At 42.8% G+C, this 72,089-nt stretch overlaps 1 protein-coding gene and 1 long non-coding RNA gene across 6 annotated transcripts; one reads left to right on the plus strand and one right to left on the minus strand.

The window, feature by feature from the left end:
• Positions 1-15,963: 15,963 nt before the first annotated feature.
• On the minus strand, positions 15,964-25,285 carry LOC134348990 (protocadherin-20). Of its 5 annotated transcripts, none has more exons than XR_010018553.1 (4): positions 25,183-25,285; positions 22,791-24,960; positions 21,369-21,560; positions 15,964-16,557 (listed from the first exon to the last, which is right to left on the minus strand). XR_010018553.1 is itself a non-coding variant. In XM_063052813.1 (3 exons), the coding sequence occupies exons 1-3, from the start codon at positions 25,228-25,230 to the stop codon at positions 21,538-21,540; spliced, it is 2,241 nt and encodes a 746-aa protein (XP_062908883.1). In that variant the 5' UTR covers positions 25,231-25,285; the 3' UTR covers positions 20,447-21,537. The 5 variants fall into 5 exon arrangements, 2 of the variants coding, with proteins under 2 accessions (XP_062908883.1, XP_062908882.1); XR_010018552.1 differs by having other exon boundaries at positions 15,964-16,560; XM_063052813.1 differs by lacking the exon at positions 15,964-16,557 and having other exon boundaries at positions 20,447-21,560.
• On the plus strand, positions 23,626-35,291 carry LOC134348991 (uncharacterized). Its single transcript, XR_010018555.1, has 4 exons — positions 23,626-23,733; positions 26,621-26,688; positions 31,452-33,432; positions 34,852-35,291. It is a non-coding gene; the product is annotated as an uncharacterized LOC134348991 (long non-coding RNA).
• The last annotated feature ends 36,798 nt before the right edge of the window (positions 35,292-72,089 follow it).

Consider the following 72,089-nt stretch of genomic DNA (forward strand, 5'->3'; position numbering starts at 1 on the left):
GTCAAAGACCATAATTGTCCGTGTCATACGACAGGACACATGATGATGGAGCATGGAAACAGACCCTTTGTTCCCAGAAGACTACATCAACTATCAAGCATACATGTACACTAATTCCATTTTATTCCCTTCAAATTCCCATCAATACCTCCTCCACTCCCATTGCCACCTACCTATTAATCCCTTCTATCACTCACCAACAGACTAGTCACAATTTGCAGTGCCCGACTCTTTAGGATGTAGGAGGAAGCTGGGGCACCCAGTGGAAACCCACGTCTCCACAGGGAGAACAAGCAGCAGCAGAAATCAGGATTGGACCCAGGTCACTGGAGCTGAGAGGCAGCGGTTCTACCAGCAGTGCTGTTGTGCCACTGTTTCCTGTAAAAGAGAGAAAACTGGATCAGGAAATCTTCATTCCTCTTTATGGGTGATGTGCCTATATTATGGTTCAGCTGGAAACATGTGTCAGTCATGAGGTGGATGTAAGCTTTACAGCAGAAATATGTGTCGGAGGGTGTGGAGGAGCTGTTGAATGCTTTGAGCCCTGATTGATCGGTAGTTTGGTAGCTGCTGAAGGAAGCAATGTGTAATTGCTGGCAGAGGACTGGCTTTAAAAATGCATCCAATAACCTTGTGGCAGCCCTATGCCTGGGTCCTTCGGACTGCATTCCGAGCATTCACTCCTACCACTACTTCCTACCAAGGCTGTATGAAGTTTTGTCTGGGGATTCTTTCCTTCACTCAGCTCCCATATTGAGGCTTCTTTTATGCAAAGTCAGAGAGCCCTGGTTGACCAGTACATTGTTAAATGTCCCCTATGTTAGCTTCATTTCCGTCACCGTCCTGCACCCACTGCTGCTTCACTTGATCTCCTTTCTAAGAAGGGTAGCTGCCTCTAACTGGCCGTCTGCTGTGGCAGCCAGCTTCATGTTGGAATTATTGAACTGACCAAACAAATTGCAGTACCTGCAGTGCTTTGAAGGCATGTAGATTAATTGCACATTACATCTGTACTTGGGAGACAACTATCTGGCCCCTTATGAGCTGTTATCATTGACTTATTATTTATTTATTTAGGGATACCGCGTGGAACAGCCGTGTCACCCAGTAACCCACTGATTTAGAAACATAGAAAACCTACAGCACAATACAGGCCCTTCGGCCCACAAAGCTGTGCTGAACATGTCCCTACCTTAGAACTACCTAGGCTTATCCGTAGCCCTCTATTTTTCTAAGCTTCATGTACCCATCCAGGAGTCTCTTAAAAGACCCTGTCGTTTCCGCCTCCACCACCGCCGCCGGCAGCTCATTCCACAAACTCACCACGCTCTGTGTATATATAAAAAAAACTTACCCCTGACATTTCCTCTGTACCTATTATCCATGTACACATGTCTGACGCCACTCTCCAGCCTGGCCCTGTGGACCTTGGGCTCCCTTGAGCCCACCACTGAGCTCCACAGGGCACCCAGTGCCAACAGGTTCCGCAGTCCCGGCGCCATCTTGAGGCTGCCCACCTCTGAGTCACGTGACTGAGGCTCCTGCTGCCGAACCTGCTTTAACCCTAGCCTAATCACGGGACGATTTACAATGACCAATTAACCTACTAACTAGTACATCTTTGGGCTGAGGGAGGAAAACATGCATTTTATGTCGCACTCCAGCACGGTGCTCACTAGCTCCAGCTTTGAACTTACATTGCTATACGTAACATATCAGCCTAGAAGTTGGGTCATGTTGTTACACTCCACACACAAGAAGTAGATCATGCTGACAATCGGTTCCATTGATGACCTATTGGACCTAGTGCAAAAATGGAATGGACATTTATTACCTGTGACCCATCCTGACCTTTTCTCACTAGCTGCAACACCCAGTGATGTCATTGTTCATATACTATTCACTCTGTCCATACCAGCAGAACTTGGTGCTCCAGCTTGACACTGTAATGCTGATGGAAAGATCTCATTATCGTTAGGAGCACAAGTTGGTAGCTCTTCTTTATCTACTGAAATTGGAAGACCTGACGAGAACTCACTGAAGGATATTCAAACACTTTCCAAAGTCTGCAGTGTGCATTGCAACTGACCAACAGAGTTTTTGCAGCACTGAACTGCTGAGATTTTCATTCCCTGGATGTCTGAGTAGTTATATTAGTGGCAGTATCCTTTATTGGATATGTTGCTACCGTCATGATAGATGTGTCAGGTTGCGTTTGGAACTCAGAGGAGGAATCAAACAGTAAAGATACTGCACCTATAGGGTGTTTAGAGACACCACATACTACCTAGACCTCTCTAGTAAGCAATGTATTTACTGGCTCAGATTTTATAACATTGTTATCACCGACGTTCTGTGGGAAGGATTTTAGTCTGCTTTAGTTTGTGAAAGTCAAAGATTCTCAGCCTTCTTGCTATGGGATCTTCCAAGCATCTGGAGCAGATATCTCCCAATTTATTCCTCACACCAAGGTTGCTGCAACTGAGGCAAAATTTTCATCTACTTTGATTGCATTGAAGTAATACGTTGCACATTGAACTGCAGTTATAAAGAAGGCAAGACAGCGGCTATATTTTAATAGGAGTTTGAGGAGATTTGCTTTGTCGACTAAAACACTCAAACTTTTACAGCTGTACCGTGGAGAGCATTCTGACAGGCTGCATCACTGTCTGGTATGGTGGCCACTGTGCAGGATTGAAAGAAGCTACAGAAAGTTGTAAAGTTAGTCAGCTCCATTTTGAGTACGAACCTCTTTAGTATTCAAGACATCTTCAAGGAGTGGTGCCTCAGAAAGGCAGCATTCATCATTAAGGACTCCCACCCCCCAGGACATGCCCTCTTCTCATTGTTACCATCGGGAAGGAGGTACAGAAGCCTGATGGCACACACTCAGCGATTCAGGAACAGTTTCTTCCCCTCTGCCATCTGATTCCTAAGTGGACGTTGAACCTGTGATCACTACCTCACTTGTATTATTTCTGTTTTTGCCCTATTTTTATTTAACTATTTAATATGCATATATCTACTTACTGTATTTGACTATTTATTATTTTCCTATATTATCATGCATTGCATTGTACCGCTACTGCTAAGTTAACAAATTTCATATTCTGATTCTGATTCTGATTGAAGAACAGTGGGACTTTCCAACAAGCATGACCACAAGCAGTTATTGACTGAATTCATGTCCTCGTGGGATTTTTCTGAACAAGTTGATCTTGTCATAAACAGGTAATGTTTTCCTCTCCGTTAATGTGCTGCCTGTGGTGGCACTTCATTCTTATCCAGTTTTAACCATAACAGATGAGCACAGAGTGCCCATATGTACCAGGATGGTGGTGGAAAATTCCTTTAATCTCCTTATGATGTGTCTGTCAGTAGGGGAGGACTCTGCAATGTGTGCTTACCATATATGGAGGTAATGCTGCGGTGGGATTTAGCAAGTCAAAGGCTGTCGTCTGTGTCAGAGGAAGAACTGTAAGGAGACTTGGAGCCTGAAGGTCATGAGGTAAAGTATTCACAGCCTCTTCTCTCATCCAAGCAGAGGCAGTGTTTCTGCAATAAGGAGAAGCTTCTCCTGAATATCCCACAAAATCATTGCTCCCTTTCCCATGCAAGCCAGATCACTCTCTCCACCTTCCAACTGCGTCTACCAACAGTGTATATCAATCTTCATGCAAGAGAGCTGAGATTCTAGAAAAACCCTTACATTCTGCTTAGCAGGCTCACCTGCACTGATGACAACACAGAAATAGATGAATCCTTGCTCCAATTAATTAAATAGTTTTCTACAAATCCTTGCATTCTCTGACAAGTGTAACTTGCTGAAATAACTCGCATCTCTGCAAAAAATACTTTTTCCCCCCCATAAAAGTTGCTGGTGAACACAGCAGGCCAGGCAGCATCTCTAGGAAGAGGTACAGTCGACGTTTCAGGCCGAGACCCTTTGTCAGGACTAATTGAAAGAAGAGCTAGTAAGAGATTTGAAAGTGAGAGGGGGAGGGGGAGATCCGAAATGATAGGAGAAGTCAGGAGGGGGAGGGATGGAGCCAAGAGCTGGACAGGTGATTGGCAAAAGGGATATGAGAGGAATGTCGCCCGAAACGTCAACTGTACCTCTTCCTAGAGATGCTGCCTGGCCTTCTGCGTTCACCAGCAACTTTTATATGTGTTGCTTGAAATTCCAGTATCTGCAGATTTCCTCGTGTTTGCGCTTTTTTTCCCCCTGGTAAGTATCTCCACTTGAAAGCTCAGAGTGGATCTGAAAAAGGCCAGCATTATTATGCAGGGTCCCATTTACCCTGATAATGGACTGTTTCTCCCAATCCAATCAGTAAAAACGCTGTTCAACAGTTACTTCCCCCAAGCCGCCAGGCTGATTAATGCCTCCACTAACACCCCCCACCACCACCACTATATCGTTTCCTGTCAGAGTCACTTTATGTACATACAATCAGACTATGTATATAAGCTCATCTTATGTATTTATATTTATTGTGTTTATCTATTGTGTTCTTTATGCTTATTGTGTTTTTTTTTGTTAAATCAGACCCAGGTTACCAATCATTTTGTTCTCCTTTATTCATGTATAGTGAAGAATGACAATAAATAACCTTAAATCTTGAACTGCGAATCTTGAACCTTGACAGATGTAGACCGTGGTGTTCAGATATGTCTAGTGAGGAGATAAAATTTCTTTCAGCATTGCTCCACTGTGTATGGACCCCTGGATGAACCGCTGCTTCTGGGCTCTTTCTGGGTTGGGTTGCAAGGGTCTCCCATCAGTTGAGATTCTCCCACTCCTCTCCACCCAATAGCCAATGGTGGCGTAGTGGCATCAGCGCCGGACTTCGGAGAGAAGGCTCCCGATTTCGAACCCAGCCGGCTCCCTTGGCATGCTTTCCAATCGTGCTGGGTTGAGCGTTGAGCTAGCAACTCGGCCTCTTAAAAAAGAAATTGCCTGCTGCAGAAACATCAGCAGCAAAACGTTGATGACCTGTGTTCTCTCGTGAGTTTAAAAGACAATTTCCTCTCCTTTCCTTTCTCCACCCAATATCTTTGTCTCTGCCACCAGCTCACAGGATCTTCCCACCCCTTGTGCATCTCATAGATTAAGTTGCTGTAGAGCAAAAAACACCTCATGTCTCCTCTGCAACAACCTAAGTGCTTTTTGCTGCTGTTTGGATTCCTTGTGATCATTCCCAAGTTGAGAATCAACTTGATATCTGTATAAAAATAAATGTAGTTTTCAATTATTTTATATTATTGTAATTTTTCAAATATGACTTGGTGTTTGCTGTATTTTAAGTTAATTGCATTTAATGTTAAAATAGATATATTATTCTGTTGTTTGAAACAACCTAAATAGTTTATAGATGCCTCTTGGCAGCTTTGATAGGTGTCCTGTGAAGGACTCGCAGGACGCTGACTCACTGCTGAGATCTCAGTCATCCTGACTGGATGGAGTGGTGAGGAGAGTGGGGATCAAGCTGATTGGCTTTTTCCAATAAGCGTAAGTGTGGGTGGGCAGGAATTGTCAGAAAGTGGTGACACGGTCAACTCTATACAGCTAAATTCAGTCAATAATTCTCATCTTAGATTTATCTAACTGACAATTCTTGGCATTATCACATGCCTTTTCATGGAAATGAATAATTTAATCATGTAACACCGAAGGGAATAATTCAATCTATTGTGCTAGTTCTTTTTAGAAGTTATCCAATTAGTCCAACTTCACTACTCTTTTCCAATTGTCCCTTCACTGGAGCTGGAATTGGTTCATTATTGTCACATGCACTGAAATACAGTAAGAAGCTTGTCTTGCATTCTGTTCATTCAGATGAAATCATTGAGGTAGAACAAGGTGAAACAGTAACAATGCAGAATTAGGTGTAGCAGTTGACAGAGAACATACTGTGCAGGTAAACAGTAAGGTGCAGGATCATAATGAGGTAGACCGTGAGGCCAAGAGTCCATCATATCATACCGAGGAACCATTTAAAAGTCTAATAACAGTGGGGTAGAGCTAACCTTGAGCCTGGGGGTACATGCTTTTGGGTTTTTGTACCTTCTGCTCAGGGGAAGAGGGGAGACGAGAGAATGTCTGGTGAAGGTGGGGTCATATTTGAGAAAATGAACTTTGTAGTATTTTGTTGAGACTGATACTGATTTTAACTTGAAGGAGACTAGTAGCCAGATTATTGCAGACCTCGCTGGAAGGTCTTAATATTTTCACTGATGTTCTTGGAAAAATTGGGCAACAGGTCCCGATCTTTTATGTAGCTCAGGGCATATACTTGTTGGGATATTATGGCTGTTTAATGGAGCATGTATACTGGTCCTATTCTAGGAATTATCAAAGCTGCAGGATTGCAAAGATTTGCCATCATTTATCCCAGAGATGCAATAACATTCAGGCTTAGTCTTGAATACCAGCCATTGTGGAAGGTATGTCGCACGGAGTGAATTATTGACTAAATTTGTTAATGTGCTTTTAACTGTTCTGTCAGGTCAGCCATGACTTTGTGCAGTATTTTGTCATTTTACAGTTGCACTCTGTTCTCTGAGTCAGAGGCCATGTTTCAAATCTCAATCCAGAAAGTTGAGTCAGAGATTCGATAAATAAGATTGACATTTCAGTGTAGTATTGGGAGACTGACTCACGATCGGAGATGGAACAGAATCAACTGTCCTCTCAGCTAGATGCAAAACATGTCATGCTTACTGGCAAAAGGTGAGCAAAGGATTCCTCCTCAGAATCAGGTTAATTACATTGACATACGTTGTGAAATGTATTGTTTTGCCGCACCAGCAAAGTGCAAGATTGAATAGGTGAGGACTTTATTCCTTGAAACAGAAGATTGAAAGTAGATTTGATAGAGGTATACAAAGTCATAAGGGGCATTGATAGGATAAATGTAAGCAGGCTTTTTTCACTGAGGTTGGGTGAGACTACAACTAGAGGTCATGGGTTAAAGGTGAAAGGTGAAAAGTTTAAGGGGAACATGAAGGGAAACGTCTTCACTCTGAGGGTTGTGAGAGTGTGGAACGAGCTGCCAGTGCAAGTGGAGCATGTGACCTCAGTTTCAGTGTTTAAGAAAAATTTGGATAGGTAGATGGATGGGAGGGGTATGGAGGCCCCTGGTCCTGCTGTAAGTCAGTTGGAGTAGGCAGTTCAAATGGGTTGGCAAGGACTAGATGGACTGAAGGACCTTTTACTGGGCTGTACTTTTCTATGACTCTGTGAAATAACAATTTTTATAAGTTACAAAATAAATAAGTAGCCCAAAAGATGAATAATGAGGAAGAGTTCATGGATTCATGGACCATTCATAAATCTAATGGCAGAAGGGAAGAGGTTATTCTTAAAAGATTGAGTGTGGGTCTTCAGGTTCTTGTGCGTCCTCTGTGATGGTAGTTCTTGCTGTCTTGGTCAACAATTATTCTTTGAACAACATCACTGAAACAGACTTCCTAGCTGTTGTCACATTGCCGATTGCAAAGCTTGCTTGTGCAAGTTGGTTGTCACTTTTTATTCAGCAGTCCGAAGACGGAAGAGCTGAGACACCTTGTAGATCGTCATGCTTCTTGTGTGAAGGTTGTCTCACAGTTTGTACAATTAAATAGCTTGCTAGGCACCTTCAGAAAACAGGTAGAAGTAGCCACGTCACTGTGAACCCCAGTTGAGAGTATTTCCTTACCTAGAACTGTATGAGTTTTTGCAACAAACTAGCAGTTTCCTGGTTGTTGTTACTGATATTATCTTTTTATTCCAGATTATTTAATGAACTAGATTTAAATTTCATCATCCACAATACATTATCCGTTCCATTGCAGTCCCAGTTCCCAACCATTGTGGTAAGATTTGAACTTAGGATAACTTCTTCAGTAACCTGTTCAGTATCTAGAAGAGTAATTGTAGTTCCAAAGGAATTCATTGAGGTAAAGCACATTGGGATGATATGAGAATAGAAATATCACTTGCTAAATGCTAAGATTTGATTATTTTATTCTAATTCTAATTCACAATTGTGGCAGGGTGGCGTAGTGGTTAGCAAATCACTTCACAGTACCTGTGACCTGGGTCAGTTCTGGCCACTGCCTGTAAGGGGTATTTATGTTCTTCCCGTGTGCGCATGGGTTTCCTCCAGATGCTCTGGTTTCCTCCACAGTCCAAAAACTTACCAGTTGGTAGGTTAATTGGTCATTGTAAATTGTCCCGGGATTAGGCTAGTACTAAACTGAAGGATTTGTAAGGGCCTACTCCATACTCCGTAAATAAGTAATCATATTACTGCCATTAAAGTAAGATGAAATTGGAACTATATGCAAAATGTATACACTTGTTCAATTTTGCTACAGAAACTCACCCTCAAATGATACCATCATAATTTTTCCATGTTTAAAATTTCTAGTTCTGTTAATTTTTCATTGTTATAGACGAATGCATTTCTGCTCTATAACTAAAGTATTTGCTTCGATATTTAGAGTGTAGATCACATGCTGCAAGGAACAATGATACCTTAGTAATGTGTTGTAGATAGTAATTCAATCACAAGGACTGGCTGACATTCACAAACTACTAAAACTTTGCTTTTGTTCATTGTGTCATCAGGACAGCGTGATTAAATTACTACCTTGTAACTCACTGCCAGCCATCTGTTACCCTACAAGGAAAATTCCAGTATTTAGAAGCACGAGTTATCTTCCACATCATTCAATGTAAACTAATTAATTCCTTTAGGAAGTTATACAGAACCATGTCATTGAAAAACAAAAAATACAACTGTCATCAATATTCATTAGAACATATGGAACAGAAGCTGCTTTAGGCCATATGGCCCATCAAGCCTGCACTGCTCTTTAGTATGACTTTAGCCTAAAAGTCATTTTCCTGTTCATTCCCCAACACCCTTCAGTCATTCCCCAAGGCCTTTGTTCTTGGCCTAGAAGGTCTTGAATTTATTCACCAGCAGTATTTCCACGGCTGGCTTGGTAGAAAGTTCGAGGGATTCATGACAATTTAAGAGGAAAAAAAATCCTCCTGATCTCTGTCTCAAATGGGGGACCCTTTCTACAGAAACTATGCTCAATAGTTCTATGGTTTATAATCCATGCTATGAAGACATTTCAGAATGTTAGGTTCCATAACTTCACTTCTCATTCTTCTGAATTCTAATGAGTCTGGTCCATTTTATTCATCTACTTCACTTAAGACATATCATCCATTCTCAAGAATCAACCTAATGGACCTTCCCTGAACTTCCTCCAAAGTAAATTTATCTCTCCACGAGCAAAGAAACGAAACTTGTGCATTATGCTCCAGGCATGAACTCACCAAAGTCTTACAAAATTAGAGTAAGGCTTCTTTACTTTTGTGCTTATTGAGGGAGCTAAGAGATGAGATTGCTAGGGCCTTGACCAGTATATTTGTAACCTCTCTAGGCACAGGCGAGGTCTTGGAGGACTGGTGAGTGGCTAATATTTTACCTTTATTTAAGAAGGGAACAAGAGAAAGTCCAAGAAACTATAGACTGGGAAGTCTCACGTCAGTTGTAGGAAAATTGCTCCATCAGTTGGAGAAAATTCTTAGGGATAGGATATATGAGCATTTGGAAATCCATGGCCTAAATAGGAAGGGCAAGCATGGCTTCTGTGGGGCAAGTCATGTCTTACCAACTTGATTGAGTTTTTTGACAAGGTGAAGAGACGGATTGATGAAGGTAAAGCAGTGGATGTTGCCTACATGGATTTTAGTAAGGCATTTGACAAAGTACCTCATAGGAGGCTGATCCAGAAGATTAGGATGCATGGGATCCATAGAGAATTAGCTGCTTGGATTCAGAACTGGCTTGTGCATAGAAGTCAGAAGGGAGTGTTCAAAGGGACTTAATCAAGCTGGGGATCTGTAACTAGTGGTGTTCCACAAGGATTTGTGCTGGGACTTCTGCTGTTTGTAATGTATATAAATGATCTGGATCAAAATGTAGATTGGTGGGTTAGTAAGTTTGTGGATGATAGCAAGATTAATAGAGTTGTGGACAGTGTAGAAGATTGGCAAAGAATACAGCATGATATAGAACAGTTGCAAATATGGGCAGAGAAATGGCAGATGGAGTTTAAGCTAGATAAATGTGAGATATAACACTTTGGTAGGGCAAATGCAAGGAGACAGTACACTGTCAAGGGCAAGACCCTTAACAGTGTTGCTGAGCAGAGAGATCTTGGGGTTGTTTAAAGTGGCTACACAGGTCGATAGGGTGGTTAAGAAGATGTATGGAACACTTGCTTTTATTAGTTGAGGTATTGAGTTCAAAAGTCAAGAGCAAACAAGAGAAAATCGGCAGATGCTAGGTGACATTGAGTGTTAGTAGAGCTGCACTCATCCAGTCATGTGAAGAGAATTCCATCATACCTTGGAGATGATGGAAAGGCTACAAGATTTCAGGAAGTGAGTCACTCACCATAAAACAAGTTGCTTTTGTAGCAGGCCAGGCAGCATCTATGGAAAAGAATACAGTCGACGTTTCATTCCTCCAGCGTTTTGTGTGTGTTGCAAAAGTCAAGAAATTATCGAACTCTGGTTAGGCCACATCTGGAGTATTGCATACAGTTCTGGTCACCCTACTATAGGAAGGATGTTAAGGCTTTGGAGAGGGTGTAAAAGAGGTTTACAAGGATGCTGCCTGGCATAGAGGGCACGTGCTATCATGAAAAGCTGGGCAAACTTGATTTTTTTTTTAACGACTGGGGCTGGGGGGGAGATCTGATAGAGGTTTATAAGATTATGAGAGGCATAGATAGAGTAAACAGGCAGTATCTTTTCCCTAGGGTAGTCATGTCTAATACCAGAAGGCAAGCATTGAAGGTGAGAGGGAGTCAGTTCAAATAGGGATATAAAGGGTATATTTTTTCACTCAGAGAGTAGTGGATACCTGGAATGCATTGCCTGGTATGGTAGAAGAGACAAATACATTAGAGGATTTTAAGAGAAGTTTAGATAGGCACATAAGTGGGTGCAGTTACTGTAACAAGAGAGAAGGTGCTCAAAAAGCTGAAAAACCAAAAGGTACATAAGTCACCCGGACCAGAGGAACTGCACCTTAGGGTTCTGAAAGAGATAGCATTGGAGATTGTGGTGACATTGGAAATGATCTTTCAAAAATCATTCGACTCTGGCATGGCACCCTTTCAAAACAGAGATGTGGAGAAATTTCTTTAGCCAAAGGCAGGTGAATTTGTGGAATTTGTTGCCACATGCAGCTGTGCAGGCCAGGTTGTTGGGTGTATTTAAGGCAGAGATTGATAGGTTCTTGATTGGACATGGCATCAAAGGTTACGGGGATAAGACTGGGAATTGGGGTTGAGGAGGAGATAGAAAAAAGGATCTGCCATGATTGAATGGTAGAGCAGACTTGATGGGCCAGATGGCCTAATTCTGCTCCTATGTCTTATGGTCTTATAAATGAACATAACCTGTTCTTTAACAGATTTGACATTGCGGCCCCTGCCCATTCCACACATGAGCCATCTGTTGTCGGCCCCCAACCAATACATATTCCACTCTCCCCTCCCACCCCTCCTCACAGTCCCCCACCCTGCTCTCATGACTATACCCCTTGCCCACACGAAACCACCACGGTGGGCTTCACAGCTCTACAGGTGAGAAGACAGCTGAAACGTCTCAATCCAAGCAAGGCTGCAGGACCGCATGGTGTCAGTACCAGGGTGCTCAAAGCCTGTGCCCCTCAGCTATGTGGAGTACTTCACCATGTATTCAACCTGAGCCTGAGGCTCTGGAGGGTTCCTGTATTGTGGAAGACGTCCTGCCTCGTCCTTGTGCCGAAGACGCCGCGCTACAGCGGCCTCAATGACTACAGACTGGTGGCATTGACCTCCCACATTATGAAGACCCTGGAGAGACTTGTTCTGGAGCTGCTCCAGCCAATGGTCAGGCCACACTTAGATCCCCTCCAGTTCGCCTACCAGCCCCGACTAGGAGTTGAGGATGCCATCGTCTTCCTGCTGAACCATGTTTACATCCACCTGGACAAGCCAGCGAGCACTGTGAGGGTCATGTTTTTTGACTTCTCCAGTGCGTTCAACACCATCCGCCCTGCTCTGCTGGGGAGAAGCTGACAGCAATGCAGGTGGATGCTTCCCTGGTGTCATGGATTCTTGATTACCTGACTGGCAGACCACAGTACGTGTGCTTGCAACACTGTGTGTCCGACAGAGTGATCAACAGCACTGGGGCTCCACAGGGGACTGTCTTGTCTCCCTTTCTCTTCACCATTTACACCTTGGACTTCAACTACTACACAGAGTCTTGTCATCTTCAGAAGTTTTCGGATGACTCTGCCATAGTTGGATGAATCAGCATGGGAGATGAGGCTGAGTACAGGGCTACGGTAGGAAACTTTGTCACATGGTGTGAGCAGAATTATCTGCAGCTTAATGTGAAAAAGACTAAGGAGCTGGTGGTAGGCCTGAAGAGAGCTAAGGGACCAGTGACTCCTGTTTCCATCCAGGGGTCAGTGTGGACATGGTGGAGGATTACAAATATCTGGGGATACGAATTGACAATAAACTGGACTGGTCAAAGAACACTGAGGCTGTCTACAAGAAGGATTAGAGTCGTCTCTATTTCCTGAGGAGACTGAGGTCCTTTACCATCTGCTGGACAATGCTGAGGATGTTCTATGAGTCTGTGGTGGCCAGTGCTATCATGTTTGCTGTTATGTGCTGGGCAGCAGGCTGAGGGTGGCAGACACCAACAGAATCAACAAACTCATTCATGAGGCCAGTGATGTTGTAGGGATGGAACTGGACTCTCTCACGGTGGTGTCTGAAAAGAGGATGCTGTCTAAGTTGCATGCCATCTTGGTCAATGTCTCCCATCCACTACATAATGTACTGGGTGGGCACAGGAGTATATTCAGCCAGAGACTCATTCCACCGAGATGCAGCACAGAGTGTCATAGGAAGTCATTCCTGCCTGTGGCCATCAAACTTTACAACTCCTCCCTTGGAGGGTCAGACATCCTGAGCCGATAGGACTCATTTCATAATTTACTGGCATAATTTTACATATTACTATTTAACTATTCATGGTTCTATTACTATTTATTACTTATGGAGCAACTGTAACGAAAACCAATTTCCCCTGGGATTAATAAAGTATGACTATGACTATGACTATTAATATGAGGAAGATGGATGGATATGGACATTATGTAGGTAAGAGAGTTTATTTTATAGGAGATTTTTGATTTACTTTTTAGATGGTTTGGCATAACATCATGGGTCAAAGGACCTGTTCCTATGCTGTACTATTCTATGTTCTATGTTCATTTTCTTTCTTGTCCTTGGTTGAAGAGGTCATTGGTTTGGGAAGTACTGATAGAGCACCCTGCACAAAATATTGCAGTAATTTTTGTTACCGTAACCTCTATGTAATGTTGGTACACACTGTAGCCGCTATGTAATGCTGGTGGAAGAAGTGAATGTTTAGGGGATTAACAGAGTGTATATCAAGCAGGATGCTCTGTGCTAGGCGACGTTAAGTGTTGGTGGAGCTTCACTAATCCAGTTATGTGAAGAGTATTCCATCATACCTTGGAGATGATGGAAAGGCTACAAGATTTCAGGAGGTGAGTCACTCACCATAAAACAACTAGCTTCTACATTGCTTCTGTAGCCAAAATATTTATCTAGCTGGTCTAGATGAGCTTCTGTGAATGGTAATCTTCAGGGTGTTAGTGATGAGGGACTTGTGGTGATAATGTCATTGAATAAAAAGGGTAGGGGTGTAGATTCTCACTTGTTGAAGATTGCCCTTGACAGTCTATTTAGTGATGTGATTTACTTGGTCTTTATCTTCTTAGTTGGCTAAGGAATTGCTTGTGGGATTCAACATTATGTAAACATCAGTGAGTGTCTGAATTTCTGACCATATGATGGAAGGAAGATCATGATAAAGTAGCTGGTACTAGAACACTACCCTGAGGAACTTCAAATAACCTGGGTTTGGAATAATTGACTTTCTGTAGCCACAGTGATCTTGCTTCTAAGAAGTATGTCTCCAATCATGAGAAAGTTTTCCACTTGATGCTTATTGATTTTGGTTTAACCGGGGATCCTTGATGTCACACTCAGACAGATGTACTTTTAATGTCAATGGATCTCTGTTCTGGACTTCAGTGCGTTTTAGCCCGTATTTGAACCAAGGCTGGGTAAGATCCGGAGTGAGTGCTCCTTATAAAACCAAACCTGTGTATCAGCAAGCACTATTTAACAGCAGATTATATCAACACAACATTGTGGACCAGTCATTGCTGACCATTCTGCATTATACGGCCGAATAATGGACTTGACATTGAATTTAATTATTTTAGATGAACGGTCATTCAAGTCTTGTATCTTTCATCTTGGCTTTCTTTCCCTTTCTTCTTCGAGGATTTCTAATTCCGTACTGCCTTCTATTTGTACTACTTCTGTACATGCCTTTGGTCATTCTCTGGCTTCGACCTCTATCTCTCAGCTGACAACACCACCAGTTGTGTCAATTAAACTCTCTCTCTCACATTTACATTTTATTCTCTCCACCTGTCCCCTCTTTCTCTACAGTTTAAAACTTACTGCATTTCAGAATTACCACGTTCTGATGAAAGGTGGTCAATCTGAATGTCTCCTGACCTCCACCCTCTCATGGGCCTTAACTTTTGTTCTCTCCACCCTTATTTTTTTCTGCAAAGTAAAACATACTTCATCATTAAATGTTCCCAATTCTCATAAAAATAAGTTGACTCTTGTTTCTAACATTTCTGTTACATCAGAATCTCTTTTGTGCTTGTTAGTTATATTTGACCTGGAATTAGTTAATGCTGACATTGGATATTTGGGATATAGATCTTATTTCTTCCTCACATTAATACCCATTTATGATTATTGTTCACATGCCCAGAACTTTCTTCATTACATTTGCGATTCCCACAAAACAAAAACCGACCTAACCCTCTATCTATCATTTGGCCTTGAGTTTAGTTACATTTTCCAAGCCTTCCTCTGTCAATTTGATGAAGCAACCAAGTTGTACACAAGAAATTTTGGCGATAGTGTTGTGCTTTTAAATAATGTTTACAGTTCTTGCAAAAGGGAATATATATGGACACTTGACTAAGTAACCAGGCTTTTTTAATAAACAAGAGAAAATCTGCAGATGCTGGAAATCCAAGCAACACACACAAAATGCTGAAGGAACTCAGCAGATCAGGCAGCATCTATGGAAAAAAGTATAAATCGGCTGAAGTCCAAATCAGTCCTGCCAAAGGGTCTCGGCCAGAAATGTTGACTGTACTCTTTTCCATGTTACACGTGTTACAAAATTGAATGATATGTATCTGCAATTAATATGTTTCATTATAATGTGATACCTCACAATGCTATGATGTTGACATTTCCAAGATTAACTGAAACAAAATGAACTAATTTCACAGCAGTTTTACTGTTGCTTAATTTCTGCTTGATAAAATAGACAACTAAGTTACACTGTTGCTGAAGAATCAGTATGTCTCCTTCAAACAGTAACTGGAGTCTGTATTCCCCATGTGATATATTCCCCAAAGCTGCAAGTAAATTACGATTTTATTTTTCATTTAGAGATACAGCCCTTCTTGCCCAGCAAGCCCGCGCTGCCCAATTGCACCTGTGAGATGAATTACCCTACTGACCTGTACATTTTTAGCATGTGGAAGGAAGCTGGAGCAACCGGGGGAAACCAGTGCGGTCACAGGGAGAATGGGAACTGAACCCAGATCACTGTCACTGCGATAGCCACTGCGCCACTTTATATCATCATGCAATGATCATCATGTAATCTGCAAAATTCATCTCCCATTTTCTTTTCTTTCATTTAACAAACAGGTAGATTAAACTGAAGAGCATAAAAGCCCTTAGCCAAGTTTAAATTGTGCTCACTGTAATATTTCCCTGAGTAATACTTTAATTCATCTAACATGACCGAAACAAGTAAGAGAAACAAGGGTAAATTTCTAAGTTTGACTTTTAGATTATCAAACTTATAATACATGCATTGTTCTTGTATTTTATTCTCTTTATATAATGCAACAATGGCTTAATTTCAGTGTATGAAGGGTCTCGTATACAGATATGCTCTCATACATAAATATCAATACAAAGTGACATTATTTCTCAATGTTGCCCAGCTAGTTTCTGGGTTTCTCCAATAACTCCATTGGAAAATAATGGGGCAGATTTCCACCTGTCCTGAGGTTGTTGGTTGCTTGCCATGGACCACAATGTTTCTCCAGGCATGGTACAGAATAGATCTTCCACCATGAATCTTGCTCCCAGCACATCGATGTGATTCAGAACAACATAGGGTCTCTTTCAGTCCAAGTGGCAAGCTGAACTAATAGGACAGCTTTGACAGGCAATGAGGCTTTGACCCTGGCTCAGCAGATGTCATAACTGTTACTGTCATTGAACGTCTGCAAAAGTCTTTCATGTTCACAAGTTTTTAAAATAACCCAGGACCTGCTAAAAGATTTAAAAAATGTTAAAATGAAAGTTATTTTAAAAAAATTGTAAGATCTAAAACAGGTATGTTAAATGAAATTGAAAATATTTAATTCAAACAGATAAGAAGCACCCTTTCTCTTGGCAGCTATCTTGTTCATTTCAAAGGGCCCAGTGTTGTTCAATGGGTATATTTCCAACTCTGAAGGCGGGGAATGTACAGAAGTTGGCTCTGCATTGATGGGCTTTATCTACAGAGAGTCCATCAACACACAGTACAGGAGTCCGGGGTCAGCTTTCTGCAGAGCAGAAGGTTTCACATTTGGAAGCAGTGGAACAGACTTACTGGTAGATCCTTTTACATTTCTACAGAGATTCAGCCCCAGTGTTGAGAGTTCCCAGCTAGATGGACATTTGTTGTTCAAGTGAAGTAGGTTGTGAGTTTGAGTCTTTATGTCATCAATTGGTGACAGGTTGGCAATTAGCTTTAGACCTCACCTAATGAAAACATAAAATAGGTCACCAACGTACTATTGCCCATTTTATGTTACTACAAGCCTAAATCTACCTAGTACTTTCAAACTTGAACATGTTGTATTTATTTCACTGGATACTTAAAACTCTGTAAGAGTAATTGATTATTTCTGCTGAAATATACATATATTGTAAAAAGATATGTACACTTTGAAATAACTAATTGCATGTTTGCGTTTTCTGGAATTTGAGCTTAAGTTATGCATTATAATTCATATTGGAGGTTATAATCCTTCCACACAATCCCATCTGAAGCTTGTTCTTTAATGTCAAATATAGCAAGGAAATTTGGATAATTTATTTATCGATCTTCTAATTTGATGTTCTGTGAAAATCTCTACAGCACTGATCCTATCCATTTGAATTTCCTTCTGCAGTCAGCCAATTGGTCTCACTACCTGTATCCTGCCCTGACTCCCTGACTGTGAAACCCCTAATTATATGCAAACTATTCCATCACTAAGCCTTTTACCCCGATAACTTACCCTAGTTTTTCAGATTGCTATATATATTCCCTCTAAATGCAAATTCTGCAGGAAGTAATTATCAAGGTCTGAAACACAGGAGATCTTTAAGTCCATCCTGGGATGAAAGGTCCTAACTTTTCTTGTCTCTCCACGTAACTGAAAACCTTAATCTCTTGTATTATTCTTTTGAGTCTGCAAATAGTTTGAAACCACTAGCATCTGTGAATGTGTGGATAATTCCTGTTGATCAAGCCTGGTGCCTATATAAGCATGAATCATTGGAAAGACTTAACTGATCAGAAACACATAATGTATGTGTAAATATCCTCCACGTCCAACACTTACATGGCAAACTTGCTCTGCTTTTATGAGCAGATTTGTGATAATTTCATATGCTCTGTTTCCTCTGGTCTTTAAGTAGATGGTTTTCTTAGTAAGTTGATTGTTTGTTATATTGTCATCTGTTTGATGTATGGGTGACCCCCAGCACCATTAAATCCGACTAACTCAATATTCTCAAACTTTAAAATCCCCTCTGTACCTTCTCCAATTATGAAGATGGACTGATGACAGACTGATTATGGATCATTAAGAATTACTATCTGGTTAAATTTTCCAGTATAAAAATCTCATTAACAAGGTTGACAATGGCAGCAGACAGAACAGTTCACAATCTTACATTTATCTAACTTATCTATAGAAAGATTTGTTGAGTTTTTATGTTAAAATCTTTAAATAAGTACAGTCTGATACTGTTCAGTCCTTGTCATTTCAAACTGCAATTCTCTTGTCTGAAAATCGTGAAGTTCTCAAAAAAATTGGTGAAAGCTTATACAGACTAATACGTCAAAGTAAGACATACATGCAGTGGTCAATTTAATAGGAACTCCTCTATTCGTTAAAGCAAATATCTAATCAGCCAATCATGTCACAGCAACTCAATGCATAAAAGCATGCAGACATGGTCAAGAGTTGTTGTTCAGACCAAACATCAGAAAGGGGGAAGAAATGTGATCTAAGTGACTCTGACTGTGGAATGATTGTTGGTGTCAAATTGGGTGGTTTGAGTATCTCAGGAATTGCTAATCTCCTGGGATTTTCATGCACAACAGTCTCCAGAGTTTGCAGAGAATGGTGCCAAAAGCAAACTAAAAAATCCATTCAGTGGCAGTTCTGTGGGAAAAAGTGCCTTGTTAATGAGAGAGGACAGAAGAGAATGGCCAGACTGGTTCAAGGTGACACTAACTCAAATAACTACGCATTAAAACAGTGGTGTGCAGAAGAGCGGATCTGAATACACATGTTGAACCTTGCAGAGGATGGGCTACAGCAGCAGAAGATCGCAAACCTACACTCTGTGGCCACTTTATTAAGGTTCAGGAGATACCTAATAAAGTGGCCACTGAGTGTACAAAACATGGATGTTGCTGCAGTGATTTCTCTAAGGTAGGAATATTAGATATCATTGTGTCCATGACTTTGTTTTATTTCGAATGTTTTATATTTTGATTTCTGTTCAAGAATGTCTGTGGTCCAGAAAGAAAACCTAAAATATTAAAAGTTAGTGCTCAAACACCCACCCTCACTGCTTTTAAAATATATCAATAGGTCCTGAATTGGAAACTATATTCTCTAAGAAATTCTGAAATACATGGGAATTTACTTCTATTATCAGTACTGTATCATTGACGTTGTGGGCAAGTTTCCATCAATATATCATTGTTCTAGGGTAAATCCTTCCAGGTATATATCCCATCATGTTTTCAAGAATAGGATTTGAGGCAGTGATCGCTACTGGAAATCCAAATCTCTCCACATAACTGATTAAACATAATCCAAAGGGACTTGGCCCGAAATATTGACTGTATTTTTTTTTTCCATAGATGCTGCCTGGCCTGCTGAGTTCCTCCAGCATCTTGTGTGTGTTGCTTGGATTTCCAGCATCTGCAGATTTTCTCTTGTGTGTGATCCTAACTTCGTCCTGTTTGATGTGGTTATCTTCAATGACTGTTTTTCTTTATAGACTACAGCCTTTAAAATCATTTAATCCATAATCACAATGTGGAAACTGCATGTTAGGGCACAGCACTGACCATTTACAAGTTACTTGATCAGAGCTTTATTATCTTTCATATTATCCTTCAATGACAGAGTGGAGTAAACAGCAATATTGATATTTTAAAATTAAAATAGTATACTAATTGTATACTTAAATAAAGAAATGTTCAAGGAACTTCTCAAAAATAGTAAAAAAATCTCGTATTGTACCAAATAGAAGCAATACTTCATCTTATGCTAAACTGTGGTAGAGTTTAAATTCTAACTGGCTTTAGTAGGCTTGGGAGTTGACGCATGATAGCATAGCAATTAAGTTATTGGGCAAGTATCTCGATGCTTGTATTATTCGATTCAGAGGGTACAATTTTAATCCCAGTTCAACAGCTGGCAACTTTAAATTCAAATAATGAAATTAGGTAACAACTTGGAAGTAAGAGTATTAATAATATCTGAATCTGGACCCACCTATGTGGTTGACTCTTAACTGAACTCTGAACAGGCCTAATCAGTCACCTTGTAGACAGGACAATGAAGGATGGGCAATATATGGTGGCTTAGCCATTGATCACAGCTTGTGATTGAGTAAATATAAAACAGGATGATATTCTGACAACTGCCAAAACAGCTTTTCATCAGTGCAAAAATAGATTGATACCCACAATCTTGATAATATCCTTCAAAAATTGATATTATGGTTGAAAGAGTTTTGGTTGAACTCAAGACCGAGGCTTAAGTTTCAAAGGACTAGCCAATACATACATAAAAGATACAGCATAAATGAGAGGTGATTAGTGTGAAAAGCTAAGTTTATTATCTCACTTAATATTGCCTGAATGATAGGTTGGTATTAACAAAATTCTTGTGTCTAGTTTCTAGTGGTTTTTATTTGCAAAATATATATCCTTTGATCCAGTCCCTTAAAACAAAGCCAGGAGGATCCTAATGAATTCAGGTAATCAAGAAATACAGCAATGAAACAGGCCTTTGGACCACCAACCACCCATTTTTACTAATTCTGTATTGATCCCATTTTAAAAAATCTCATATTTTCTTTAACTCCCACAGATGATACCACTCACCTGCACACAAAAGGCAATTTACAGTGGCCAATTAACCTAGCAACTGCATGTTTTTAAAATATGAGAGGAAACCAGAGCACGTAGAGGCAACCCACATCGTCAAAGGGAGAACATGCAAACTCCGTGCAAACACCCAAGGTCATTAAAAAAAATTAGCATTTATTCTGGATTTTACAAATGGAGTTTTTATTTAAAGTCTGAACTTTAGCTAAGGTCTTATTTTAAATAAAAATAAATAATTTATTTGCAAAACAAAATTCCTTATAACTCTTTTAGACTTAGATACAAATGTTCACAAATTAAGTTTTTACACAAATATTGTTGCTCATAATGTTCTTGTCAAATTGAATCCAACTTAAATTCCATTCCCATATTCTAGATGAAACTCTTAACAAGACCAGTTAAGTCACTTATTTCAAACAAAAACAGAAAATGCATGAAGCACTCAGCACGTGAAGCAACACTGGGTGAGTAAGAATCAGAGTTAACATTTCAGGTGATGGCCCCCTCACTGGAACTAAAAAAGTGAGAACAAAACCATGTTAAATCGGGACTTATCTCTGCATCTTATCTATCCTTGACCCAAAACATTGACTCTTTCTCTCCCCACTGATGCTGCTTGATCTGCTCAGCACTTCAAACAGCTTTTGGATTTCCAGCATCTGCATTTTTTTTGTTTTTTTGTTTTCACCTGTTTCATGTTGCTTGAGTTTTCTGATTGCCCAGTTCAATAAAATTCATTTTTGTGTCAGAAAGGACTCATGCAAGGGAGAAAAACGACATGCATGATTTTCAAAAACTAATAAGATGTTTAGTGATGTTCATTGTTGCAGCTTTTCCAATGTAGGTAGCTTCAATCATTAGTTTTGGAACTGAAGGCAACCTGAAATGATAAACAGCAACTTTATGTATTCTTCAAAAGTAAAATGAATTCATGTTTTCTTAACAATACCTAAATAGAAGTCTCTTTAACAGTTATAAATGCTCTTTGAGAAGTAAGAATTTCCTTTGCTTCCCAATTGTTCATTGTTTCAACATCTGCAAAGTCTGTTACTAAAACTAAACATAATTCACAGGGTATTAGAAATCTTAGTATTCTTTACCTTTCTTTTCTAATAGGTATGTAATCAACCTTGTTTTCCATTTCCTCAATTTAAATGTGTTCCACACCATTTTGCCCAAGTCACTTTAACAATCAGTGTTGTATTTAAATAACATTTCAAGATTGATTGAAACCATCAATGAAGCCAAATGCAACACCAGACATAGACTTCAGCATCATACTTTATCTTTTTCCGATTCCTTGGTCATCCAAAAAAGGAAACAAGAGTTGAATTGGATCTTTGCAGTTCTTTTCCCCTGAAATTTGAGGTCTTGCATTTTATTGCCATAAAATGAAGCATTGGGGTCACTCACAGATCCAGCTGTGCAAGTTTAAGCTTTTTACACAAAATACCAATGTGCAATTTTGCAAGGAGAACACTTTCTTAAACTACACCGAGTAGTTCAGCTTCGTAAACAATATATTAATTGATTGCTAATCAGATTGGAACTAGGTAACATAAATCCATCATACAAAATATATTTTAAACAAAGATGGTAATCTCAATGTTGTGTCCTGATATAACTATAATTGATCAGTTGACTGTGTCATTTATCCAGTCCCACATATAGATCTAAATCACTGATTTCTTCTCTAATGTACATGAAGCAATTTTGTTTAATGGGATATCAACTTCAGTAACACTGTAATTTTTACGTCTGTGCTTCCTTTTTCTAAGTGAGATGTAGCACACCAAAGCAAACACTAAGATGAGAAGGCCAAAGCAAAAACCAGACAGAGCTATCAACACAGTCTGGCATGGAAATATGTCAACTTCGGTTTGAAAAGGGTCAGTCCTGGTCTCTGGTACGCTTTCCTCAATCCTGATGTCAGGCTCCTTCCTCAGCAGGTTTTCTATGTAACTCTCATTGCTTAATGTATCGTTGACAAAGAGATTGACTATAACTGTGGTGTGGAGTGGCTCTGGGTAACCATGGTCGCTGACTTTGACCAGAAGTCTATACAGTCCATAGTCATTCTTCACCAAAGTCCCGTGCAAGGTGATGTTACCCGTTCCTGTGTCAATGACAAAAGTCTCTGGACGAGGTCCTCTGTGACCAATGATGCTGTAGGCAATGACAGCATTCATCCCCGTGTCCTTATCAACTGCATACACCTCCATAATGGAAGAGCCAGGGGCTGTGGATGGAGCCACCAGAAGAAAAGAGAGGTTGGACTGAGGGAACAAGACCAAGGGTGGGTTATCATTGACATCCGTTAGAAGAACAGTCACCTTAGCTACAGCAGACAGAGCAGGCTCCCCTCCATCCGTAGCCTGAACCCAGAGAATGTAGGAGCTCTGTTGTTCCCTGTCCAGGGGCGCTCTGGCCATTAGATTCCCCTTGCCCGTGTCGATGACAAAATGATCACTGCCATTGAGTATGGACAGAGCCACCCAGCCGTTATTTCCACCGTCGGCATCAACAACACCAATCACGCCAATCTCACTAAAGCTCGGGTAGTCTTCGGGCACAAAGAAGTTGAAGTCCTTGTTAATGAATCTGGGGCTGTTATCATTGGTGTCTAGTACGGTGAGGAGGACGGTGGCCGTGGATTCCCGGGACGGGGTCCCGCCATCAATGGCCTTGACGACGATCCGGTACTTCTCCTGTTCTTCGCGATCCAGGGGCACCGACACGGAGAGCACGCCGCTCACCTTGTCCAGGACGAAGACGGGGAGGGCCCCGGGAGCTAGGGCGTAGGTGACACTGCCCATAACCCCGCTGTCAGCGTCGATGGCCTTCAGCCGAGCCAGGAAGCTGCCAGCGGGCTGGTTCTCCTCGATGGCCACGTTGAGCACTGGCTGGCTGAAGACGGGCGAGTTGTCATTCTCATCGAGCAGGACGATCCTGATGCGGGTCTTGAGGGCGAGCCCGTCGGCGCTCTCTGCCACCACCGTCACCTCGTACTCCGGCATGAGCTCGTAGTCCAGCCGGCGGGAGGTCTCCAGCAGGTACTCGTTGCGGAAGGCTAGGTAGGGCGCCAGACGGAAGGGTCCCGGGCCCTGCAAGTAGCAGCGAGGGGGCGGCCTGTGCTTGGCGTCCGTCACGGTGAAGAAGGCAATAGGGGTGCGGGCGGGCTCGCTCTCCTTCAGGTATACCACGCCGTCAGACTGCAGGGCGATGTAGCGCGGGGTGACCCGCGGCGGCAACGGCTGCAGTGGCTGCACGGCCAGGCGCACGGCGGCGGTGACCGGGCTGCAGCCGGTGCCGGTGGCCAGCACGGTGAGCCGGTGCAGCAGCGGCCCGCCGTCCGGCAGTGGAGCGGCTAGCTGGATCGTCCCTGAGCTGCTGTCCAGGCGGAAGAGTCGCGCCGAGCTGGCGGGCACCCTGTCCGCGTAGGAGTAGACGATACGGGCGTTGTAGCCCAGGTCGGGATCGGTGGCGCGGAGTCGGGCTACCTGGCTGCCCACCGTGGTGTTGGAGCTCAAGGTGAGGTTGAGGCTGGACTCAGCGAAGCGGGGGCAGTTGTCGTTGACATCGGTGACGGTGACGGTGAGGCTGGCGGTACCCGAGCGCCGGGGAGAGCCACCGTCCTCGGCCACCAGCACCATCTGGTAGAGGTCCCGAGTCTCTCGGTCCAGGGCTGCCTCCAGCACGAGCCAGGGCACCGGCGGGCTGCCGCGTTCCGCCCGTTCGGTGAGCAGCGAGAAGCCGTCGTGGGCACCTGCCAACCGGTAACTCTGGACCCCGTTGGCTCCCGGGTCGCGGTCCTCGGCCGGCGGCTCCAGTGGGTAGCGAGAACCTGGCTCGGCGTTCTCCGCCACCGAGACTCCGATGCTGGCGGCGGGGAACTGCGGCGCGTTGTCGTTGACGTCCTCCACCAAGACGCTGATCTTGAGCAAACGGAAGAAATTAGCTGGCAGCAGGATAACGTCCAGGAACAGCCAGCACTCTCGCTCTGGCCGCTCGGGGCACAGGCTCTCCCGGTCCAGCACCGAGTCCGATGTGCGCAGCTCTCCCGTGTCCCGGTCCAGATCCACGAAACGCCCGTCCACGGGCTGCGATGCCAGGTTGTATGTGACTTTAGACTCGGACGAGCCTCCTAACTTCAGGTCGGTGGCCAGGTTGCCTATGAGCGTTCCGCTCGGGGACTCTTCCATCACTCGGTAGACCAGGTCAGACGCCAAGCTGCGGCTCACGAGAAAAAATCCCACCAGAGAAAAACACCAGAGCGTTCCCTGCAGGAAAACAGGAGAAGGTAGTGGTTCAAAAAGTAGCAAATGGGTGATAAAAATTAATGCAACCCTTCGGCTCACTTTGTGTAATGATGCGAGAACCGGGTGAGTTGGAAAGTTTGTGTTTCAGTTTGGCTGTTGTCTGCAAACCGCTGTCCTCGAACGCTTTTGCATTTGGTCATTCTGCGCCCTCGGTCAGTTGTAAGATCTACCATTTCTTCTTACCTGGACCTTTGTTTGGTGGACAGTACCCCGGCCCAAGTCTCGATCCATTCTGAATGACTTTTCAGGAACAGAAGCTTTCCGCTGTACTGCCGGCTGTGTTCGCTCGCACTCTGCTCTCCTCCCGTAGTTCACATTCTCACTGAAGATTAGTGAATGGGAAATTGATGCTGCTCGTCCTTCTCCGCCACTCCCATCCATCTATGCAAATACAGTGTTTCTCACTTCAAGCGGCGGGCTTTTTTCTTGTATATAGGACGTGAAACGATGCATGCCACCAAATCACTGGGCACTTCAAAGAGTATTAACAAACAAAATTCTGCCGTTTCCCACATAATATGTTGGGATATTACGAGTGCGCTTCCATAAAGCGTTATATCCTGGTGAGGTCCAGAGGGCAAGATAAACTCCAGCGATATCCCACCATTACGTACTTCGATTTGCCTTGACGATATTACATAAACCACGCAGGAGGATTCTTTTCAGACCATGGAAAAGAGGTTCAAACTGGCACTCGAAATCTAATGAGGTTAAAATAACATTTCCCTGTTCGCCTTCTATGCACACTTTGAAAGGGTGAATAAAGCTACACCTATGCGAATCCCCGCAGAATCTGGTGACCCTGTGGCCTCCGTCTAGGAGGCCGACATCAGAGCATCTTTCAAGAGGCTAAACCTTCTCAAGGTGTCAGGCCTCGATGGTGTACCTGGTAGAACCCCGAAACCCTGTGCCAACCAACTTGTGGGAGTGTTCAAGGACATCTTCAACCTGTCACTGCTGCAGCCCGAGGTCCCCACCCGCTGCAAAAGGGTGACAATCATACCAGTTCCCAAGAAGAGCAGAGTGAGCTGCTTCAGTGACTAATGCCCAGTCGCACTCACATCTGCAGTGGAAAAGTGCATGAGAGGTTGGTCATGGCTAGAATCAATTCCTGCCTAAGCAACCTGAACCCACTGCAATTTGACTCTCGCCACGTTGGGTCTACAGCGGATGCAGTCTCACAGGCTCTCCACTTGACCCCCTTGGGCCATCTGGACAATAGCAGTACTGGCATCAGGCCTCTGTTTATTGATTACTGCCTGGTCTGTTGCATTCACCAGCATTTTTTTTTGTGTTGTTGGTAAAAGTTAACAATGTGTCAAACAAAATGATATGGATTGAATTAAAGATGTATGCAGTACTTTGAGTGGTAATATATTGCTGGGCAGATTTTGAACTGAATTCTAAGCATTTCCTAATTATGTTTATGGAAATAACCAGCCATATTGATTTGTGGGGTTGATTTGTGGCAGACTAGAAATTGCATTCTTGTTGTTTCCTTCAGTGTTGTTCTGATTCCATTAAAGTTCATGACCTTTATAAATATGGTTCTTTGCAATCCAAATATGTTAACTAATAATTGGACTCTAGTTTAACAATCTTGTTTTTGTCTCCTTCACAGTTCTGATGCAGGATTGTCAACCTGAAACATTAACACCATTTCTCTTCCCACAAATACAACTTGACCTGGTGAGTATTTATAGTATTTCCTATATGCATTTATTTATTTATTTTTAGAGCTACTGCATGGTAACGGGTCCTTACCGCCAATGAGCCTGTGCTGCTGAAATACACCTATGTGACCAAGTAACCCACTGACCCGTACGTCTTTAAAATGTGGGAGCAAACGGGAATGCTCAAAGGAAACCCACACAGCCATAGGGAGAACATACATAGTCCTTACAGATAGTAGCGAATTACATCCATGCTGTAGTAATGTAACATCAGCTGCTATGCTACCACACCACCCCAACTTCTTTTGGTACAGCCAGATCCCCTTCAAAGACAATTCCTTTAGAATCCTTCAGTTGTTGGTGTGTCTGCTTTTCAATCACTTCTCCTTTTATTGTTGATCAACCTTCAATCTTGATAAATTCCTTAAAGGAAAGGTTTTTCTTTATTTTAGAAAAGATAATACTTGCACCAGCACCAAAGAGCATTTCTTTATTGAGTCTTGAGATAAAAGCTGAGCATCAAATCAAGCCACTACATTGGAAGTTAGGATGGGCTGTTTCTGCCGTGATAGTAGGAGAAGATGGAGATCCAGCAGGGTGATGTTAAGGGTCCTGGTTCTCTGAATGTGAGCACAGGTACTGGATGATGCGCTAAATGGATCTGTGAGTTTTGCTGGGAAATTTGAGATATACAAGGGAAATTAGTCAGTCGACCTCAATGTTCTTCAAGGCAGATAACATCATTGAGTTCCAGAAGAAAAGTGTAGAAATGTCAGGTCCATGGTTACCAATGATGTGGACGACACATTCCAGCTAAATGGCACAAGCAAACACTAAGATTCATGGCTACTTATTGCAGATGAGATGATGAGTCTGATACAGGTAGCACCTTTGGAAGTGGAATGCCACTGACTACAATACAGGTGGATATGACACAAGATGGGGAACATGCTGGTACCGGAACAAGCAGCACAGGCAAAAGCCATGTGTAAAGACACCAAAAAAGGGATCACGGACACTGGTCTTGAATGGAGCATCTAAGCAATGCCATGGATTCCCTGTGCTGAGATCTCAATGAAGAGACAGCAGAATACCAAATGCGAAGGAAGCATCAAACATGGGCATAAGCAAAGCCAGTTGTTAATGAGAGTGACATAAAGTTTAAAAAAAACTTTGATATGGTCAAGCAAGGACCAGAAAGAATTTGAGAATGTAAGGCATTACATTTGAAGGTAGACAATAACAGAGCACAGTGCAAACAAGAATCAGATGATGAGAAAACAAAGCAAGTTACAAGGGATTATGGACATGATTGTCATCATTGTTTCTTTGCCCATGAAAGAAACAGCAATTTGAAATTTGGGACAAGCAATTACATTCACAATTTGGGCACTGGCAGATTAAATCCACTTAACCAGTGGATCACGGGTTCTCCCAAGGTGCTGCAGTCCTGTAGGTAGAGTATCCTGGGGGAAGCATGCGTCAAAAAGGAAAGCAAAGGATGAATCCACAACCAAATAAGGGGAAAGAAGAAAAGCGGAGAAGCACATTTAGAAATTGGAAGGGACCAAAGAAAGCCACAATGCAAGACAGCATTAGAACGATGGCAAGATGACAGAGAGTGCAATAAGGAAATTGAAGAAAGAAAAGATCCCATTTATTTCATGATATTTAGTAGTTTGCCATATATTCCCTAATTGGATCTGTTGTAGCTGACAATTAGAGTTTTGCTCTGTGTTAAGCTGTAAGTACTCCATACAAGTGACATTAAGAAGATGGTGATCCAAAGGAAGTAATCTTTTTTGGTCTATGTTATGGAAGTAATGATGCTAATGTAATAATCATAGAGAATAGTGGACCCCGTATTTATTTGACCTTCATGATATAACTAGTTTCTGAATAGATGGATCAAGTGTTATGACTCTTATAAATCAAGGAAGGTAGTGCACCCGTGGCTGACAAGAGAAATTAGGGATAGTATCAATTCCAAAGAAGAAGCATACAAATTAGCCAGAGAAAGTGGCTCACCTGAGGACTGGGAGAAATTCAGAGTTCAGCAGAGGAGGACAAAGGGCTTAATTAGGAAGGGGAAAAAAGATTATGAGAGAAAACTGGCAGGGAACATAAAAACGGACTGTAAAAGCTTTTATAGATATGTAAAAAGGAAAAGACTGGTAAAGACAAATGTAGGTCCCCTGCAGACAGAAACAGGTGAATTGATTATGGGGAGCAAGGACATGGCAGACCAATTGAATAATTACTTTGGTTCTGTCTTCACTAAGGAGGACATAAATAACCTTCCAGAAATAGTAGGGGACAGAGGGTCCAGTGAGATGGAGGAACTGAGCGAAATACATGTTAGTAGGGAAGTGGTGTTAGGTAAATTGAAGGGATTGAAGGCAGATAAATCCCCAGGACCAGATGGTCTGCATCCTAGAGTGCTTAAGGAAGTAGCCCAAGAAATAGTGGATGCATTGGTGATAATTTTTCAAAACTCGTTAGATTCTGGACTAGTTCCTGAGGATTGGAGGGTGGCTAATGTAACCCCACTTTTTAAAAAAGGAGGGAGAGAGAAACCGGGGAATTATAGACCGGTTAGCCTAACGTCGGTGGTGGGGAAACTGCTGGAGTCAGTTATCAAGGATGTGATAACAGCACATTTGGAAAGCGGTGAAATGATCGGACAAAGTCAGCATGGATTTGTGAAAGGAAAATCATGTCTGACGAATCTCATAGAATTTTTTGAGGATGTAACTAGTAGAGTGGATAGGGGAGAACCAGTGGATGTGGTTTATTTGGATTTTCAAAAGGTTTTTGACAAGGTCCCACACAGGAGATTAATGTGCAAACTTTAAACACATGGTATTGGGGGTAAGGTATTGGTGTGGGTGGAGAATTGGTTAGCAGACAGGAAGCAAAGAGTGGGAATAAACGGGACCTTTTCAGAATGGCAGGCGGTGACTAGTGGGGTACCGCAAGGCTCAGTGCTGGGACCCCAGTTGTTTACAATATATATTAATGACTTGGATGAGGGAATTGAATGCAGCATCTCCAAGTTTGCGGATGACCCGAAGCTGGGTGGCAGTGTTAGCTGTGAGGAGGATGCTAAGAGGATGCAGGGTGACTTGGATAGGTTGGGTGAGTGGGCAAACTCATGGCAGATGCAATTTAATGTGGATAAATGTGAAGTTATCCACTTTGGTGGCAAAAATAGGAAAACAGATTATTATCTGAATGGTGGCCGATTAGGAAAAGGGGAGGTGCAGCGAGACCTGGGTGTCATTATACACCAGTCATTGAAAGTGGGCATGCACGTACAGCAGGCGGTGAAAAAGGTGAATGGTATGCTGGCATTTATAGCGAGAGGATTCGAGTACAGGAGCAGGGAGGTACTACTGCAGTTGTACAAGGCCTTGGTGAGACCACACCTGGAGTACTGTGTGCAGTTTTGGTCCCCTAATCTGAGGAAAGACATCCTTGCCATAGAGGGAGTACAAAGAAGGTTCACCACATTGATTCCTGGGATGGCAGGACTTTCATATGAAGAAAGACTGGATGAACTGGGCTTGTACTCGTTAGAATTTAGAAGATTGAGGGGGGATCTGATTGAAACGTATAAAATCCTAAAGGGATTGGACAGGCTAGATGCAGGAAGATTGTTCCCGATGTTGGGGAAGTCCAGAACGAGGGGCCACAGTTTGAGGATAGAGGGGAGGCCTTTTAGGACCGAGATTAGGAAAAACTTCTTCACACAGAGAGTGGTGAATCTGTGGAATTCTCTGCCACAGGAAACAGTTGAGGCCAGTTCATTGGTTATATGGCCCTTGTGGCTACAGGGGTCAGGGGGTATGGAGGGAAGGCTGGGTTCTGAGTTGGATGATCAGCCATGATCATAATAAATGGCGGTGCAGGCTCGAAGGGCCGAAGGGCCTACTCCTGCACCTATTTTCTATGTTTCTATGTTTCTATGACTGCTTATGTTAAAGAGTTTAGGAAATGAAATCAAGAAACTGGGTAAATTTGTGTTGGTTTAATTTGTAAATATATGATATCTGATACCTTAAATATTCAGTTATTTGAATAATTTAATATATGTATACAGTAGGAGATTGTGTAATATAATATATGGATCGTTTTTAGCATTGTATATTTTTTATTAAAGTTTTATTCTAGTATATATGGATGTACTTTAAGAACTGATATGACCTTGATATGTAGTTGTTCTCGACACTGCTAATTAGTTTCAGAAACTTTCACCTTGTTGAATTATTACACAGACAGACAATTTCAGTGCTGTAGTAAGATATTATCAGTTAGTTAAACATGCCCTTTATTTCTTACATTATTAAAGTTTTTGAGCAAATAAAAAATCTTAATCAGCATACGGCAGCAATTTTTGATGCTTTTGCCACTTGTAGAACGGAGGCAGCACTGAGTCTAGTCAGAGAATCATAAAAAACTACAGCACAGAAACAGGCCCTTCAGCCCATCTAGTCTGTGCTGAATCATTTAAACTGCCTAGCCATTGACCTGCACCCAGACCATAGCCCTCCATATCCCTCCCATCCATGTATCTATCCAAACTTCTCTTCAACACTGAAATCGATCTTTCATTACTTCCATTGTCTTCCTGACTAGAGGTACTTTACGTTTGTGTCACTTGATCTTACAAATAGAATGTAGTTCAAAACTGTATTAAATGAAAGATTTATGCATGGAGATGCATGCAAGGTTCAGAATCAACTGATATAATCAATTCTTTTTTATTTTGAGATACAGTGTGGAACAGGACCTTCTGCCCAATGAGCTGCACACCCAGCAACCCCCTATTTAACACCAGCCTGATCACAGGACAATATACTGTATAATTAACCTGTTAACCAGTGCACATGGGACTGTGGGAGGAAGCCAGAGCACCAAGAGAAAATCCTTGCCGTCACGGGGAGAACATGCAAACTCTACAGACGGTGCCAGAATTGAACTTAGAACTCCGGCGCCACGAGCTGTAATAGCGTCAGGTAAACTGCCACGCTGCTGTAGCAGCCCGGTACAGTTCTAAAAATGGAACTGATTGTCTTGTTGATTTTAGATATTTACCATCACCCTCCTGTTTTCTCCACCTATTGAAGTGGAAGCATCATTGGTATCTTTGCATATCCCCCAAGTACAGTTTTTCTGGAAGGGGCAAAAATGAGTCTCCATGGAGATGCCCTGTGATCAAGAGCAATCTCAGGCTAATTAATGTTACAGTAAAGGTGAGATTCTGGTTCCATTTGGAAGGTCATCTTAAAAATAAACATGCCCTTTCTCATTGCAATTTCTGGAAGTCTGAAAGGGAGCCACAAGCTAACTCACAGTCAAAGAAGTGCTTTCATGTAGTCTCTGTTGGAATGTAGGAATCAAAACAAATAATTTTACTTAAAGCACACAAAAACAATAATCCAATGTTTAGTAGTGCACTAAGTCATTACTAAAAATGTGAGAGCCTCTGATCCACCTGAAAAATCATTACGTATATAAAATAGGGCTCTAGTTGAAGGTTTCAATTCAATTCAATTCATGCACATACAAGCACATGTAGAATATTAGTAAAAAAGCAATCAGGCAAATATATAAATATATAGTCCAGCATTCAGTCCATTTAAAATCTTCAGTCACCATAACTGCACTATGCCACCCCCAGCAGAACGTGCTGGCTCGGACACTTCTTACTGCGGCGGCTGAAAGGGATCACGCAGAAGTTAGTTAGAGGTGCTTAAATATTCTTTTCTAAAACAAACCTCACGCTACAGAACTACGGCAACACTAGTGCTCACTAAACTCCACATGAATCAGCAGTTCAGAATGAGAAGCGGTCTGTCCCTTCAATTTACACAAACTTCCCCTGTCAGGATTTACCTATGGCCTCCAAGCAACTCTTCACTTGGAGCCTTTAGAAGTGCAGATAGTAAGCTGATAGTGCACTATTGATGAACCCATTGTTCTGTTCAAGCTGGATTTACGGGTACAGTGATCACTCAGTGCCAGGGAAACAATTAGTGAAAACAGAGAGGTTAGCAGAGAGATGCTGGTCTGGAACTGGTTTCTACACTTGGAAGTCAGTAAGCTTTCAGGAAGTGTCACTTGGACATTAAGTTGGGAAGATAAATGAGGATGCAGGGCTATATCTTTTGGAAACACTAGTTGAAGTGGTGCAGAAGCAAGAATTCACAACAGGGGAATAAGACACCAAGATGATGATACAATCCAGGGTTGACTCAGGAATGGAGGTGCCAACTCTGCAATAGCATCTTCTCAATTACTCTCCATTGCCTGGCACCTTTAATAAATTTTAACATATTCAATGCAATACTAGTAAGCTTACACTTGTATTAAAAATCGTACTGCTGCTATATATAAATTAGTTATAAGGATACAGTTGGATTTACAATATTAAACCATGATTAAAATTTTAAAGGTGATCTATTTTTGGAGTGTAGGTATCATAATGTAAATTAAGCTACTATGTTGAGGTATTTTGTAATAAAAGTGAATCTGCTAATGTAAGCTGTCCTTGGCTCAACTAAATCTCAAGATAATCAGTGGTTTGTACAACTGTAATAAGCTAATAAAGGAAATGTTGCTGTTTGCTTCCGTTCATCTCGTCTTAAGTTTTGTTCTCTCTCCAACTGTGTATTTTTTGTCTTTGCCAGTTGATCTCCGGCAAAAAAAGTTATCCGAGCTCAGCTCCCTCATAATAATGTGATACCAAACACAGAGGGTATGTTCCTGGGCCTTGTTTATGTGATGTGCTGGGATCTCATATAACCCAAGAAGTTGGCTACATTATACCTTTTATGTATGAACTGCTTGCTGTATGTTGATAATGATTATTAAGTTACTTGTATCATGGAGGGAAGAGGGGTAACAATTGTTATAATAATAGAGGTGAAGTAACATTCATGCTTATATCATCTCCACATTTTATATTGTTATTAAATACTGTTCTAAGTTTGTTTTAAAAATGTCTTTCTTATTCATAAAATCAGTCATTTGGCTTATTGTGGTCAAATTTCCATAAAGTACCTTAAAGCAGACACTACAAACTTAAAGGTCAATCACCTCTTTGAGGCAGCAGCCAGCAAAGTCTACAATTAAGTCTTCTAGCCAAACAAGAGAACTGTGCCCATTTTCTTTATTCAAACTCCCTGAGTCTTTATTCAAGCCCAGTATTTCTTGTGATCTTCATTCCATCTTCCTGTGATTTTCCAATTTCCATCTGGCTGGTTAAACATTAAATCAGGGCAAGCAATTCTATTAATTTGGTTACTTTGCATTCCAAGGACAGAAGGGAGAATACTGAATTCAAGACATTAGATATATTTTATCTCATCCTCATTCAGTTTCTAGCTTTCTGCCTTTACAGTATTGTGTAACCCCCATGATTTCCTTATGATTTATTCAAAGTGCAACATAGATCTTATTGTAAAAAATAACTAATTGAGCACTAAGCGTGCTAAAACTGGCAGAATTCAACTCCGAATGTCCAAGAATAATATCTGGAATAATGTAAACAGTTATGGCTCTTATGGAAAGATACAGGCTATCCTTAACTCATCATATCCTTAATTCCAGTTACTCTACTTATTAATCCTAGATTTAAGCAACATCTAATGATGTAGCTAAGTTATGCTGTTTCATGAATTCTATAAAATTTTCATAAAGAATCTAACCTATGAAGACTTCACAATTTGAGCATATTGTTTGGTATTTGCACATCCAATCATAAATTGATGGGGTGAAAAGGGATTTTCAATAGATTAGGATTTAGTTTAAATATTGTAGGCTGAACTTTTCAGACCTTATTGACTTTGAGAAGTTACATTTCTGTTTCAGTGATAATGCTGAATAAAATGAATTTCAAGTAGGTTGTTATTCTAATTCTTCTTGGACATGTAAATCACTGAACAATTAAATAATGTTTGGATGAATTTATTCAATTACATCTGCCACATGATTTAGATACATGAGAGGAATATTTTCTCCCAGACACTGGAAGAAGTTACTAAATTTAGTGACTTTTGTACTTTAATGGCGGGAGGGGAAGATGGCGGCGTGACGCAGCTTGCACGGCTACTCCGGTGAATGATATCTGTTACCTATCAAGTAAGGTGCCGTGCACAATTCTGATTTGCTGCAGACAGACGTGAGAGCACAGAGGAACATCTGTGAAACTTCTGAAATGCCTGTTTCGCTGCCGCTTCTACTGTGTGATCCGAAATCTCTGGAGGGGAAGGCCCTGAGTCCTCGGCTTTGCTTGTTGCTCGGCGGCCGGGGCGGGGTCGAAGCGCTCGGCAGAGATGGTGCTCGGTGCTCGGTGTCGGATGGCTGGTCAGAGGCTCGAAGTTTTTGGAGGGACTCAGAGTCGGCTGCAGTCGAGTGCTTCCAATGCATCAGCAAGTTTGCGGCGCTTGGAGTTTATAGCAGGGAGAGTTTCTCCCTTCAACTGTCTGCGTAAGATAATGGGCTATTGGGACTTGAGACTTTTTATTAACCACGCCCATGGTCTGCTCTTTATTAAATTACGGTATTGCTTTGCACTGTTGTAACTATATGTTATAATTATGTGTTTTTTGTCAGGTTTAGTCTTGGTTTGTCCTGTGTTTCTATGATAACTCTCTGGACGAACATTGTATCATTTTTTAATGCATGTATTTCTAAATGATAATAAACGAGGACTAAGTGTCCTCATAATCTAATCTAATAGTTCTTTAAATGAAAATGATATACTGTAATTTTAATATTTTTATAACTCAAGTAGATTTGAATTTGAATGGAAATTGTTTTATTATTGTCATATGTACCAAGTTTATTGAACAGCTTGTATTGCCTACTCTTCATATACATCAAATCATTTTGCTAAACCTCATTGTTACGTAAAGCATCTGTTTACTTCATAAATTAAAAAAATGTTTAATTATCCAATGGAAAAAAAACAGAGCAAAGTCTCCTCTGATATGGTTTAGTTTTATAGAAAATTGAAAGATGGATCTCATTTGGTAGATACATTAACTACACAAAATTAATTTTATTTTATTTAGAGATACGGCGCAGAATAGGCCTTCCTGTCCCATGAGCCACAGCACCCAGCAACCCACCTATATTATTTAACGCTAGCCTAATCACAGGACAATTTACAATGACTAATTAACCTAATAATCGGTATGTCTTTGTTCTGTGGGAGGAAACCGGAGCACCCGCAGGAAACCCATGCGTTCACTGTAAGGACTTACAAATTCTTTACGGAGGATGACAGAATTGAACTCTGAACTCTGATGCTCTGTCACACTAACCACTATGCTACCTTGTTTAATTGATTTAAAAAATTTAGAATGATTTTAAAATCAAAGCTAAAGCAAAAGTTATTCTCAACAAATTTTTAAACTTGACAAGTTATTGTATAAATTCATTTTGTTATACCTTAACAGAATATTCCTAATATACAAGTTTCATCCTTTACTTGATTAAAACCAATATAAAGGGAACTAGACCATACAACATAGAAATCTGCAGCACATTATCGGCCCACAATGTTGTGTTGATCATGTAACCTACTCTAGAAACTGCCTAGATTTTCCCTACTGCATAGCCTTCTATTTTTCTAAGCTCCATGTACCTATCTAAGTGTCTCTTAAAAGGCCCTACTATTTCTGCCTCTACCACCATCACTGGCAGTGCATTCCACACACCCACCACTTTCTGTGTGAGAAACTTACCTCTGACTTCCCCCCTATACCTACTTCCAAGCATCGTAAAACTGTGCCCCCTTGTACTCGCCATTTCAGCCCTGGGGAAAAGCCTCTGTCCATCCACACGATCAATGCCTCTCATCATACACACCTCTATCAGATCACTTCTCATTCTGTCGCTCCAAGGAGAAAACGTCAAGTTCACTCAACCGATTCTCATAAGGTATGCTGTCCAATCCAGGCAATGCCCTTGTATATCTCCTCTGCACTCTCTCTATAGTATCCACATCCTTTCTGTTGTGAGGTGACCAGAGCTGAGCACAGTACTCCAAGTAGGGTCTGACCAGGGTCCTACGTAGCTGTAACATTACATCTTGGTTCTTGAACTCAATCCCATGGTTGATGAAGACCAATACACCGTATGCCTTCTTAACCACACAGTCAACCTGCGCAGCAGCTTTGAGTGTCCTATGGACTTGGACTTGGACCCCAAGATCCTTCTGCTCCTCCACACTGCCAAGAGTCTTACCATTAATACTATATTCTGTCATCATATTTGTCCTACCAAAATGAAGTTTTTGTATCCTATCAATGTCCTGCTGTAACCTCTGACAGCCCTCCACACTATCCACAACACTGCAAACCTTTGTGTCATCAACAAACCTATTAACCTACCCTCTTACTTCCTCATCCAGGTCATTTATTAAAATCACAAAGAGGAGAGGTCTTAGAACAGATCCCTGAGGCACACCACTGGTCACCGACCTCCATGCAGAATATGACCCATCTCCAACCACCCTTTTCCTTCTGGGGGCAAGCCAATTCTGGATCCACAAAGCAAGGTCTCCTTGGATCTCCTTACTTTTTGAATGTGCCTGGCATGGGGAATTTTATCAAATGCCTTACTGAAATCCATATACACTACATCCACTGCTATCAATGGATAGTTCAATGCTATCAATGGATAGAACTATCAATGGATAGTTCTCAATATAATACATAAGAATTAGGCAGAATAGCAACTTACAAACTTATATGGTAACTGTGAAACTAGTATTAACTGTGCTATGGCACAGTTTGTAATTGGATTGCATTTCTTTATTTAGTGTGCAGGAGTAAGTGCTGCCAGACATTCTGGAGCTTGTTCTGACCTGAAGGGCATTCAAGAATGCTACAACATTAGGAAAATGAACTTTGTGGTTTTCCATTGGTGAACTGGAGGTATGCTACAAAAGGTGGAGAGAAGAGAAGTCTTATATTCTCAAGAGCCCAGGCACCCTCCAGCCACATGGTCCATAGGTAATAAGGAGATGACTATGGGTGTTAATGCCAAAGTTCAAACTCTCAATGCAATGCCATAAGAGATTTGATGACATCATTAATTACTGCATCTTTAAATTAACTATACAACCATCTTCAAACACTATTCATCTCTACTCACCCTTCACTAATCTAACTTATAGGCCTAATTGGTTTGCTAATGTCTGTTGTCTGCAGATAAAGGTGAACATTTGCTTTGTAAGTTTTTATTTTCAAATACATATTATTTTTCAAATGCAAATTCAAATGTGATCTATTCCTCACATTTCCCAATTTGTTCACTGACTGGATTACAAGATTTGAAATATTTACAAACTGAGTAGCTCTCAATCTCTTGGACAGAGGACACTTACTGCAGAATTTTTAGAAGTGTTTTTTCCCCCAAAACTTGAGGTTCCTGCAATGATTTTGGGGAATGGGATGCATTGGAAGTTAGGCACTTATCAACAGCATGATATAATCAATATTTTTATGGTTGAAACTGCAAATGTTTCAAACACAGTCTTTCTATATTCTTTTTCCTCCACTCAATTATACTGTTGAACTATATTCTTTTTCCTCCACTCAATCCAATCCTTGTGCAAGAACTCCAGCCACATATCCATTGGAAGAGCAGGAGAGTGTGGATGTAGACAATTTTTGATTCAATTAGCTATCTGACCTTGAATTCCATGTTCCTTAACCTTCTGAACCAGTGTGGAAACTACTTTACTTGCAGTAACAAAATGGCATTTTTGTCTGCAACAAAATGGAACCTGTATTGTACCAGAGTGTTTTGCTAAGAGTGCTCATGTAACATTATACTGTTGAACTTTGAGTATATGACAAACTGCATAAAGACAAGTGGATTCAGCTTCTGCAAGATTGCCACTAATTAAGACTAACAGAATCCACCCTTTCTGAATTAGCACAAGTAGCTAACACTTGTGTACAAAAAAATGACAATGCTGCCTGTTTTTTTCAAAGATATCACCAGCTCTTCTGCTGTGCTAGTCTTCCCTTGCAGCAAGTAAATTAAATGTGCTTATGATTGATCCACTGAGTTAATTGTTGTTTGTTATAAGACGTAGCAAAAAGGTGGTTGACTTCAGTGGGATCTTGTCCAAAGCCATAACAAAGTCCATGTAGACAACTGCCTTCATTAGTTTTCTTAGCTACCTCTTCAAAAACACAAGCAAATTAGTGAGACAGTATTTCCACTGCATAGAGGCATGCAGAAGATCTCTGACCTTGTCTTTTCAAATGTACATAAATTGTATCCCTTAAAATTTTCTCCAGTAATTTGCCAACTACTCATGTAACGTTCACTGCTTGTAGTTTATTGATTTTTTCCTGCTGCTGTTCTTAAATAAAGTCCTGCGTTCTGGTATCTCACTTGTGGCTTACAATAATACAAAGGTCTCTATCAGGGCTCCAGCTATCTCCTCCTTTGCTTCCCATGGCATCCTGTAACTGATCTCATCAGCACAGGGGGTTTATCTATCCTAATGCATTCAACCACATCAGAAACATTATCTTAATACTCATAAACTCCAGAATATCAATGTACTTCTCCCCAAACTCACTATGCTCCATGTCCTCCTTCTTAGAGAGTACAGTTGAGAACTATTCATTGAGGACCTCACCCACATACTCTTTCCCTACAAATAGATCATCCCTTTGGTCAAAACGTGACCAACTCTTTTCCTGGCTGCTCTTTTGCTCCTCACGTAGTTATAGAATGTCCTGCAATTCTCCATAACCTCACTTGTCAAAGATATCGACATGGTGAGTGCTAGCAATGATTGAACCTAGGAGTGAAGGAATGACAGACTCCCATGTAGAGATGGAAGCAAGAGTTTATACATAGGATTTCCAACAGAACATTGGTGACTCAACCAAGCAAAACTGTGAGCTAAGTCATTCTCAAAACAAGGGCCCTGTGATAAAGTGCTAATCAGGAGTCTACTTTAAATAAGCACAGTACACTGAAAACCCAAGCCAGTCAAAGTAAACTTAGCAAAATAAAACAAAACGTACAAGGGCTTAACAACTCTAGTTAACACAATAATTAACAAATACATGTGCTCTAGAAACCTTAGAGCCCAATGCTCCATGGTTAACTACACAGGTCTGTAGGGGTCATGACAGTACCTCCCTCCCTAAGGCTCAGGGAGCCCTCAGTCACTGGAGACAGGGTTAGTAAACTCGAGATAGATCTGATGCTCTGAAAACAGAGCTGGTAAACTTGAAGCAGATTTGATGCTATTGAGACAGGGCTGGTAAACTTGAGACAGACCTGATGCTCTCAAGACAGGGCTGGTAAGCTTGGGAATGTTGGATATAACTCGGGAACATTTTACACCATGGGAAACTTAGTGAAAATTGTCAATCTAGAGAACCTAGGAAGAAAATTGAACTTAAACTGGAGTAGCTGGGAATGTAGACTAGGGACACTCAGAACATAGACTCAGAACATGCACTGAGAATAGAAGTCACCCACGCCTCTAGCTGACCTATGTTTAAGCTGCTGTTGAACCTCTGTTGGGACCATTGATAGCTGGGTCCTCTGTCACTGTGTGCACTGGCACCAATTGAACCCAGGTGCAGAAGAGTGACGGACTCTCATGTGGAGATGGAAATAAGAGTTTATACATAGGGTTTCCAACAGAACATCAGTGGTCCAAAGACAAATCACTATCAAAACAAGGAACAGCGATAAGTGTTAATTGGGAGTCTGCTTTAAAAAAAAGTCACAGAAAACCCATGCCAGTCAAAATATACTTAGCAAGATAAAACGGAAGCACAAGGGTTTACCAACTCTGGTTAAAACAATAATTAACAAATACAGATGTTCTAGAAACTTTGGAGCTGAATACTCTATTGCTGACCACACAGGCTCACAGGGCTCGTGACAGATATCTCATAGCCTCTTTTTGCCCTCCTAATTTATTTCTTAAGTTCCTACTGCACTTTTAATGTTTCTCAAAGGACTTGGTTGAGTGTAGTCGCCTACAGACTGTCATACTTTTTTGATGATCAAGTCTTCAATGTCCTTTTGATCAGTGAAATTTCTGAAAACCAACTTGACGAATTGGACCCTGAGAACACAACCCAGAATTAGGAAATGTTGGTTTAGAGTAAGGGGTATCCTTTCAAGAGGGAGAATCAGGGAAATTCCTTCTCTCAGGGATTTTGATTTCTCTATCTCAATAATCTAAGGAAATTGAATTATTGAGTATATGCAAGGCCAAGACAGACTGTTTTGGAGTGAAGTTTCAGGTGAATAGATAGGCTTGAGGAATAGAAGCCCAGATCAGATCATTTACTTTGGGTTCTTCTATTTGATGGGAAAGAAAGCCAATGGATATTTACAATGAAGACCAGGTCTGTTTGTGAGCTGGCCAAGGAGCTGTGGAAAACCCAGGTCAGTCATACACCAAGTTTGAAGCTGGCCTTTCCAGGAAGGAAATATTGTGAAATGGCAACTCAGATGCAGAGCCATCTGATGACTTATTATTTCATACCTTTGGAGCACAGGGGGAGATTAATGGAATGGAAACTCAGACTATATCATGAATGTTCAACTAATTGCCAGCATGGCTCATGTCCCAGTTTTCAAAGTGATTTCCAATGTTTCTGAGCAAACCAGAAAACTGCCCTCCAAAGTACACCAGGTTTTTTAAAGGGTGAGGTGCTGTCAGAACTCTGCTGTCCTTGCTCGGCATGGTGGCAATCATGATCTCAGCAATGGCGCCCTGCTGTGAACCAGCTGAGTTAGATTTACTACAGCCCCTGATAAGCAGTTGCCTCTCATTACCTTACATGTCTGGAGCTGCTGGAGGCCTTCCTGCAGATCATTTGCTGATCTCTCCATGGAAAGATCACCAACTATGCTCTGATCACTGGAGGAGCATGGTGTTGAATCATGAGGACAGGTAAATGGCAGGCATTGAGGAGATGCACAAGATTGGTTAATTTAGAATGGCTGGATTGGAGATACAGGCCAGGTAATGGAGACACAGCAAGCCATCTCTTCTACTCTGCAACCCTTGCCACCTTCCACAGGGCCCACTCCCTCAGTGACTCCCTGGTCCACTCATCTGTCCACACCCATCTCCCTCTTACAAACACTTTTCACTGCCCTTGCCGTAGATATAACACTTAATCTATATATTCTCCTTCATCATACAAGGACCGAAACAGTCCTTGCAGGTGAGGCAAAGATTCATATCCATCTCTACTAACCTTGTTTATCACATTCAGTACTCCTGATATAGCCTCCTCTGCATAAGTAAGACCGAGTCCAGATTTGGCAACTGTTTCATAGAACAACAATGCTCAATCTGCAATGGTTATCCTGAGGTCTGTGCCACAGACCATTTCAATTCCCCTTTCCCATTCCCAACCTGACCTGCACATCCTTTGTCTTTTCTACTGTCAAAAAAAACCCAAATCAAACTAAAGGAATATATTCTACCTGGGTAGTCTATAACCCCAATGACATGAGTATTGAGATTGCCAATTTTAGGTAACCCCCTCTTTTTCCCCCTTTACCTCCACTCTTTCTTACCCCTTCTCCATCTCATCTTCATCCTCCCATTTTTATCCCCCTTATCACCCTACCTCCAGCCCCTCCCTTCATCCATCTTTATCTCCTTTCCCTCTTGGACACACGGACACTTTCACACCCAGCCCTCATTTTGGTCCAACTGTTAGTCACTTCTCCTCTAATTGTTTCCATTCTAGCCTTTCCATAGCCAGATAAACTTATGGTACAACAGTGTGTTCCTTCTTATCTCCCTCCAGCAGCCATCTCTTGTTTTTATACTACCAGCCTTGCTCTGCTACTTTTTCTTTCTCTGTCTAAACCCATCTATCACTCACCTACCACAATCTTCCAGCTCCACCCAGGTCACTTCCTCTACCTGCATTATCTGCCTGTCAAGCTACATCCACCTTCTGTCCACCAGTTGTGTCAGGGCACTGGAGCAGGGATCCAATCACAGACCCAGTACTGTGTACACTGTGGTATTAACACATTTGAGTAACAAATCCCAAGGTTCAAACAAAGTCAGCATCAAACTTCAGGCAGACATCAAAACATCCAGAGAAATCCAAAAACCAGAAAAGGAAGCAGGCCTAGACAGATAGAGTTCAGATACAAGTGCTGGAAAGGCTCAGGAAAATTCATTGACACAATCAGGTGAAAACGCAGGACTGAAATACACTGAGCAATAAACAGAGAGGCAGGTGATAGGTGGAGCACAATGAGACCCAGGTGGCAGCAATACAGGTAATAATGAGAAGCAAATGAGAGAGGGAGTACTCAGTAATACAGGGGCCAGAGTAGAGCAGGAGTGGGGACAGGAGCACATGGCAATACGAAACCACAGACTGATGGCTAGGGGGAAACACACAAAAAGACAGAGTTCAACTGGAGATACTGACAAATTGCCTCAAAATCCTTTCTCATCACTCCCCATCTCTCCATGTTGGCCATCTCACCTCTCCACTCTTGGTCCTGATGCAGGGTTTTGACCTGAAACATCGACAATCCCCTTCCTTCCACGGATGCTGTATGACCTGTGAATTCCTCCAGCACATTTGTTTGTTGACTTGATTAATAAATTTGATTTCAAATACTTAGTTTGGGATTGTGTTTGAAAGGGCAGCAAAAAACTCATGGAACTAATGATTGGTGAATTGTGGTGGATAAGGAATTGGGGTTGGGTCTATTAGTACACCTTGCAGGTGAAACATTGGTAATTGTATAGATATTGTAGATTGTTGCAACTTTTCCTCCTAATTCTGCTTCATAAAAACAGAGCTTAGTGGAGAGGCTGAAGCCATAACCTGCACAGGGGAATGTTGAGTGCAGCTAAATCTCAAAGCTCGCTCTGGTGACTAGGGCTCTTGCAGAGTGGTCCAGACAATGGCAGGGCAATGCGAGCTCATTGGTATACTGTTGTGCAATATGTTATTTGGATTGTTTCTGCACCCAGAAAACTAGAATTGATGCAACTTCAGAAATTTAATATCTGACTGAAGAATACAATTTATTATGGTGGGGCATTATACAAACAAGGAATTATGGGATTTAGTGGATAAATATTTTCTTCCAGGTATGCTTAATACATGTAATTGCATTTGGTTTTTTTCACAGCAGCACAGTCCGTGCCACTGGTAATAATTTGAAGGTGGATGCTGGTTAGATTAGGAATCATAGAATCAGATACACAGAAATGGATTATTTTTTGCTACTCGTTCATATTCTCTGTGATGCCTGTCCACGCAAACCTCATCTGGCCACATTAAGCCTGTATCATTCTACACTGTTCTTAACCAAGTAGCTGCCCGAATGTCTTTTAAAAGTCGCAATTGTGTCTGCTCCTCTGATAGTTCATTCCGGATACCTACCAGCCTCCACGGGGAAAACCTATCCCTCAGACCTTTCTTTCATTAATTTCACCCCTCTTTCATTAAATCTGTACACTCCAGTTCTCAACTCCCGTCCCTGAAAAAATCTATCCTATTTATGCCCCTCATAATTTTATAAACCTTTAAATAATAAAGAAAGAGGATAGTCACAATATGGTCCTTGAAACCTCAGAGTACAGTCACTTTTCCTCGTGTATGGTTTGCCCACTACAAGACTGCCAATGATTCCAGTCTTTGACATACTTCTCTTTGATCTCTCATGTTAAAAAGTCTGCTGAGCAATCTTACCTCTTGTCAGTTCAATAATGCATTTTATGTTTTATTCATGTTTTTTCTTTCACAGACTGGGCTATTTCTTATCATTCTTGTTTCTCCTCTCACAGCCTGAGCTGCTCCTTGGCCTGTAGTCTCTTACTAATTGTCTTGCATTCTATTTCTTGAGTCTTTTGCTTGAGTGAGCTGTCCTTTGGACATGGCAGCCCCTTTGTTCTCTCTACTTGTTAATCAATATCTTCCTCTCATTTACTTCTTCCAAGTTTTATCCTTTGTTAGTGTTCCTTGTAGACTAATGTACCTGTGTTGAATACCATACTTCATTCAGTCGTTCTTGGTAGACTATGCTTGTTCTATTCCCATTATCTGTATGTTTCAAACATAATACTGCAATCTTAGGTAGAGTGTAAGTAATATGGAGTAATATATTGACATGGATTAAAAACTGATTGCTGGACAGAAAACGCAGTGGGAATAAATATATTTTATCAGCTTGGCCAACTATGATTCGTGGATTATGACAGGGAACCCCGCTTGAACCCCAGCCATTCTCAATCCATGTCAATAATTTGACTGTGGGAACGAAGTGTAAGTTTGGTGTTAATACTAAACTAGGTGGCACTGTTAGCACAAAGGAGGAGGCTTCAAGGGGACACAGAGTGCGAGAGGATGAGAACATGTGGAATATAACTTGAGTAAATATATTTAAGGTAAATCCAGTTTGTTGCTGAAAACGGAAAGGCGAAGTCCTTTCTAAGTAGTGAGAGATTGGTTCACGTTGGTGTTTGGAGGGATCTAGGTATGCTTTTCCATAGGTCTCTGCTAGCCAACAAGCAGGTGTAACATGCAATTAACTGGGCCAATTGTATGTTTGTCTTTATTATATGTAACTATTTGAATACAAGATATCCTTATTGCACCCGTTTGGGCTTTGGTGAGATTGCACCTGTGGTATTGTGAACAACTTTGGTCTCTGCCTACTTGCCATTAGGGAGTGTAGCAAAGATTCATCAGGCTTCTTGATTCCCCATTTGGGGAGAAAATATATAGGCCAGGCCTGTATTCTGTACATTTTAGAAGAATTGGAGGATATCTTCCTACAACTTTCAGTCTTCTTACAGGGCTTGACAAGCTGGACAAAAAGAAGATCATTCCTCTGGGTAAGGAACTAGAACTGAGATCACAGGGGTGGAGTTTTTGGGATTGAGCTGAAGAGGAATTACATTCAGCTTGTCGGTCACCTCATGCCTTGCACTCGCATGGAGCTACCTGCACTTCAGGAAGCAATGAGGGCTGATGCAGGACAGGGAGGGATACTGATTTATACAGGTCTTTATTGTACCCATGTCATCCCCTGTATCCCCTGCCATGGTAACACTCTACATGACTGCTCTGTAAATCCCAAAGGGAGATCAGCTTTAAGGTCTGATCCTTTTTCTTTGTGAGCAGCAAAACAAAGACCTTGAACTGAGGAACTTTACATATTGCTTCTAATGTGAACTTTGCTGGCCCATTTTAGAGCTTGTGTCTGGTTGCAAAACCACCATTTTAGGTGTATTTTAGGACAATTTCATGACCTTTTACTGCTGGTATAATTGGCAACTAAAAAGGGGGAAATCCAATTTCCAGGCAAAATTTTGTGAAATTAGAACCTGAATCAGGTTTAATATCATTGGCACATGCTCTGAAATATATTGTTTTGTAGCAGCAGTACACTGCAGTACATAATAAAAAACTTATATGTGTGTGTGTGTGTGTGTGTGTGTGTATAATTAGTAGTGCAAAAAGAGAGCAAAAGAAAAATAATGAGGTAGTGTTCCTGGGTTCATTGCCCAGTTAGGAATCAATCGGTGGAGGGGAAGAAGTTGAGTGTGTGCCTTCAGTCTCCTCTTGCTCCTCTGCCTCCTCATTTATGGTAGCAATGAGGCAAGGACAAGGGCATGTCCTCGGAGATGGGGACTCCTGATGATGTATGCCGTCTTTTTGAGGCATCACCTTTTGAAGATGTCCCTGATGCAGGGGGTGTGGGTGGTGGGGTGGGGAGCTTAGTGCCATAATGAAGCTGGCTGAGTTTGCGCTTTCCTGCAGCTTCTTCCCGCCCTGTGCATTGGCCCCAGATGGTGATGCAGCCTGTTTGAATGCCCTCCATGGTACATCTGTAGAAATTGGCATGAGTCTTTGGTGACATACCAAGTCTCCTCAAATTCCTAGTGAAACATAACCACAGCCGTACTTTCTTCGTAATTGCACCAATATGGTGGGCCCAGGATAGATCTTCCGAGATGTCGACGCCCAGGAACTTGAAACTTGAAAGCACTTTCCACTGCTACTCCCTCGATGAGGACAGCTGTGTGTTCCCTCATTTTTGCCTTCCTGAAGTCCACAATCAATTCCCTGGTGTCATTAATGTTGAGTGCAAGATGGCTGTTGTGACACCAGCCAACCAGCCAACCAGCCTCCTCGACACCATCTGAAATTCTGCCAAAAATACTTGTGTCATTGGCAAGTTTAAAGGTGGCATTTGAGCTATGCCTAGTCACACAGTGACCATAAGACATAGGAGCAGAATTCGGCCATTTGGCTCATTGAGTCTGCTCTGTCACTGCACCATGGCTGAACAATTTTTCCTCTCAGCCTCAATCTCCTTCCTTCTCCCCATTTCACTTCATGCCCTGACCAATCGAGAATATATCAAGCTCTAACTTAACCATACGTAAAAATTTGGCTTCCACAGCTGCCTGTGGCAAAGAATTCCACAGATTCACCACTCTCTGGCTAAAGAAATTCTTCCTCATCTCAGTTCTAAAAGGGCACCCCTCTACTCTGAGGCAGCGTTCTCAGGTCTTAGAATCCCCCACCATAGGAAACATCCTCTCCACATCCACTCTATCAAGGTCTTTCGCCATTCAATAGGTTTCAATGAGGTCACCCCTCATTCTTCTGAATTCAAGTGAATGCGAGCCCAGAACTATCAAACTCTCTTCGCATGACAAGCCATTCAATCTTGGAATCATTTTTGAACCCTCTCCAGTTTCAGTACATCCTTTCTAAGATAAGGGGCCCAAACTGCTCACAATATTCCAAGTGAAGCCTCACCAGTGCATTTATAGACTCTCAACATTACATCCTTGCTTTTATATTCTAGTCCTTTTGAAATAAATTCTAACATTGCATTTACCTTCCTCACCACAGACTCAACCTGCAAATGAACCTTTAGGGAGTTTTGCACAAGAACTCCCAAGTCCTCTTGTACGTCAGATTTTTGTATTTTCTCGCCATTTAGAAAATTATCAACCCTTTCATTTCTTCTAACAAAGTGCATTACCACACACTTCCCGACATTGTATTCCATTTACCATTTCTTTCTCCATTCACCTAATCTGTATAAGTCCTTTTGTAACCTTTCTATTTCCTCAAAAAAACTTACCCCTCCACCAGTCTTCATATCATCTGCAAACTTTGCAATAAAGCCATCAATTCCATCATCCAAATCATTGACATACAATGTAAGAAGAATCGTTCCAACACAGAGCCCTGTGGAACACCACTAGTCACTGGCAGCCAGTCAGAAAAGGCTCTCTTTATTCCCACTCTTTGTCTCCTGCCAGTCAGCTACTGTTTTATCCATGATAGAATCTCTCCTGTAATACTATGGGCTCGTAGCTTGCTAGACAGCTTCGTATGTGGCACCTTGTCAAAAGCCTTCTGAAAGTCCAAGTACACAACATCAACCGATTCTCCTTTGTCTATCCTGCTTCTTATTTCTTCAAAGTATTTCAACAGATTTGTCAAGCAAGACTTTCCCTTAAGAAAACCATGCTGACTACTGCCTATTTTATCATATGCTTCCAAGTACCCTGAAACTACATCTTTAATCATCTACTCCAACATTTTCCCAACCATGGTGGTCCGACTAACTGGCCTATAGTTATAGACTAGCTGGACGCTCTGTCCGCCAGAGAAAGCAGGATCTCCCAGTGGCCACACATTTTAATTCCATGTCCCATTCCCATTCTGATATGTCTGTCCACGGCCTCCTCTCCTGTAAAGATGAAGCCACACTCAGGTTGGAGGAACAACACCTTATATTCCGTCTGGGTAGCCTCCAACCTGATGGCATGAACATTGACTTCTCTAACTTCCGTTAATGCCCCACCTCCCCCTCGTACCACATTTATTTATTATATATATATTCTTTTTCTCTCTCTCCTTTTTCTCCCTCTGTCCCTCTCACTATACTCCTTGCCCATCTTCTGGGCTTCCCCCCTCCTCGCTAGGCCTCCCATCCCATGATACTCTCATATGCCTTTTGCCAATCACCTGTCCAGCTCTTGGCTCCATCCCTCCCCCTCCTGTCTTCTCCTATCATTTTGGATCTCCCCCTCCCCCTCCCACTTTCAAATCTCTTACTAGCTCTTCTTTCAGTTAGTACTGACGAAGGGTCTCAGCCCGAAACGTCGACTCTTCCTAGAGATGCTGCCTGGCCTGCTGCATTCACCAGCAACTTTTATGTGTGTTGCTTGAAATTCTAGCATCTGCAGATTTCCTCGTATTGGCCTATAGTTTCCTTTCTTCTGCTTCTCTCCCTTCTTGAAGAGTGTAGTGACATTTGCAATTTTCCAGTCTTCCAGAACCATTCCAGAATCTAGTGATTCCTAAACAATCATTACTTATGCCTCCATAAGCTCTTCAGCCACCTCTCATAACCCTGGGATCACAACCACGGATTCAGCAGCGGAGCAGATATGGCAATTGCACTCGTGAATATGCACATGTCAGCTAGTTATTATTTCATTGTGATAGCATTTAACTCCTTTCATTCCGTTGTGTAATTTGTCGAGACTTGGACACAGCAACGCTTTGCTGCCTGCATTCCACCTTCCCAGAGAAAATGGACTGTTGAATCAATTGATTCTGAAGACTAGTGGTATTCGTTTTGTTCTTAGTTGTTCAGCCGCAGTGTAGGCTTTGTTTTCCATTTGCGAATTTTAGTTAACGGCCCTGTTTGGCCTAGCGTTTGTTGTTTTCGTTTCCATTTAACACTGTTTGCATTAAAGTCTGTGAACTATCGACCTGCTTCAGTGTCTCTCATTTGGCACTTGGGCCATATCCGCACCTGGTGACACTAAGTCCCGACCACGTAAAGATGGACCCAGTGGAGAGAGAGCAAGTAACCTTGGCCATGAGAATCATTGGTCAGCGTGATTCGTTGGGCCAACGATGTTCCGTTGGAATTCCTATGTATGACTCTTGTTCCTGTCTCCAGCGTGACAGAAGGATCTTGCCAAGTAATAGACTCAGCAAAGTTTGAACAGTGACGTTTTGGCATTGGTGGCTTAAGGAGAGGTTGCCTTCTATTCTCAGTGCAATTCCAGACTACATTCCGAGAGTCCCAAGTCTACATACTGAGCCTCTCTAGTCTACATAGAGTTTCTCCGATATCCATTCCAAGCATCTCAAGCCACAAGTACTCAGGTTCCCAGCGTTGTGGTCCCGTGACTCAGATCTGCATAACAAATGAGCACTTCAAGCAAGCTTTCCAATTGAGTCAACAAATCATCATTCAAGTCAATAGTGTAAATTCTGGAAGAGCCCTACTCCAAAAGCTGATTCCTGGCTGGAGTGTGCAAATACACAAGTAAAGTAACCCTATCAAGAGTATTTTTAATCTCTTGATGAAAGTCATGGTACAGACTGGGAAAAATGAACTTTCATGTAGCATATTAAACATAAGAACATAAGAACTAGGAGCAGGAGTAGGCCATCCGGCCCATTGAGCCTGCCCCACCATTCAATAAGATCATCGCTGATCTGTCATTAAACTCAGCTCCATCTGTCTGCCTTTTCCCCATAACCCTTAATTCCCTTACTATGTAAAAATCTATCTAACTGTATCTAAAATATATTTAGTGAATAAGCCTCAACTGCTTTCCTGAGCAGAGAATTCTGCAGTTTCACCACCCTCTGGGAAAAACAGTTTCTCCTCATCTCCGTCCTAAATTTTCTCCCCTGAATCTTGCGGCAATGTCCCCAGTTCTAGTCTCACCTACCAATGGAAACAACTGTCCTACTTCTATCTTACCTATCCCCTTCAAAATGAAAGAAACCTGTCTATGCTGTCTTGATCTGTAAAATTGAGAGTATATCCTTATTGCCTCTGGAAAAATTGTGAAAGATTTGAAAAGGTTCCTTCCCTAGGTTTCAAGTTTCATGGTTTCAAAGTTTCCCAAGGACTTTTCTCTACGTTCCCAGTGTTTTCTTTTTCTGATTGTTTCCAAGGCTTATTCAATGTGTTCAGGGTTTTTCAATGTCCTCCCCATCTCGAGGACTCCCAAGCCTCCCTCTCAGCCCTGCCTGAGGTTTTTTGATCTCACTCGAGGTTCCCCAGTCTCTCATTCTGTTGGAGTTCCCATGCCTCTCTCTTAAATTCCCCAGATCTCTCGAGTTTTCAGGTCTTCCTCGGCCATCAGGTGCTAGTGTAGGAAGTGGGATCCTGTAGTGACTTCTTCAGGCCTGTGCAGGGCATAAGAGCATTGGGCTCTGAAGTTTTTAGAGCATTTGAATTGGTTAATTGTTGCTTCACAACAGTTATTAATGGTTTAAGAGTTCCTTGTGTTTTTTTTTGAGTGACTTGCTCTTTGTAATGCAGTTTCCTGGTGCTTTCTGTTTAAACCTGTTAAGTTTATTTTGATAGGCTCAGGGATTCTGTGTTAGTTTTATTGTTGAAGCAGATGCCCAATTAGCTCAAATCAGAGAGTCCTCATTATGGTAATGATTCATCTCATGGTGTCACTTGATCGAGCTACCTCTGTTTGAGGTCTTGTTTCAGTGTCTACATGGAAGTCTTTGGCTCGGATATTGGCAGTTCACACTATGGCACTTATCTACCAGCATCACTGAAGGACATCTTGGACAAGTCCCTCATTCAGGACTTCCAGTGGACACAGGTCTAAGGTGCCTCAGGGGCTGCGCTTAGAGAGGGGGCCCTGTCACAACCACGGATTCGGCAGCGCAGCAGATATGGCAATTGCGCTCGTGAATATGTACATGTCAGCTAATGATTATTTCATTGTGATAGCATTTAACTCCATTCATTCCATTGTAGTATTTGTTGAGACTTGGACACAGCAACGCTTTGCTGCCTGCATTCCTCCTTGCGTGAGAAATTGGGCTGTCGAGTCAACTGGCTCTGAAGACTAGTGGTATTCATTCTATTCTTAGTTGTTCTTTTCAGCCGCAGTGTGCGATTTGTTTTCCATTTGAGAGTTTTAGTTAACGGCCCTGTTTGGCCTAGCGTTTGTTGTTTTCTTTTCCCTTTAACACTGTTCACATTAAAATCTGTGAACTATCGACCTGCTTCAGTGAATTTCACTCCGCACTTGGGCCATATCTGCACTGGGTGACACCTGGGGTGTACGTCATCTCATCCAGGTGAATTATCTACCTTCAGACCTTTCAGCTTCCTAAGAGCCTTCTCTCTATTTATGGTAACTTCACATACTTCATGGCCCCTGACACTTGGAACTTCCGCCATAATGGCGTAAAATATATATTCAGTTTGTCTGCCATTTCATTATTCACCATTACTACCTCTCCAGCATCGTTTTCTAGCAGTCCGATATCCACCATCACCTCTCTTTTACACTTCATGTATCTGAAGAAACTTTTGGTATCCTCTTTAATATTATTGGCTAGCTTACTTTGGTATTCTATCTTTACCTTGTTAATGACTTTTTAGTTGCCTTCTGTTGGTTTTTAAAAGCTTCACAATTTTCTAACTTCCCACTAATTTTTGCTCTATTATATGCCTTCTCTTTGTCTTTTATGTTGGCTTTTACACCTCTTGTTAGCAATGGTTGTGTCATCTTTTTTTTAGAATACTTCTTCCTCTTTAATATGTATATATCCTGTGTCTTTTAAGTTGCTTCCAGAAATTCCAGCCATTGCTGCTCTGCCATCATCCTTGCCAGTTTTCCTTTCTAGTCAATTCTGGCCAACTCCTTTATCATGCCTCTGTAATTTTCTTTATTCCACTGTAGTACTGACACATCCGACTTTATCTTCTCCTCAAATTGCAGGGTGAATTCTGTCATATTATGATCACTGTTCCCTGAGATTTCCTTTGCCTTAAGCTCTCTAATCAATTACAGTTCATTGCATAAAACCCAATTCAGAATAGCTGGTTCCCTAGTGGGCTCAACCATGAGTTGCTCTAAGAAACCGGCTTGTAGACATTCTAGAAATTCCTCCTCTTGGAATCAGAACCAACCTGATTTTCCCAATTTACCTGCATATTGAAATCTCCCATGACTATTGTAACATTGCCCTTTTGGCATGCATTTCTACCTCCCGTTGTAATTTGTAGACTACATCCTTATTACTGTTTGGGGGTCTGTATATAACTCCCATCAGGGTCTTTTTACTCTTGCAGTTCTTTAGCTCTATTCGAAATGATTCAACACTTTCCAACCCTAAGTCACCACTTTCTAATAATTTGATTTCATTTTTTACCAACAGAGCAATGCTGCCCCCATGGCCTTGCTGTCTGTCCTTTTGATACAATGTGTATTCTAATGGATGTATAGAGTAGAGCAGTGGGCTAAACACACATTCTGAGGTGTGGCAGGGGTGACTGTCATCAAGGAGAAGATGTTATTTCCAATTGCACTAACTGCGGTCTCCTGATGAGGAAGTCAAGGATCTAGTTGCCGAGGGAGGTACAGAGGCCCAGGGTTTGGAGTTTAATGATTAGTACTGAGGTATGATGGTGTTGAACTGCTCAGTGAATACAGAATGAATTGCAATACATGAAAAAGCAATCTCTCTATTTGTGCCAAAACAATTCACATCTTCACAGCCTAAGGCATCAGACCAGTATTGATAAAATATCATCTATTTGTTTACCTACATATATTTTTGAAAGCACATCCATTTAATTACCCTCTCACTTTGATTGCCTTCATGCCATTTAAGTTTTAAACTTTGCTTAAATGAACCTTTATAAAATTCTTCTTTGATCTTTGCAGAGATGTTGTGGCTATTCTGTTAGTCTAAGATATGAGGTGAAAGCTTTCAGACTTTGGAAAACTTTTAACAAAGTACATAGTTTGAGAAACAGAAGTTCATTTAGCGAAGTGCAGCATTGACTATCTGCCAATCAGATAGTTTAAAGCACTACACCCGAAATGCTGGAGGGATTCAGCAGGCCAGGCACCGTCTGTGGAAAAGAGTACAGTCGACATTTTGGGCTGAGAACTTTCAGCAGGACTGGAGAAAAAAAGATGAAGAGCAGGGTCAAAAGGTGGAGGGAGGGGAGGGAGAAACATAAAGTAATAGGTGAGACTTTGCTGCAGTGTCTTGGCCTGAAATGTCGACTGTACTCTTTTCCATAGATGCTGCCTGGCCTGCTGAGTTTCATCAGCATTTTGTGAGTTATTCTGAGGTGATTTGCTGGTAATTAAATACTAGGAATGTCACCAGGCTGATACCAAAATGGCAGAGGTTGGAAATTGTTAATGTGACTAGCTCCAGGGGGAAAGCACCACAAATGGACACAAGGCAACAAAATTCTTTTTGATTTCAAACATTTGATTAAGGACAGCAAATTCATCAACAAATTTGGCAGCTGAATGTGTGGCTGAGGAACTGGTGCAGGGGCGGGGGCTTCAGATTTATAGATCATAGGGATCTCTTCTCAGGAAGGCATGACCTGTACAAAAGGGATGGGTTACACCTGAACCCAAGAGGGTCCAAGATCTTTGAGGGCAGGTTGGCTAGAGTTGTTTGGGTGGGTTTAAACTAATTTGGCAGGGTGATGGGAACTGGAGTGATAGTGTTGAAGATGAGGCAAATGGCTTACAGAGGCAATGTGTAGTGAGACTCTCAGCAAGAGGAGGCTGATGATAGGGCAAAATTGCCCTATGAGTGGTGAATCTGTGGAATTCTTTGCCACAGGCAGCCATGGAGGCCAAGTCTTTATGTATATTTAAGGCAGAAGTTGATAGATCCTTGATTGGTCGGGGCATGGAGTGATGCAGGGGGAAAGCAGGAGGTTGGGCTGAGAGGAAAATTGGATCAGCCAGGATGAAATAGCAAACACCCAATGGGCCAAATGGCCTAATTCTGCTCCTATGTCTTATGGACTAAATCCCATACCTCAGCAGCCTAATGGATTCTACCATAGCAAACTCTAAAGAGCCATTTTACTGGCATTCTACTAATTTCTTTCCTTTAGATCCAGCGCCAACCAGATTTTCCAAATCCATCTGCATATTGAGATCCCCCCCGATGATCATTACATTGTCCCTTTTAGGAGCCTTTCCTCTCTCCCATTGTAATTCGTACCACTTGTCTTGGCCACTGTTCAGAGGCCAGTATGTAACTCCCATCAGGGTCTCTTTACTCTTGCAGTTGAGAAACTGCTCCTATATCTGCTCCAGTTGAAACTCCATCCACAAGGAAGTTGAAAAGCAGGACCTCGAGGGTGGTAATCTCAGGATTGCTACCTGTGCTACGTGCCAGTGAGGGTAGGAATAGGATGCTCTGGAGAATGAACAAGTGGCTGAGGAACTGGTGTAGGGAGCAGGGTTTCAGATTTCAGGATAATTGGGACCTCTTCTGGGGCAGGTGGGACCTGTACAAGAGAGACAGGTTACACTTGAACTACAGGGGGACCAATATCCTTTCAGGGAGGTTTGTTAATGCTATTGGGGGGGCTTTAAACTAGATTTGCAGGGGGATGGGAACCACAGTACCAGAGCTGACAGTGTGGCTGGGGTGAAAATAAATGATGTTAAAAGTTCAAGCAAATCCACTAATAGAAAGGCTGTGAGTGGTGGTAAAAATCTTCTGAGGTGTATATATTTCAATGCTAGGAGTATTGCGGGGAAGGCGGATGAGTTGAGGGTGTGGATTGACACGTGGAATTATGACGTTGTAGCAATTAGTGAAACTTGGCTACAGGAGGGGCAGGACTGGCAGCTTAATATTCCAGGGTTCCGATGTTTCAGATGTGATCAAGGCAGAGGAATGAAAGGTGGGGGAGTAGCATTGCTTGTTAGGGAAAATATTACAGCAGTGCTCAGGCAGGACAGATTAGAGGGCTTGTCTACTGAGTCCTTGTGGGTGGAGCTGAGAAACAGGAAAGGTATGGCCACATTAGTGGGATTGTATTACAGACCACCCAATAGTCAAAGAGAATTGGAAGTGCAAATTTGCAGAGAGATAGCAGGCAACTGCAGGAAACATAAAGTTGTGGTGGTAGGGGATTTTAATTTTCCATATATTGATTGGGTCTCCCATACTGTTAGGGGTCTGGATGGTTTAGAGTTTTTTAAATGTGTTCAGGAAAGTTTTCTAAATCAGTATGTAGAGGGACCAACTAGAGGGGATGCAATATTGGATCTCCTGTTAGGAAACCAGTTAGGACAAGTGACAGAAGTCTGTGTAGGGGAGCACTTTGGTTCCAGTGATCATAACACCATTAGTTTCAACTTGATCATGGACAAGGATAGATCTGGTCCTAGGGTTGAGGTTCTGAACTGGAAGAAGGCCAAATTTGAAGAAATGAGAAAGGATCTAAAAAGCGTGGATTGGGACGGGTTGTTCTCTGGCAAAGGTGTGATCGGTAGGTGGGAAGCCTTCAAAGCAGAAATTTTGAGAGTGCAGAATTTGTATGTTCCTGTCAAGATTAAAGGCAAAGTGAATAGGAATAAGGAACCTTGGTTCTCAAGGGATATTGCAACTCTGATAAAGAAGAAGAGAGAGTTGTATGACGTGTATAGGAAGCAGGAAGTAAATAAGGTGCTTGAGGAGTATAAGAAGTGCAAGAAAATACTTAACAAAGAAATCAGGAGGGCTAAAAGAAGACATGAGGTTGCCTTGTCAGTCAAAGTGAAGGATAATCCAAAGAGCTTTTACAGGTATATTAAGAGCAAAAGGATTGTAAGGGATAAAATTGGTCCTCTTGAAGATCAGAGTGGTCGGCTATGTGCGGAACCAAAGGAAATGGGGGAGATCTTAAATAGGTTTTTTGCGTCTGTGTTTACGAAGGAAACTGGCGTGAAGTCTATGGAATTAAGGGAAACAAGTAGTGAGATCATGGAAACTGTACAGATCGAAAAGGAGGAGGTCCTTGCTGTCTTGAGGAAAATTAAAGTGGATAAATCCCCGGGACCTGACAGGGTGTTCCCTCGGACCTTGAAGGAGACCAGTGTTGAAATTGCAGGGGCCCTGGCAGAAATATTTAAAATGTCGCTGTCTACAGGTGAGGTGCCGGAGGATTGGAGAGTGGCTCATGTTGTTCCGTTGTTTAAAAAAGGATCGAAAAGTAATCCGGGAAATTATAGGCCAGTAAGTTTAACATCGGTAGTAGGTAAGTTATTGGAGGGAGTACTAAGAGACAGAATCTACAAGCATTTGGATAGACTGGGACTTATTAGGGAGAGTCAACATGGCTTTGTGCGTGGTAGGTCATGTTTGACCAATCTATTGGAGTTTTTCGAGGAGGTTACCAGGAAAGTGGATGAAGAGGAGGCAGTGGATATTGTTTACATGGACTTCAGTAAGGCCTTTGACAAGGTCCCGCATGGGAGGTTAATTAGGAAAATTCAGTCGCTAGGTATACATGGAGAGGTGGTAAATTGGATTAAATGGAAGAAGCCAGAGAGTGGTGGTAGAGAATTGCTTCTCTGAGTGGAGGCCTGTGATTAGTGGTGTGCCACAGGGATCAGTGCTGGGTCCATTGTTATTTGTCATCTATGTCAATGATCTGGATGATAATGTGGTGAATTGGATCAGCAAGTTTGCTGATGATACAAAGATTGGAGGTGTAGTAGACAGGGAGGAAGGTTTTCAGAGCCTGCAGAGGGACTTGGACCAGCTGGAAAAATGGGCTAAAAAATGGCAGATGGAGTTTAATAGTGACAAGTGTGAGGTATTGCATGTTGGAAGGACAAACCAACGTAGAACATACAAGGTTAATGGTAAGGCACTGAGGAGTGCAGTGGAACAGAGGGATCTGGGAATACAGATACAAAATTCCCTAGAAGTGGCGTCACAGTTAGATAGGGTCGTAAAGAGAGCTTTTGGTACATTGGCCTTTATTAATCAAAGTATTGAGTATAAGAGCTGGAGTGTTATGATGAGGTTATATAAGGCATTGGTGAGGCCGAATCTGGAGTATTGTGTTCAGTTTTGGCAACCAAATTACAGGAAGGATATAAATAAGGTTGAAAGAGTGCAGAGAAGGTTTACAAGGATGTTGCCGGGACTTGAGAAACTCAGTTACAGAGAAAGGTTAAATAGGTTGGGACTTTATTCCCTGGAGCGTAGAAGAATGAGGGGAGATTTGATAGAGGTATATAAAATTATGATGGGTATAGATAGAGTGAATGCAAGCAGGCTTTTTCCACTGAGGCAAGGGGAGAAAAAAATCAGAGGACATAGGTTTAGGGTGAGGGGGGAAAAGTTTAAAGGGAACATTACGGGGGGCTTCTTCACACAGAGAGTGGTGGGAGTATGGAATGAGCTGCCAGACGAGGTGGTAAATGCGGGTTCTTTTTTAACATTTAAGAATAAATTGGACAGATACATGGATGGGGGGTGTATGGAGGGATATGGTCCGTGTGCAGGTCAGTGGGACTAGGCAGAAAATGGTTCGGCACAGCCAAGAAGGGCCAAAAGGCCTGTTTCTGTGCTGTAGTTTCTATGGTTTCTATGATTGTACATATTCTGTTCCTGCGACACTTCTTTCTAAGGATTTAATTTAATTTTATTACCAACAAAGCCACCCCACCCCGTCTGCCTACCTGCCTGTGTTTTTGATACAGTAGCTTCCAAGCACAATTCTGTGAGGCCCTCAAGTTATACCTGTCAATTTCTAAGTCGCTACAGAATCATCTACCTTATTTTGTCAATATGCGTTCAAACACCTTCAATTCTATATTCACCATCCTTCTTTTCAATTTTATCTCCATGTTGCCTGAAGTTAAATTCTTATCCTTTACTAATATTTTTGTCTCAGTCTTTATACTGGAGACTGCGGTAACCTTTCCTGGAGGCCCCTTCCCTGTTACTTTATCTACATTTTTCAGAACTGCTGAACCTACTCCCATACTGTTTAGTTTAAAGTCTAACTGTACCGTTATGCGAATTGCCTGCTGGAGATGTTCCTATGCTTTTTCTGCCCTGGGTTCTCCTTCGAGTTAGAGGTCAAGGGTTTGGAAGATGCTGTCAAAGGAGTCTTGGTGAATTGGATCCACTGAGGAACAAGCACTTCAGCTGATGTTTGAGTCTGGTGCCATGCATGCACAACCCTTCTCAACTTCTCTCATGTTGCTGCAGGTGAGCTTTTCATTGCACCTGTGCATACGTTATGTCCTTGTGCATGTGACAATAAGCGTGACCGTGACTTTGCTTTGCCATTGAGGAGGCCAAGGACTGAAGGACAGTTGCAGCCTAAGTATGCTCTGGATACTAAGTAAAGCTAGCAACATCAGGATGGAGAGTTAACATTTCAAATCAGCACACATAAAATGCTGGAGGAACTCAACCAGTCAGGCAGCACTTATGCAGGGAAATGAACAGTTGGTATTTTGTGCTGAGACCCTTCATCGGGACTGGAGAAGGAGACAGAAACCAGGATAAGGAAGTACGGGCGGGGGAGGGGGGAAGAGAGCAAACTGGCAGGCAATAGGTGACACTTGGTGTGTATGGGGGGGGGTGCGATCACGAGGGGGATCTCCTGGTGGGCTTTCTCCTGGGCCAGGCCAAGATGGCTGTTCACGGGTGTAGGCAGTGAAAAGTCGAGGGCTCTGTCAGGGCCGACTGCCTGCCCCTCTTCTGAGGATACGTTCGTGCATGGCTGTCTTTGGACAGGGAGCATGCGGTCACAATGGGTGCAGTAGGGGATTTCTGGGAGCAGTGGGCCCCTAAGGAATTATCTGCTTTATAGATGGTAGTAACCATATTTTAATTTGGATTATTCACTGTCTTGTAAATACTGAATGTTTGTGTATTTGCTGTATAAATAAACTTATAGTTTTGTTAAAAATGGGGGAAGGTGTGTGGGTCAGGGAGGGGGAATGATGAACGATGTAAGAAGCTATTCCATCATGGCTGATCGTGGATCCCACACAACCCCACACACCTACCTTCTCGCCATATCCTTTGATGTCCTGACCAATCAGGAAACGATCAACTTCTGCCTTAAATATACCCATGGACTTGGCCTCCACCACAGTCTGTGGCAGAGCATTCCACAGATTCACTACTCTCTGGCTAAAAATAATTCCTCTGTACCTCTGTTCTAAAGGGTCGCCCCTCAAATTTGAGGCTGTGCCCTCCAGTTCTGGACACCCCACCAAAGGAAACATCCTCTCCACATCCATCCTATCTAGTCCTTTCAACATTCAGTAGGTTTCAATGAGATCCCACACATTCTTCTAAATTCCAGTGAGTACAGACTCAAAGCTGCCAAATGCTCCTCACATGTTAACCGCTTCATTCCTGGAATCATCTTCGTGAATCTCCTCTGGACTCTCTCCAATGATAACACATACTATCTGAGATATAGGCCCAAAACTGTTGACAATACTCTAAGTGCGGCCTGACTAGTGTTTTATAAAGGCTCAAATTGTCTCCTTGCTTTTGTATTCTATTCCCCTTTGCACCTCCATTTGAACCTTCCCCCCATTTAGATAATAGCCCGCACTATTGTCCCTTTTACCAAAATGTTTTATCCTACATTTTCCAACTCTGTGTTCCATCTGCCACTTTTTTGTCCATTCTTCTGGTTTGTGTAAGTCCTGCTGCAATCGCATTGCTTCCTCAGCACTACCTACTCTTCCACCTATCTTCGTTTCATCTGCAAACTTTGCCACAAAGACATCAATTCCATGATCTCAACTATTGACAAACAATGTGAAAAGCAGCAGTTCCGATACTGACCCCTGAGGAACACCACTGGTCACCAGCAGCCAAACAGAAAAGGCCCCTTTTATTCCCACTTGCTGCCTCCTGCCTGTCAGCCATTCCGCTATCCATGCCAGTATCTTTCCTGTAACACCATAGGATTTTATCTTGTTAAGCAGCCTCATGTGTGGCACCTTAACAAACACCTTCTGTAAATCCAAACAAATGATATCCACTGCCTCTCCTTTGTCCACCCTGCTTGTTACTTTCTCGAAGCATTCTAACGGATTTGTCAGGCAAGATTTCCCTTTGCAGAAACCATGCTGATTTTGACTTATTTTCTCATTAGTCTCCAAGTATCTCGAAACCTCATCTTTAATCATAGACTCCAACATTTTTCTAACCTTTGAGGTTAGATTAACTGGCTCATAATTTCCTTTCAGCAAGGGAGATGAGGCTGAGTACAGGGCTACAGTAGGAAACTTTGTCACATGGTGTGAGCAGAATTATCTGCAGCTTAATGTGAAAAAGACTAAGGAGCTGGTGGTAGGCCTGAAGAGAGCTAAGGTACCAGCGACCCCTGTTTCCATCCGGGGGTCAGTGTGGACATGGTGGAGGATTACAAATACCTGGGGATACGAATTGACAATAAACTGGACTGGTCAAAGAACACTGAGGCTGTCTACAAGAAGGGTCAGAGCCGTCTCTATTTCCTGAGGAGACTGAGGTCCTTTAACATCTGCCAGACAATGCTGAGGATGTTCTATGAGTCTGTGGTGGCCAGTGCTATCATGTTTGCTGTTGTGTGCTGGGACAGCAGGCTGAGGGTAGCAGACACCAACAGAATCAACAAACTCATTCGTAAGGCCAGTGATGTTGTGGGGATGGAATTGCACTCTTTCACGGTGGTGTCTGAAAAGAGGATGCTGTCTAAGTTGCATGCCATCTTGGACAATGTCTCCCATCCACTACATAATGTACTGGTTGGGCACAGGAGTACATTCAGCCAGAGACTCATTCTGCCGAGATGCAACACAGAGTGTCATAGGAAGTCATTCCTGCCTGTGGCCATCAAACTTTACAACTCCTCCCTTGGAGGGTCAGACACCCTGAGCCAATAGGCTGGTCCTGGACTTAATTTCTTAATTTACTGGCATAATTTACATATTATTATTTAACTATTTATGGTTCTATTACTATTTATTATTTATGGTGCAACTGTAACGAAAACCAATTTCCCCCGAGATCAATAAAGTATGACTATGATTATGACTATGATCCCTAATAAGATCTGGGTTATTACACAACACCCAATCTAAGATAGCCTTTCCCCGAGTAGGCTTAAGCACAAACTGTTCTGAAAAGCCATCTCGTAGGCATTCAGGAAATTCCATCTCTTGCGATCTGACACCAACCAGATTTTCCCAATCCCCCTTGCATAATTGAATTGTGTCATTGCTCTTATCACAGGGGTTTTCCAGCTCCGTTTGTAATCTTAACCCCACATCTTGGCTACTATTTGGAGACCTATATATGATTCCCATATTGTTTTTTTTCACCCTTGCAATTTCTTAACTCTATCCACAAAGATTCTACATTCTCTGACCCTAAAGCCCAATTTATACTTCTGTGTCAAATGTCGCCGTAGGTACCCCGTACCCTATGCCGTAGGGTAATGTTCACCTCCCAGAAAAGTAACTCACGCGTCGTGGTGACGCAGACAGCAACAACTGTGATTGGTCTGCTCGGTAGCATCGCATTTCCTCATACACATTTCTGGTTACTTTTCACCGCCATGTCTGTACACTGATGCAAAATAAATGATTGGAGACGATGAACCAAATCGTCAAATCTACCTGCTGCCATCCGAGAATATTTGAAATGCGTTTCCTCGTCCATGTCTCTCATGAAGAAACTCAACACAGTGGCATAGAAACCCCACTGACAGCTAGTGTTTTGGCGATGAATTGCAGAGCGACGCAGACACAACTACGTATGCTAGCTATGGCGTAGGGCTACGTAAGAGTATAAATCAGGCCTATGGTGTAGTCTATGGTGTAGCCGGTACGCACAAGTATAAATCAGGCCTATGGTGTAGCCCATACGTAAAAGTATATATCAGGCCAACGGCACAGGGCTACGCAAAAGTATAAATCAGGCTTATGTCACCTCTTTCTAAAGATGTAATTCCATCTCTTACCAACAAGGTCAATGCATTCCTGCCTATCCTCTCAATACAATGTATATCCTTTGATGTTAAGCTCCCAATTATGGCCTACTTTCAGCCGGGACTCAGTGATTCCCACAACGTCATACCAACCAATCTCTAATTGCGCCAGGAGTTCGCCTACTTTATTCCAAATCCTACACGCATTTAAATAGGCCGTACCAGGATCACCGGATACAACAGATGACTCTGACAGACTAGCAGGTGAATGGTAGTGAGGTATAGGGGGAGGTGTAGCATTTGTCATGGTTGCAGGGATAAGTGCCAGGAGGGAGATCAGTGGGGAGGGTCCAATTGACAAGGAAGTAGCGTGGAGAGGGTAGGGGAGTGAAAGAATTGGTCCATGGTAAGATCCCGTTGAAGATGTTGGTGGTTGCGAGAATAAGGTGGTGGATACAGAGGTTCATAGAATGGTAGGTAAGGACAAGGAGAACCCTATCCGAGGGGAACAAGGAGAAGGCTGGAGTGAGGGCAAATCTGGGGCAAATGGAAGAGATGCAGATGAGGGCAACAGTGATTGCGGTGGAAGGGAAACACTATTTTTTGAAATATGAGGACATCTGGAATGTTCAAAAATGGAAAACCTCATCCTGAAAACAGATGCAGCAGAGACAGAAAAAGAGAGAAGGGAATAGCATTATTATCAAAACTATCAAAATGACACTGGTGGTATACAGTGACGTTTGTCGGCAGCTCACAGGAAAACGACTGCATATACACCTCCTGAACCTTTATTGCTTCGATTTGCAGAGTATAATGTCCCTTTAAGAAGTGCGTTTATTGAATCATCTAAATGTACTAGCAATCTTACAATCTCCTAATGAGCCTGAAGGACACAGCAAACTTGATTCCCTGGAAGCAATTGGATAGTCACCATTGGTCCAGGAAAAGAAAGTGCTGCAGGGTACAGGGTACAGGGGACAGACCAAAATGACAGGAAATACAACCGCTACTACCTAGCATCCTCCTGGCCAATGTGCAGTGACTGGGGAGCAAGCAGCAGACCTAGTGGAGGGAAATAAGAATGACATGGCTCACCCGCTACCCCCCAACCCCACCCCCAGCCCAACTCCAGACACTGAGTTCCACCCTGAGGGTTCTCAGTTCAGTGGATGCAATGGACAGTGACGTCAGGAAAGGGCAGAAGTGGGGTCATCATCCTCACAATAAACTCACCTTGGAGCTCGGGCACAGAGGTCTTGTCTCACTCTTGTTCTCCTGATTAAGTGCCTACTGTTTTACTTACGGGGAAAGTTCTCTGCCATGACCTTGACTGGGGTTTATGGATTGCATGCCATGATTAGCAAACAAGAAATGTCCCAACCTGATGCATGTCACAGATTTGCCAGGCTCTTCAATCAGACGAGCTTGAAGACATCTCTGTCCAATTACCATCAGCATATCACCTGCAGCATCCCCCACCACGCCCGACCACTGCCCCACTACCCTCAAGAATGCCTCCCGTTCTATCTCTCAACTGCCTTTTGGGAAGTATGACCACCTGGCTGCCCTCCTTCTGCCTGCATATAGGCAGAGACAAAAAGCATAGCACCAGAAGTCAGGACAACAAAGAGGTGGTCATGGGAGTGGCTATGAGACTGCTCATGTCAGTGGACTGGACCATTTTCAAGGACTCATCAGAGAGCCTGAATGAATATGCCACAGTTGTCACAGACTTCATAAAACTCTCATGCAAGACTGTGTCCACATAAAATCATTCAGGGTCTTCCTCAACCAGAAGCCCTAGATAAACCAAGAGATCTATAATCTGCTGAGGGCTAGATTGGTGGTATTCAGGACTGGTGATCCAGGAAAGTACAAGTCATCCAGGGATAAGCTCCGGAAAGCCATCTCACATGCAACTTGGCAATTCTGAATGAAACTTGAATCCCAGGGGGACGCTTGACAACTGTGGCAGGGCTTGGATGCCATCACCTCCTACAAAGCAAATCCAAGCAATATAAATGACAACGTTTTGCTCCCAGATGAGCTCAATGCCTTTGACTGACAAAACATGGAGGCACCTTCATGAACCCCCACAGCCACCGATGGACCCAGTGATTTCAGTTTCTTAGGCTGACATGAGAGCATCCTTCAGGAAGGTGACTCTACGGGAAGTATCTAGTTGAGTACGGAAAGCCTGTGTTAACCAACTGATTGGGGTGTTTATGGATGTCTTCAGCCTTTTGATTCAGCAGGCTAAGGCACCCACCTGCTTCAAGCAAGTTTCAATCATACTGGTGCCCAAGAAGAACACGGTAGCCTAATTCAAGGATTATTGTTCAGTAGCACTTAAATCCACTGTGATAGATTTGGAGAGGTTGGTCATGAAGTAATTCAATATGTGCCTGAGGAATGAGCTGGATCCATTCCAGTTTCAAACCTACTCATCCCAGGAGCTGCAGCCACAGGGATCATGACAGTACCTCCCTTACTAAGGCCAGCACTTGCCAGCCCAGGGAGCTCTCGAGACAGATCAGAAAAACAAATGGGCAGTCCTGGAGTTCCAGGCAATGCTTTGATATTCCCAAGACAGGCCTGCAAAACACAAGGTAGACCTGTAGCTCGAGGCAGTGCTGGTGAATCCAGAACAGATCTGGTGCTCCAGATGCAGGACTGAAAAGACACCAGACCTGGAGGTTGCGACTCTTGAAGCAGGTCTGAAAAACACAAGGCAGACCTGGAGATCAAGGCAGCGCTCTGATGCCCCAAGGCAGGCCTGAGAAACACAAGGCAGACTTGGAAACATAGTATGTAACTTGGAAACACTGCATTTGACTCAAAAACATAGCACCTAACTCAGTATAAAAATCATAACATGTTGACCTCGAGAACTGTTAACGCTCAAACAACAAAAGCATGTTTTTATTTTGTTTAAACTACTTTACATTCAACATTTCAGTTTAATACATGAGGGCACCACCTATACATCCCACAATTTCCCCTTATCCCCGGCATGAAGTGTGTAACAGGGAAAGTGTGCATGCCTACAAAATGCTTGCATAGTCTGAATGAACAGAACCCTCTCTCTCTATATATATATCAATATATATTTTTTTAAAAATAAAATTTAAAGATAATTCAAATGCCCATTAGGATATGAGAATTAGATCTGAGCCTTGAAGTTACTACAATTCTTAAGGTACCAAATGCCTTTAACAGCACAAGAGCTGAAGCTGCCTTCTTTGTGAGACAGGCAGCTAGTTGTTCCATTGTAGTTGACCATAGCAGATGATGAATTTTCTGTGCTTTTACCAGTTCTTTGATGCTGCTTTTCTGTAGATGGAGCCTTTTCTCTGTAACTGATGTAACCCTCAGGTCGGGCTAGCAGGTTAATCTAGGGGAAGACAGCCTCTGGCCCGGCTAAACCTGAGAGATCTTGTTTGGGTAGATGCTTGTGATGTGTTACCCTGTTACAAATCAGTACCATGAAATAACAAACAGTACACAATATACAATTAAATGATTGAGCTTTATAATTCTTAATTTGACTTCTTTGGCTGTCCATCGATTTTGATGTTGACTGATTTGACTATAAGGTTAGTAAAGAAACAAAAAAGAAAAAGGGTCCGTTCTCATGAAACAGTCAAATGCACAATGCTGGAGCTCATGATTTTCCCATCTGTTTGTTCTCCATCGATCTTCCCACTAGGTATTGACTCCCGACCCCATTCCAAGTCCACTCCATCTTGCAGTCTGCGACTTCTCCGTTCTGGCATCTTCTCTCTCCATCTTCCACCGAGCAGGAACCTGCAAAACCTTTGCTTGGGCACACAAGAAAGAAAAATGTTTCCCCTCATTGGCCAGTGCACATTCCAAAGTCCCCGTTATCTCCAGTCTTAACCCAAACACTGCTGATACAGAGAAACCATTACATTAGCATGAAACATTACAGAGAGGCCATTACATTAGCAATGAAACCTTACAGCACGTTACGCCCTCCCACCACCCCCCTCAAATTTAATCATGTCCTCATGTCGTTGAGATAATTTGCCAACCGTTCCTGCAAAGCACGAAGTCCTACCCAGGTGTAAAAGGCAGTGACATAGCTCCCCACAGCAGTAGAGGCCACACTCTGTTCCCCCGGTGCTACATAGGCCAGCCTATCAGGTGGTCTAATTCTCTGAGACCTCCATTGCCTCTTACTTAACTCTTCATGCTCCAACACTACAGAGGATACTTCTGGTCTACCTGACAAGGCCTCCCCCGGCCTTTGACTCGTGCCCAGCGGTAACTCAGACCCCTCTGTCCTGTGGCCAACCCCCACTTCATCCCTTGTAGGGTCCCGCTGCGACTCAGGCTGTCCACAGATAACACCCCCCCCACCCCCCAATTTCACCAAACTCCACGGGAGAAGGGTCTGGGAGTCTCTTCCTCAATCAATGGGGAGTTAGCAAAAAGCAGCATATACCACACATCCAGGTCCTCATCCTCCAAATCAGTATCCCTCAGGGATGGGGGCCGGCTTAACCTCTTCTGCTGTTGGTCCTGCAGTCACCCCGCGTTTCCGCAGAGTCCTCGTAGTAGGTGTAGGCTCCAGGTCGGGCTCTGGGTCTACAAGCACCTCTTGTCCCAGGGGAAGCAGGTGGTTCTGATATGCCCTGGGGCATCCTTTCGAACTGGAAGAATCCCAGGAGACATATAAAGCTCGTCTTCTCTTTGTCAGCCTCACTCATGGGGATCTGGTAATAACCACTCCTCAAGTTCAGCACACTGAACCACTTTGCACCACTCAGGCAGGCCAGTGCATCTTCAATCCTTGGGACAGTATACTGGTCAGGGATGGTGCGCCTGTTCAGAGTCCTCTAGTCCACACACATCTCTACCTTCCCATTCTTCTTTCGGGCCACTACTATTAGGGACGCATAGGGGCTCCAGGACTCGGTGAAGATCCCAGCTTCCTTCAACTTACACAAATGCTGCCGAACGTCCTCCACCTATGCGGGCCAGTTGCCGCGACCTCTCTTTAAACGGGGTATCCTCGGTCACCCGGATAGTGTGATGAGTGCTCTTGGAACAAACTACATCAAACTCGTCAGTGGAAAAGACACCTTCCAGCTTCAACATCTTCTCTACCAGCCTCCTCTTCCAACCCGCAGGAATGGGGGAGTCCCCGAAGTTGAATGACTCAGCAGTGAACTTCCCCCCTTTTCCAATAGTTTCTCACAGGGACGCTAGAAATTGCTGTCACTGGGAACAGATGTGCCAGGGGCATCCCCCACTTGAAGGTGACCTCCCTCTTCATAGTGTTCCTGACAATCACTGCCATCTTGTTCACCTGTACAACCGAGGGCTTCTGCAGTTCAGGCCTCACCAGTACCCCAGCAGGAAATCCCAACTCCCCCTCGTGGTCTTCTGGAATGTCCACTAAGAGGGCCTCGCCCTTGGGCATGCTGGGAAATTGGGGGTCCCCATCACTCTCGCTACTTCCCCGGCCTTACCACCGTTGGCATTGACTGGGTGAATCACACAGTCCTTTGTCTAAAATCGGTATCCAGCCCAATGCAGCCACGCACTTCCTCAAAAGCAGGTCGAAACACTGGGTGCACAGACAATGCTCTCAGAAAGCTCTCGCCAGCCTTCTCCCTGCAGGCCCCCATGACCCTCCTCACAAGAGCAGGGTTGGTCCCCACCAGAATTGATATGCTGCCTTTCTCAACAGGGTCCGGATAAACCAGCACCAATTTATCAAGGACCTCAGACACTCCCACATCAGCCTCCGAGAACTCCAACTTCACTGACAAATAACTGTCATATGGATAATCACTAGCACTAAGTCCCCAGACTCCAGTGCCCTGAATGGTGTCAATGGTAAATGCTTCAGATATCGGTTTTAAAACGAACATTACAACAACGTGACTTGCCACCCGGTGTTGAGTATGGCTTTAGCATAAATACCCTCTATTCATAGCAACACACTGGAGCACGGTCCCACTAAGCCTTCAGGAATTGGGTTTTTCGCTTTTGGGGATTCCTTAGTACATTGCTGGGAACGTGTTCCCCCAGAGACACCAGGCCGTTCCCTCACCGGGTCTCCTCTAAGTTTTCCCAACAACTCTCTCTGTTTCGGTACCCAGGGACTCATTCTCCTTCTTGAGTGACACTGGCCGTCAGCAGCCCCCTCCATTGTCTGTCCCCTTAGGGGATCCGCCCCCCCATCAGCTCCATCGTATGGGGGGGGGGGTCAGACCTGCTGATAACAGCCGAAACATCTCAGTTCTCAACTCTGCCACAATCTCCTTTACCGCCCCCCCGGGGCAGGCTATCCGTGGTCACTTCACCACAAGGGGACTGCTACCGAGGACTATACCCTGCTGACGGAGCCCTCCCACACCTCCGACATGTTCTCCTCTTCCCGTACCTCTCTGATCAGCTCAACAAAAGCTGGGGGGAGGGGGTTGCGTCTTAACAGACTGTCGGAGACCCCATGCAATCCGGTCATGGGACCTGGCTATCTGGTCCATTCTTAACTGATCCACCTCAGCTGCCTGAATGACCCATCTGCGCCGCAAACAATTTAGCTGCCTCTCTAGCCGAAAAATTGAAGCAGAAAGCTTCTCCCCCTTCTCCTGATCCATGTCTTGAAACCCCGCCATGAGCTCCACTGAGCTTCCTGTCGTGGCAAAAGTATTTTTCAGTGCTTGCATGTAATCGCTCATAGTTGCTAGGGGATACCGGGACCTGACGGATCCCACAACGTCAGCAGCCCGCCCACTCAAGCTCGCAACCAATCTCTGTTGCCTTACATCATCAGAGCACTGCCACTCATCTAACAACTGAGAGGTCCGCTCTGCCCGAGTCTCATACTCCTCCTCCCCTTTAGGGGTGGGTGTTATTCCAGAGAATAGGCAGAGCCTGTCATAGCTGGGGCTTTGAACCTGGGCGTTTTTCTGTTTATTCACCAGAGAGGTAAGGGCGGATACTGACTCAGAATTCTCACTTTCCCCTGGGGGACGTGGACTACTTAGACATTCCAAATCTGACCACTCCTTCCCCTCACTCCTCAGAAACGAGAGTACCCTGTCTTTGAAATCTCCGCCCCCAGCTACTGCTACCTCAGCGCTGGTCTGTATTAAAACGAGAGCTGCGCCCGCCATTTTGTCAAACCTCCGTCCACAATCGCAACTTTAACAGTACATAACAGGTGAATTAACAATTCATCTGGAGTACAAATATCTACTCCAATGGTTCAATGTTCAGGGTAATCACTCAGCATCCACCAAAATCAATCCTGGATGAGCCTCCACAATTGTATGCCTCAAGTTCAGGTAACGGTTTAATCTAGGGGAAGACAGCCTCCAGCCTGGCCAAACTTGAGAGATCTTGTTTGGGTGGATGCTGTGTGATGTGTTCCCGTTACAAATCAGTACCACGAAATAACAAGCAGTACACAATATGCAATTAAACGATTCAGCTTTATCATTCTTAATTTGACTATAGGGTTAGTAAAGAAACAAAAAAGAAAAATGGCCCATTCTCATGAAACAGTCTAATACACAAACATTGGAGCTCACTGTTTTCCCGTCTGTTTGTTCTCCATCGATCTTCCCACTAGCCGTTGACCCCCGACCCCATTCCAAGTCCACTCTGTCTCGCAGACTACGACTTCCCCATTCTGGCATCTTCTCTCTCCATCTTCCACAGAACAAAAACCCACAAAACCTTCGCTTGGGCACACAAGAAAGAAAAACATCTCCCCTCATTGGCCAGCACACATTCCAAAGTCCCCATTATCTCTAGTCTTTACCCAAACACTGCTGATACAGAGAAACCATTACCTTAGCATGAAACATTACAGAGAGGCCATTACATTAGCAGTGAAACCTTACAGTGTGTTACACTGACTTGGTGGATTTGAAGGCATCAACCAAAGAGCAGTTGTTTGTGACACAAGTTATTTGTAGACTCTCCTCCTTTGGATCTCCATGAAAAAGCTCAGAATAGAGTATGGCCTCATAAACGGCATTGTCAATACCTTCAGACATTGCAAGGGTTTCATCTGCCAGAGTACTCCATAAAACTCTTCAGATCCTTTTTGATTGCCAATAGGGTGGTGAAAATCTTCCCTCTTCTCCCATCATTACAATAAAATGTCCCCGTTGAGTACCTGCATCAGGAAGATTTCCAAATGAAGCGTCACTGAAGACAATAAGCCTCAGTGAACTATCTTTTCCAAGCTGTTGAAAGTTCAAGACTACTTTTTCAGATTGAATTCTGCCCACTATCTTGTTTGCCTCATGTAAAGTTTGTACTGCGGTAGTTTTTTGAGCTGGATGCCAAGTTGCAGGCATCGAACATGATTTCAGGTCTTCTCTGACTTGTCACCCATAGAAGTTGGCCTATCTTTGACCTAAGTTGGTCAGCTTCAGCTTCACTGAGGGGTGGATCCCGTTGTGTGGCACGTGAGGATTCCATGTGGATTGTCTGAAGATTCCTGATGTAGCTTTTCTGGTGCAGTTGTATTTCTATCAATGGCAAGGATGTCTACCCCTACAGAGCAGAATCTGTCATGTTCTTCACACCCAACCTGAAAGGCTGACTTTAGCTGAGAGGTAACTGTTCTGGCAAAGTTTTGTGAGCCTCCCCGTATAAAGTCAGCTCCATGATAGGCGAGTACTCCAATCACATGATATTCTGAATCTTACCAGTAAAAAACAATTGGTTCCACACACTTTACACACACTTTATGAGTTTCCACAGTGGTCCTTCACTTCTGGTTTCAGGCGGGGGTTTAATGTAAATGTCACGTGACAACTCCATTCCCTGAAAGAATGCAGATTATATGTACATGCAATGGAGTTGCCAATGCTTTTGACAAATCACTGAGAGAAGCAATTGGAGAGACTGATGCACATGTTGGTGAGTCTTTTCAGAGTTCCATTATGATCAGTTCCTCAAAACCTCTAGCCACCAGACGTGCTTTTGGTATAATTCCTGTCTGGGTTTCTTTCAGGGTGCACACCTATCTTGTAGACACTGCCTTTTGGCCAACGTTTCTGGCTTCCTCAAACACTCCATCATTTCTCCAACTTTTGATTTCATCCTGTTTTGCAGATTCAGATGACCTCTCTTTAGTTGCTAGTGCATCTTCCTCTTGAAATTTCTCAGATGGTCCAGCCTGATCTATACTTGATTCAATATGAAGTCTGTCTATACATGACAGGGTGACTGACCCCGCAGTGCCACTGATTGTGACTGGTTCTAGGTAATTCAAATTGTTCCAACTTCTGTTTCTCCCAGTGGCTTTGCCTGTTTGTCCTCAGACTTCAGCTTTATATGAGATACCAGTGTCTTGGTCTACAAATCTCACAGTTTGTCCTGTTTTAAGACTGTTCAGGCAAGTCCATTGAATCCCCAACTGCACTCTCTTACACACTGTCTGTGCCTCTGTCAAGCAACTCCATTGGGTCCTTAGCTGCACTCTCTCCGTCCTAGTCTGTGCTACGTGACAGTGTACCAGGTAAGTGCTTTTCATTTTTTGTGTCGTTCTCCATGGAGTTCTGATGGTCTTCAGTTTGTGCTATACGTAGTCTGGAA

Source organism: Mobula hypostoma, chromosome 7 (genome assembly GCF_963921235.1).
Source record: "Mobula hypostoma chromosome 7, sMobHyp1.1, whole genome shotgun sequence".
In the NCBI taxonomy this organism is placed as follows: Eukaryota; Metazoa; Chordata; class Chondrichthyes; order Myliobatiformes; family Myliobatidae; genus Mobula; species Mobula hypostoma.

What these genes read in the sequence shown, in the direction of transcription:
- LOC134348990 (XM_063052812.1), bottom strand. Translation starts at nt 25,230, where the DNA reads ATGGATCGAGACTTGGGCCGGGGTACTGTCCACCAAACAAAGGTCCAG. An exon ending in TCCACCAAACAAAGGTCCAG is followed by an intron (nt 24,961 to 25,182) that starts GTAAGAAGAAAT and finishes GTTTTCCTGCAG; the next exon opens with GGAACGCTCTGGTGTTTTTC.